A 72,089-nucleotide genomic window follows, 5' to 3' on the forward strand; every position below is an offset into this window, starting at 1 on the left:
GGAGAAACATGTATAGGCCCATCTCAAGTGCCAGTGAACATCTAAATGATTCAGGGAAGACTTTGGAGAAAGTGCTGTGGGGAGATGAAACGAAATTATGTGGCTTTAACTGACCTTTTGAAATAGGAGTGTGATGCAAAAAATAGCATCCCTGCAGTCAAGCAGAGAGATGGAAACATTATGATGTGGGCTACAGGACGACTTAGTCGGGGTTCCAAGCAGTCAGGAAATGTGACATCGTCAAACTGCAGGCCACGGATTGGCTTGTCAGTCGCGGCACTCAATGAGTCATGAGACGGTGTCTTTCACTAAAATCAAAACTGCAGTTTTTTTAAAACCCTGCAACAAGGCAAATAGCTGCACAACACCGTGGTTTCCAAGTGTGACAAAAAGCCACAGATACATCATCGCTGCGACGTCTTCCTTTGTTGTGGCATTCGTGTTGCTCATAAATGACAACATGGACATCGGGCCGCACTCAGACGAGGACCCGGTGCATCGTCTGTCTCATCTCAGCCAGTTTACTTACAAACTCTTTAAGTTTGAATTTTAAAGCCAACAATGTGCACAGGGCAGTGATATTTCAAATGAAGGTAAACTATTCCAATCTCTGCAGCCCCAATTGTGTATCACACACACACTAAGTTCTCCTCCTGCCTTCAGCCCAACCGTTGAGCGCGATGACAAATAGAGCCGCAGAATTTTGCTGCTGTGTAATTAAATTGAGACGTGGGGTCAAAATTCCCACCTAGATTGAGTGAGATGAAATAGAAATCGGCTCTCCTCTAACTGACTTTATAGAAATAATTACATCAGCTGCATTTATAACTGTTATTAAATAACAGCAGCACACGAGAACTAAAGTGTAATCCCAGCACATTTCGCTTCGCTTGCACTGATTCTTTAGAGATGACGACCGTGGTGGGTAATTAAGGGCAAACAATATACAAGTGGCGTGAAAAATGGAGGCTGCATTACCTTTCCAAAGCTTCCTTTCCCGATGGCCCGCAGTATCTGGAAGTGGTCAAAGTTTACTGTGGAGAAAATGAGAAGCAGTTAGTGAGAACGTGTCAGTTTGAGCTGAGCTATAAAACAGGGAACATGACATGTACAGCACTGTGCAAAAGTCTTGAGCCATCCCTCATTTGCTTCCAGGGATCCGGACTTCCCTGTAATCTTTAAAGTGGTATTAAGGAATAGCTCTCCAGGCTTTTTAAAGTGTTTCTGATTTTTAATCCAGGGCTTGTATTTGACCACTTTTTGTCTGTTAAGACCCTTCACACTAATCTCTGAAACATTCAAACATAAACAGACACCTAAGTCACGGAAAGGACCAGAAAACTTAACAAAGAACCAATTTTAAATTGTATCTGTACACATTTACTTGCAGCCTATTGCAAAAAAACAAAAGCCCACATCATTTGTTCTCACTTCTTTAGTTGAAGAATGCAGTTAATAACACCGTTAACACAGACTGACCTGGCAAAACACGAAAAAATAAGGGGGTGGTTCAAGACTTTTGCTCGGTACTGTATGAGAAATGCAAATGTGCACTTCACAATGTATCGCTGCACTTCGGCAGTACTGTGCAGATTAAATGTTTTTTCCTTCCCGATGCATGTGAAAGGTTAAGACTTACATCTCCAAATGTACTGGAACTGATTTGAACCAGAGGACTCAGCCACACTGTTACTATGTACTGCATAAACACGTTTACCGATGAAGGTAAAGCAGACGCTGTCCTGACTGTGTGGCTAAATTTTGTGCTGAAAGCATCAAATCAATTGAATATGATTAACTTGCTATGAGAGGTTTTTACTCCAAGTGTGACTTTTTCTGGCTTCATACACCTTTCAGGGTCAAATTCAAGCACTTTGTAAGCACGTTTAATGTCTATTTTCAACATTTTCCAGCACATTACCATAAAAAGGATGCATATTTCACTTCGCATCACCTGAGTAAGACCACGTGAAAGGCCAAATGAATAAGTCTTCTCATCAGATATTGATGCTTCTTTCTTATGTGACACAAAAAACAGGAGGAGACAGATCTTTGCTTGTGTTGTTTTTTAAGTTCATTCATTCAAAACTAACTGTAAGACGCTTAACTACATTGCAGTCTGTGTTATTGTTGTAGACCTAATTATCACCTTTAAAGTGTTTGTGCTAATAACATCATGTAGAGTAAGACAGGCATAGAGAACAGCACTGACTGGGAGAGGCTTTGAACACATGACATACTCAGATCAATTCAACACTTTAGACTTTAAAAATGCACAAGCGTCTTTCAAAAACCCATTTATTTAATCTATCATCATTGATATTATTATGTACAGTTAGAATGTACTGTTCATCTCCCTTAAATAAACAGGCAGCCTTAAAGTGTGAAATAGTCACTTGTCTACTGTCTCAGTGGCTGATAGTGCCCCACAGGCCTCAATGTCAGCTCAAAGCCATTATGTTTCAATTGTTTAATGATAAACAGATTTTGAATGAAAGCCAGGAAACTTCGCTAGCACAAAAAGTGCCTATTCTTTCTTCCCATATGGTTCAGTCATATTACCGTCATTTCCCCCTAAGCTGTTCCCAAAGACACCAGGTTAATACTTGAAAAGGCTGCAGCGATACACAAAAATATCATCAATATTCTGTTTACTTGGTGACAACGTCGCTTTTAGCCTTCAATCAGAAAGCCTGACGTTGGCTAGTTAAGCATCGGGCTAACGTTTAACGCTTTCACTTGAGGGAAGTAACTCGTATTACTGCTACTGCTGTGTAATCTTGGTTCAATTCACAGCATATTCTACAAGTTACCCTGCAATAACTAACTGTTAGAATAGCGCCACCGTATTGTATCGCACTGAGTGCACTTCAATCCTTTATCCCGCGAGTTTGCTAGCTAGCAAAATAATAATACCAATTTTAAACAAATAACATGTGTAACGTACACACTCGAGAAAATTATTTACTAGTACTTACGCAACTCCCCCGTTGTGAAAACGTACAAATCCTTCTTGTATTTTTCGTTTTCCAGCAAACACTCATTAAAACGGCCTCCAGGCACATTAGCGCACTCACCCCCGACTGATCAGGGAGGGGGTGGGGGGTCACACACTGAAACAGACTAACGTGCAGAGGTACAGCCCAGGCAGAGAAATGTTGCTTTTAGACTTTGCGACTCGTTTTATTTCTCTATCTGATAAGAAAACTATTCAATCAGATAGTTCTTTGTGGTGAATGAAATACGGTTACAGTTTCAAGAAGTTTTAAGCACCAAATCCGAAATCCAAGCACTGCAATATTAAAATCCAATTCAATTTCTTGTTTGCTCCGAAATCTACGACATGACTATATACAGAAAAGCTTGACATGGTATGCAAAAAAAAAATCCCGAAGACAATACAAATACAAATACATGAACAAAAAATGTTTTAACTGTCAGTTATGTCATTTTAAAATTTTCCAAAACTAACATTTTCTTTGATTGACTGATATTAAATTGATTAGGGTCAAGTTTAGTGTGAACAATATTACACAAACAAGCACGTGTGTGCGCATGCGCACATATTAGAATCCCTTCGATCGCTTCTCATATGTGCGCATGCACACATATTACAATCGCTTCGATCGCTTCTCATATGTGCGCATGCGCACATATTAGAATCGCTTCGATCGCTTGTGACGTGATAACTTTGCTTTGATCCTTTCTGACGTCATAACTTTGCTTTGATCCAAAACCTATAAATAGGAGCGCTCACCTGTTACTTTATGCTTAACGGACGTTGACCTGCAGCAACTAAAACCCTTTTGAGAAGCATTGAGAGCAATTTACGAGAGAAACCAAAACAAGTTCAGTTTTGTTTCTCACCAATTCACAGCGCAAACAGACACATTACACCATGTCAGCCAACCCAGCCTTCGGCTCAGATGAGCTTGGAATATCTAAAGGGACCATTTTGGGAGATCACCACATGGTGGAGGCTTTCCTTGGAGAAGGAAACTTTGGTGTTGTAACCAGATGTCGCGATACAAAAAACAACAAAACTGTTGCTGTTAAAGTCAACAAGAGCGACCCTGAAATTCTGCTCCAGGCAAAACTGGAAATTTTCATCCTGGAGCAGCTACGACGCTTGGATCCAGACAGGTGCAACATCGTCGAATGGAACGGCTATTTCCTCGATGGAGAGCGCATTTGCCTGAATTTTGAACTCCTCGACCAAAGCCTGTCAGACTACATAGGGGACCGGAATAACCGAGGTCTCCCAATGAGAGAAATCAGGCCAATTTTGAATCAGCTCGCAAATGCTCTATTCCACCTGGGTTCTGTGGGAATAGTGCATGCTGACCTCAAACCTGTCAACATCATGGTTGTGAACCGCAGTGAGTCTCAAGTCAGAGTCAAACTCATAGACTTTGGCATCGCATGTAACACCTCTGCAGTGATTCCTGGTGACTGTGTGGGGACAATTGGTTATTGTGCACCTGAGATTATGCTTGGCACTCCATATGATGAAGCAATTGACATGTGGTCTCTAGGGCTGGTAGCTGTGGAGCTTGCTACAGGGGTGCCTCTCTATCCTGGGGAAGACGATTATGACGTTTTGAAATTCATAATTGAAACCCAGGGTCAGCTACCAGATCATCTCCTAGAGTCTGGCTTGTACACTGACAGCTATTTCATCGAGGATAACCACAAGGAACAGCGCTGGACATTTAAGACCCAAGAACAATTTCAATACGAGACAGATTATCGATCCAAGGAAACTCGATCGATAAAACTTAAGTGTCTCGATGACCTCGAACAACTGCTGAAAGTTAGGCGAGGATCGGAAAATGGCCAAACATTATTTGTAAGGCTAATCAAAGAAATGTTGGCCTTGGATGCAAATCAGCGCATAACACCCTCGGAGGTTCTGAAGCATCCCTTTTTCAACCCTGGCCTCTCAAGGAGAACCCCCTGCACTGACATGAATAGTACAGGGGGAGAACTCCTTGTGCTCTCTCAGCAGCCTTCAAGCTGGAAAAGTCATGGATTGCAAAAATTCAGCTGCAGTTTCCAAAACTCAGTTGAATTTCCTCAAAAAGGAGACATCAACACCTCAGCCAACCCATCTGCCTCTGAAGATGATCTTCAAATAACGGAAGGGACAATTTTAGGAGATCACCACGTGGTAGAGGCCTTCCTTGGAGAAGGAGGCTTTGGTTTGGTAACCAGATGTCGCGATACAAAAAACAACAAAACCGTTGCTATTAAAGTCAACAAGAGCGACCCTGAAATTCTGCTCCAGGCAAAACTGGAAATTTTCATCCTGGAGCAGCTACGACGCTTGGATCCAGACAGGTGCAACATTGTCGAATGGAACGGCTATTTCCTCGATGGACAGCGCATTTGCTTGAATTTCGAATTGCTTGACCAAAGCCTGTGGGACTACATTGGGGACCGGAATAACCGAGGTCTCCCAATGAGAGAACTCAGGCCAATTTTGCATCAGCTCGCAAATGCTCTGTTCCACCTGGGTTCTGTGGGAATAGTGCATGCTGACCTCAAACCTGGAAACATCATGGTGCTGAACCACAGTGAGTCTCCCGTCAAAGTCAAACTCATAGACTTTGGCCTCGCATGTCCTGCTTCTGCAGTGATTCCTGGTGACCGTGTGGGGACAATTGGTTATTGTGCACCTGAGGTTATGCTTGGCATTCCATACGACGAAGCAATCGACATGTGGTCTCTGGGGCTGGTAGCTGTGGAGCTTGCTACAGGGGTGCCTCTCTATCCTGGGGAAGACGATTATGATGTTTTAAAATTCATAATTGAAACCCAGGGTCAGCTACCAGATCATCTCCTAGAGTCTGGCTTGTACACTGACTGCTACTTCATCGAGGATAACTACAACAAACAGCGCTGGACATTTAAGACCCAAGAACAATTTCAATACGAGACACATTATCGATCAAAGGAAACTCGATATATAAAACTTAAGTGTCTCGATGACCTCGAAAAACTGCTGAAAGTTAGGCGAGGACCGGAAAATGGCCAAACATTATTTGTAAGGCTAATCAAAGAAATGTTGGCCTTGGATGCAAATCAGCGCATAACACCCTCGGAGGTTCTGAAGCATCCCTTTTTCCACCCTGGCCTCTCAAGGAGAACCCCCTGCACTGACATGAATAGTACAGGGGGACAAAACCTTGTGTTCTCTCAGCAGCAATCATCGTTTGGGTGGCCAGAATTCTAGGGGAGCTAGAAATTCTTGTGGAAAAAAAGCCCAAAACAATAACATCAACAAAAAAAAGCAATGAATGTGGTCTTAAACTTGGGCACAATTTGGCTTGAAATCCATCAACTAATCTCTCAATATTCAAAGCTGAGCAGCAGACAACTTACCATCACATCAGTCCTTCAATCAGACCTACAACAAACGTCTTCAGTCTCTCACCCCAACCGGTCGCAGCAGATGGCCGCCCCGACCTGAGCCTGGTTCTGCCGGAGGTTTCTTCCTGTAAAAAGGGAGTTTTTCCTTCCCACTGTCGCCAAAGTGCTTGCTCATAGGGGGTCATATGATTGTTGGGTTCTCTGTATGTATTATTGTAGGGTCTACCTTACAATAATACATACAGCCTTGAAGTGACTGGTGATGTGATTTGCTGCTGAATGAATTCGGAACTAATTGGAAATCTGGATATTAATTAAATAAACCTGCTTTGAGCATCAATTAATTGTTGTTTGAAATTCTTTATAAATATATAAATATAGTGCCACTCTTCTACTGTTTAAATTGCAACTGTTTAAAACTGACTAATTTATTCATACACTTGAGCATAAACACATGCACAGTAAATGGCCTGTACTTGTACAGCGCTTTACTTAGTCCCCAAGGACCCCAAAGAGCTTTACACTACATTCAGTCATTCACACATTCACACACTGGTGATGGCAGCTACATTGTAGCCACAGCTGCCCTGGGGCGCACTGACAGAGGCGAGGCTGCCGGACACTGGCGCCACCGGGCCCTCTGACCACCACCAGTAGGCAACGGGTGAAGTGTCTTGCCCCGGGACACAACGACCGAGACTGTCGGAGGCGGGGCTCAATCTGGCAACCTTCCAATTACAGGATGAACTGCGAACTCTTGAGCCACGATTGACCTATATACACATATACTTTACAGTACTAGTCAGTGCTTACATACTAGTTCTTTTCCCTACTTTTTCATGCTTACTGGTACAAATGCCTGTTACTAGAGTTAAATGCTATCGATGTATTCTCACAGTTATGGAACTGTACAAATGCATACAAAATAACGCTCACGTAAACATAACTGTGCACTAGTTTGCCCTTATTGCTGCAGTTTGTTTCAAGTTGTTCTCTCTCTCTCTCTCTCTCACACACACACACACACACACACACACACACACACACACATACACATACACACACACACACACACACACACACATACATACACACACACACACACACACACTCACACACACACACACACACACACTATGTAACGTTTCAGCAAAAAAATACCGCCCCTCCCCCCCACAGTGACACCACCACCACTAGTCTGCACAGCTGACATAAGGCAGCATGGATCCATCCTTTCATGCTATTTATGCCAAATTCTGACCCGACCATCTGCATGTCAGAGCAGAAATCAAGACTCATCAGACCAGGCAACATTTATCCAATCTTCTCATGTCAAATTTTGAGAACTGTAGCTTCAATTTCCTGTTCTTAGCTGACCAAAACGCTCTTCTGCATTCTTTGGTTGCAACAAATGGTTGTATGAGCTACGGTTGCCTTCCTATCAGACATTTTTCTCTGACCGTTGACATCAATAAGGCAGTTTTTCCAAGAGAACTGCCTTTCACTGGATATTTTCTCTTTTTTGTCACCGAAAAGGGTGTCTGTGTTACTTCTTGTCTTATATATATTGTCTCTGTTTTCCTCTGTCCTTTGTCAGAGTGCCTGTTCACCTACCCCCTGTGTCTCCATATTCCCAGTGTTCAAGGTTTCCAAGTGTTTTCCCAGTTTAGGTTGTCATGGTTGGTTCTGTTTGCTACTCAGCCAGAATAAACAGCTCGCTCTTTTTAAAAGTAGGCTCCAGAATGGATGATTGCATGTTCGCATGTCTTTATGCAACACTGAGTGTGCTGAACTAAAGGTAGGCCTAGTTTCATTTTCATGGTCATTATTATCAAGACAATGATTACGCCTTATTCTGATTATTTCTCCCTTTTGGAGGTGTAATGTTTACATGAGGGATGTAGGAACATTTCCCCCTAAATATTTTTAGATAAACTTTTGCTAAAGTCACAGTTTTTGTCGTATTGATGATGCAGCTAGAATAAGTGCTTTTAAATAAAAGAATAACCATTCAAAGTGCTCAGTGGTGAAACTGTAACTCTTTCAGAGTTTGACAGCTGGACAAGTGATGCCGTATTTAAAGAAACATGAGATGAGTGCAGCATATTATCTGAACAGAGATCATTCAATGAGCAAGAATAAACACTGAAAGAGAAACACTTCACTGTTGATTATCATATGAAGTCTAATGAAAGCTGTTAATCTGTTAATATCCTGCTAATCTGCATACAGTAGAGTTGGATGTCTCGAGACCGGACGTGGTCTTGGTCTCGTCTTGGTCTCGACGGACTTTTGTCTTGGTCTCGGTCTTGGTCTCGCTGTTTCGGTCCTGCGTTCTCAAATCGACATAGTGTTCGGGAGATTTGGAGTCAACCATCAGCGGAGCGGGGGGGGGGGGGGGGGGGGGTTGGCTTACTGGGCTTAAGCCCGGGTCATTTTTTCAGAAGCATGGGGTCTTTTGGAGTGTAATTTGTTAGTTAGATGCCTGACTGACAACTGTATAAAACAAAAACAACACACGAAGCACAGAGCGCACCGTCGTAAATTCCCCCTAATTTTGGTATGATCCGAGCTCAGGCACTGGGCGACTGAGTACAGCACCCATGTGAGCGAGGGGGGAGAAGCTGCTGCCTGCGAGTTTGCTGCAGACAGAGGAGAGCTTAAGTTTGACCAGGTACCAAAGCAAATCATTCGTACTGAACTAATAATGTAAATATGACGGTGTATCACAAAAGATTGATATCAAACTGATCACTTGGCTGCGTTACTTGCTCTTCGAGTGAATCAACAAATGGATAAATAAAAAGCCGAACAGCAATGCTGATTTTTTAGAGTCTTAGCTTACATTTCATATTTTCAGTTGTTACCCTCCACGGCTAAACAAACTCTCTAAATCGGTTTCAATTGTGTACTGATGTACACAACAATGGACATAAGGAGCTTCTTTCAAAGAAAAAACTCAGGTAGATGTTATTTTATATATTATGCTTTGGATGTTGTTCAGTATATCTATGCAAAACAAGAGGAATTTCAATACACAGCAGTATATTCACACTTGAAACCAGATATTTACATACACTTTATGGAGAAAACATAAAAACTTTTTTTACTGTTAAACATCAATTTAGAGTAAACTTTTGTTTTAGATAAATAAATGTTGAAATATCTTTTGAATTAGTTAAATGTCAGAATAAAAAGAGGGAGCTGTCTATTTTAATCACTTTCATCAAATGTAGGAGTACATGTACACTAAGTTTATTGTTAATTAATAAGAAACTCCAGACGATTCGATTCTGAGCTGAAGAAGCTTCTGATAGGTTAGTAGAGTCCATGTGAGTAAACTGGTGGCACAGCTGTGGATGCATATAAGGCAGAGAGTGATATTATACCCCTTTCGTCAAACGCAGTGATTTATGACCCCCTTAATTGATTTATGACCCCTAATTAAATTATCCCCTAATTAAATTATTCATGAGCTCCGGAAGTCCGGAAGTAATTAAATTATTCATGAGCTCCGGAAGTCCGGAAGTAGGAAGTAATTAAGTAATAAAAATATGATATTCATAAAAATATGATATTCATAAAAATATAATTGATTATTTAGAAAGTATCTTATATATCAAAATAGCATTCTTTTATTTCTTTAAGCAATTAAATTTTTATTTTTTTATGCTCAAAAAACGCCATCTGGTGGCGGGTCAGTGTGTGTGCGCGCGCCCGCGCGCGCCCGAGGCTGTGTGTCTGGGCGCGCGGGGGCGCGCCCGTGTCTCCGGACCGTGCTCTCTCGGGCTCCGTGCTCATGTGTTTAAAAATGTATTAAACCATATTAAAATTGTTTAGTTAAACTTGTGCTTTTGTAACGTTCAGTATGGCCACAAACACATGCTGCATGCCCTGGGGGAAAACTTTATTTAGATTTATATGCATTTGTAGATTTAGAATAAAACTCATACTCAGAAAAAATTCGCGATCCCCTAACCCTCCTTAGATACATAAGCAGGGAAAACTCCTTAAAAAACCCTCCGCTATTTCTCCAAAACCCTACAATAACTTGTTAGGGTACCCCCTCTATTCCCAAAACCTTATATTCGATAACAGGGAAAATCCTGAAAAAATCCTTAGTCTTTTTTCTCAAATTCAGCGCCCCGCGGCTCCCTTCATGCTCAGCCAAACAAAGCCAAAACTCCTTTTAAAAATTTCTCCGCGATTTCTCCAAAACCCCTAGAATAACTTGTTAGCTACCCCCTCTATTCCCAAAAACCTTATATTCGATAACAGGGAAAATCCTTATTCTTTTTTCCTTCAAAAACTTCCCTCTTACTAGCAAGCTCTAAAATTCAACCCACACTCTAAGTTCTACCTCGCTCTTAATCTCCGATCCACAACTTCTTGCAGAGCACAATTTTTTCCTGCTTGTTCGCTCCCCGCTCTGCTCCCTAATGCGCTGCTTACCTCGTTTGAAAATTCCCCCCTTAGACCAACTCCGCCTCACTGCGCCCCGCTGCCAATCACATAACCCTTGCACCGCTCCCTTCGCACCCCGGTTAGCCAATCCGCTCCAGCTCTGATTTTACGATCTCCCGCTGAGGTTAAGACTATCTTCGAACCCCCAGAACACATCTGACTTCAGACGTATCAACAACTGGCGCCGCTCAGACTGCTTGCGAGTTCGCATAGGGAGCGGCCGATTTCAACAGCAACTTGCGTCTCTTTCCTTATCCGCATATCATTCGGTAAGTGTTAATCTTCCTCTCTAACTACATTTTTGCATTTTCCTTTTTACCATTCTGTCAATCCTTTCATTTAAAAAAATAAATAAATATCACAATGCTTTGTAACAGGTACAATACACCATCCATCCATCCATTCGCCTCCACTTATCCTTTTCTCAGGCTCGCGCGGTGCGCTGGAGCCTATCCCACGTACAATACACTTTAAAATATAGCATTCCCGTAAAAGTTTATACATTACATGTCTACATCACCTATCATGGCCTCATCGGGTATCTCATATCATCTTGTTATTGTTATGTTATTTGATATTTTGCTAGTTTGCGTGTTTTAAAACTCTTTTTGTTTTTCTTTATATTTTTAGACCCAGATGTGTTAACCTGATCCCTGCGAAACACCAGCTCTGCGTGGATTTTGACCGCGAGTGACCGGATGTTGTTTCCGGCCTGAGGTTGCCTGAAATGCCGTGAGGCTCGTTTGAAAGATTGCGCCCGAGACCAACTCCGCCTCCAAGGCATGCCTACCTTTAGCTGCCACCAGTGAGATATCAGAGCCGGGCTCCACATATCCAATCAGGAGCACGAGCAAGACAGCTTTTGCAGACTCTCCAGAAATATACAAGTCCTTACCAACTGCTCTGCAACCCAGTGTTTCTGGTCCCCTCACTAACATCGCTTTTTGAGATATTTTTTATGAACCACCAAAAAAGCAATTTTACCCCACAGTACAGAAGACTGGGTCTGAGGGCAGCAGCGGGGACAAATGATTGTAATGAAGCGACGGACATTTCATGGCTGGTCTTGCATAATCGTGAGTTATTATGTCATATGGTGATAAGTACATAGTTTTGCAAGAGGCATACAAGCACTGTGGAAAAAGTAATCATAAAACTGTTTTTGTGAACACCCTACGTTATGCTTTAAAAAATGTGATACATGTAATGTGATCATCAAAGAACATGATTTTTTTTTAAAAACTTTTATTCTTATGCTTTTAAAGTATGTCAGATTATCTTAAAACACTTATTTGTATGTTATAATGTTTTTCTTACACCATGTGTAATTTTTATAGACACCTTATTCATTGTATCGGGTTGATCTTTGATAAATAAATAAAATATTTAATCTTGTATTTGTGTACTTTCTGGTGATTCAATAAAAAATTAGTCACATATCGCTCTGATAAACACAGATGGCTGAAAGAAATGTTTGATGGAACAAAGGAAACAAGTGTCTTGCTGCTAAACTTTTAAGTCACCATGGTTTAAATGAGAAAGTCTGTATGTAAAACATGAAAAACTCCATATCAGTGATATCTACAAAGGTGTACTCATTTCTTTGTAATGGTACTTTACTGTTCCAATGAAACAAAAAGAAAATCTCATTTTTAAAGTACATTTTTCGGCCATCCTGACCTATTTTCAGGGGCAAGAATGTTGATGTTAGACTGTGTTTTAAATCAGGTTGTGATCTTAAACTAACTATCACAGCACTGATTTCAGTTGTAATGTCAATTAGAATCCCAATTTGGCTTTTCTCCAGTCAGTGTTATGGTGAAATTTAACTTGTTCTTTTGTGTAATTGCACATGGCCCAGCAAAGGACCCCTTAGTAAGCTGTACAGCATAAGTTTTCAATTCACTTTTGTCAGAAAACTTCACAGTATGAGAAGTTACAGCACAGTTTCTCCAAACGTGTGGTTCTTTTTCAGCCAGCGTGCTTTTAGAGCATCTACATTAGCTCATGTAGTAAAAGTACAATCAGTAAGTGTACTTTAACATTTGAGATTCCGAGTCACTCTTGCTTAGATCATGTGAACTACATCATGAACCTTTTTTTGTATAATGCATCAAACATGTTCAAATCAGTTTAGTTAAAATAAATTGAAAATAATCTAGAGACAAGCAACTCCTTTTTAGCTTCTGTTATGTATTTACCTCTCACACCTTAATCTAGATGTTAGTGTTCTCAGAGTTAACATGTCTCATGTTGCCATGTTGTATTTCTAATACCCAGCCTCAGTGTTCGCCCTGTTGACCCTCAAATCCAAACACCAATGATCTAGATATTCACAAAATTCATAAGGAGATTCTTAAGGTCTTAAGTTTTTTTTTTATGTTTTACAAAAAAAAAAAACTTCACATTTTTTATATTTTTAAACGAAAGTGACATGCAAGGATATTTTTCTTTAGTGATGTTGCTTCAGCAATCTCAAATACTAATTATTCTGGGAATTTTTATGGTCAAACTATGTGATTTTCCAAATGTGTGTGTGTGTGGAGTAAAATGACCTTGTTCTTATGATGTTGTCACCGTGAATCATTTAGGATTAACAACACAAATTGTATCGATAGCAGAAACAGTCTTATAACTTATAATTCTCACACGTTACCGCTAGTTTTACAAACGCAGTCTTCTTCAGCTCTGTTTATGTAGCTTTTATGAAACTGATTTTCCATAGTACAAGTAGAATTTAATTTTTCTTTGCTCTCCAGTATAAATGCAATAATTTGCAGGCTTTTTACTGAAACTCTCACAATGCAACACTCAATGCTCAGAGCTTCATATATCAACAGCTCTGAAAATATCTTCTTTTTTAAAGTAATGTAGGACAGGATCTCTCACTCTCTGTGTCTCAAAAAAACCCCAACTAAACTGGCAATCACCACTAAACAAATGAAAGTAGTTTATGGCTTTTTTATCAGCTGCATTTCTTTCATTTATGTATTGATCCCATTGTTTATTGGTAATGCTTTTAGGTCACTGTTTTAGCATGTCTGCCTCACACTCCATTTAAACAGTTTAACAGATAGTGGGGTCTGGTAAGGAAGTTGGGGGGAAGCAGACAACTCCACAGGAAGAGTCTTTTTGTCTTTTCTCCACTGTAAAAGATAGCAAGGCAGTGTGAAACCTTTGCGGGAAAGACAAAACTGAGAGCCATGCTAGGCTCAGTGAGAGACTCTGCTCACCCCTCTGCCCCAGCGATGGCAGTCCCTCACCAAGCTTGATTTCTGTTCTTTGTCTTGATTAAAGAATGTTAGCTACCGCTCATCGCTTGTCTGCAGGCTTTATTAAACGGAAAACTTCCACAACAACCTCTAAACAGTGGTTTATGGCTTTTTGTCACCTGCAACACCATGTAACACTTGGATGTTAGATTCTTTTACCAGTCAGTGTTGTTAGCCCCAACCCCCAGGCTCCAGGTGTCTGAGCTCTAACCCTGGCTGCCAAATGTCCCCCTGAGGCCTTTGTGCCTTTTACCACCAGACTAAGTTTGTAGTCCTATCTACTAATATTATTTTATTTTTTTATTATAGCACAAGTTTCAGTTAGGTTACTACTTTGACTTCCTCAATTTGAGCACATTTCTGACCCGATACTTTATCAAGCTTTTACTCGAGTGTTTTTGACACTAGCAGCTGTACTTCTACTTAAGTGAAAATTGCCTGCAATTTTGCCACCTCAGTTGCCACTTTTCTGGAGTTTGTACACTTTTTATATTGAAACGTTCAACGTTTTACGTGTTATCCTTGATCACAGTTCTAAACAAGTTAACTTTCTTCACTTCAAAGTAACCCAAAAAAGAAACTATATGTCCAGTTCTCTTTACTTCAAACCTGGTTTAAGGCTATGCTGTTGTTGTGATATGGCCATACAAATAATATTAAGTTTAATTAATCTTAAAAAAAAATGGCTGCTTCATGGCTACCTGTTCAGAGAATTTGCAGACTTTTATGGAAACTGTCACAATGTAACACTCTCACTGTCAAAACATGGTTGATCCATGTTTCTATGAACACTGATTAATATAGCAACAGCTCTGAAAATCCTTTTTTTTAAAGTAAAGCAGAACAGGATCTCTGTATCTCTAAAAATCCCAACAAAACTGGCAATCACCTCTAAACAAATGGAAGTAGTTTATGGATCTTTATCACCTGCAACACCATGTAACACCTAGATGTTAGACTCTTTTACCATCACATTTGAACAAAAAACAGAAACAATATTCTGATTGAGAATTTTATCCAGAAAAAGCACAAATTATTGCAACAAATATGTAATAAATTTGAGTCTACATGCTAACTTGTGGTTCCTAAAGTAGAATGGGAAGTGATAGGTTTGTAGCATAAACCACAGTTTACTACACAGCAAAAATCAAGACACAAGTAGGCAAAGTTCTTTGTGTTACTCATGCATGAGGGAGACCTGCCTGGAGCCAAGTGTCTCTCTGAAGAGGAGTGAACGCACCCCCCTCTTCATGCTACACAGAGTTGTTACAGACCTCCTAGGATGAGACATTCTTTCAATCTACAAATGAATATATACTTCTAAGCATATATAAATATATATTTCTAAGCATAAATGACAATCCAACAATACAAATCTAACAGGAAGCAGAGGCTTCAACTATCACCCAGCCCTCTCCTGTTGAGCCTGCTCCTATTCTGGCTTCAAGCCCAGCAAGAAGCGTCGGATCAGCTGCTGAATGATTGCTTAGTTACTTTGCTTTTGTCTTTGGGTGCTCAGGGACTTCTCATACACTCCTTCCCCTTCATTCATATTCTACTGTTACATACACTATGTTGCCAAAAGATTCTGTTCCTCTGCTTTCACACACACATATAAACTTGAATTACATCCTATTTTTAATCCATATGATGTCGACCTCCCTGTAAATGCTTTCCACAGCGTTTAGGAGTGTATGGGGAATTTATGAGGTCAGCCACTGATCTCACACATTAACTTGCAGTCTCTGCTCTATTTATGAGCAGTTCTTTCAGGTTGAGATCAGGACTCTGTGCAGGCCAAACTCGCTCATCCATGTCTTTATGGATCTTGTTTTGTGCACTGGTGTGCAGTGACGTTGGAACAGGAAGGGGCCATCCCCAAACTGTTCCCACAGACTATGGAGCATGAACGTATCATAAGTGTTTTGGTGTGTAGAAGCATTAAGAGTATCTTTTACTGGAACTAAGGGGCCGAGTCTTAAATTGCTGTTGAATCTAAATGTCTTATAGTGAGACACATTAGAATTTTGATTTTGTCTTTTCACAAACTGATCGCCAGCCAGAAATCTTTACATCACACAATGAAACAATTTGCAAGAACTTAAACGTCGACTCGGACATGAAATCATCATAAATGTAAACGCTGGAAGCTTTCCTCACATCTCCTTGTGTATTGTGGCTTGGTCTGTAATAACAAATCTGCACTGCACATCTGAAAACGAATAAAACTCAACTCAAGAACCTCACGACCTTTGCTGCACTAAAAGGCATCCAGCATGAGATTACCTTATTTTTGCTTCACTGATGAGTGAATGAGTGGTTGTTGGTTGGTTGGTTGGTTGGTTGGTTAACCTGCAGCGGTTCAGGCACAAGTGGGTCGTGTGCAGCAGCAGGTGAAAGGCTCTGAAGCTGGCGAAAGATTACAATAAATCAAATACATGACTGAATAGGCAACATCTGATAGTCAGTGTGAATGAAAATGAAAGATTATCTAACATAAAGACTGGTCTCAAACTGTACATGCATGTAGCTTATGCAGGATTTGTGTGCTCACAGAACCCAGATAATGTCAGCATGTTTTTAAGCCCGTGTCTGGATTGTAAAAGTAGGTAAAGTGTGGCAGGAGCGAGGGTTGTTATACTTCCTTGGAGGTGTAGAACATGAGCCTGTTGAGAATTAAATATTTTTATTGTACAAACAAAACATTCTTACCAAATGAGGAGCGAAGACTCGAGATGAGCAGAGTGTAGCTGAGACACGCTGTTACGTTCAAGTCAGTCAAACTGGAACAAAGAACACTTGGTTCTTGTCACTTTCATTTTTATACATTTCAGCAGCACCGCCTTATGTAATCATTTAAATTATCACCTACATCACCAGTGCACCAGTTCTAAGAAAATGTACCACTTCTCTGTTTGTGTTTCAGAAACTTAATGCAACATGACCACAGCATCACGCAAATGTAGTTTGTCACTCATAGCTGGCTTTTCTACTGTTTTACGAAAAAAAAAAGTTTTCTTGCATATTTGCAGGCCAAACAATCAGGTTGAACGATCAGGCTTGACGCCTCCATTTCTACCTGTTCGTGTTTCCAAAGTAGAATCACTGTGGCGATCGCTTTAAAGGCTGGCTTTCATTGTTACATTGTGTTCATACCTAAATACTAAGAGAAAGTTCATATGTGTGTCCTCATTAGGATCGAGATTTGTGTTGGTGTGTGGGACTGTTTCCTAAGGTTTATACTGTTACTGGTTATAATGTGACAATGTGTTTCAGCTATTTTACAGAGTAACACAAAAGTAGAATAAAATAGAATAATCCTTTAATTGTCCCACAAGGGGAAATTTGGTTGTAACAGCAGCCAAAAAGACAAATATACAAACAAACAGTACACAGGACACAGAACAGAAACATACACAATTTTTCTTACATATTTACATTAAGGACAATGGTTACTATAAACAGAGAGTACTGTACAGTTATTAAATTAAATAAAAATAATTACAGGTAAGAGGCAAACCAGGTTGTAGTGCGAATTGGTTAATTAACTAACTTATTGCAGTTACAGCATTGATGTAAACATCTATGTTTGTTGGGAGCAGTTCTGATTGTACAGTCTGACAGCTGCAGGGAGGAAGGACCTGCGGAAACGCTCCTTCATGCATCTAGGATGCAGCAGTCTCTCACTGAAGGAGCTCTGCAGTTCAGCAACATCTACATGCATGGGGTGGGAGACTCTGTCCATCAGAGATGTTATTTTGGCCAGAGTCCTTCTGTCTCCCACCACCTGCACTGGGTCCAGGGTGCATCCCAGAACAGAGCTGGCCTTCCTGATGAGTTTATCCAACCTCTTCCTCTCAGCTGCCGATAAACTGCTGCTCCAACATACCACACTGTAAAAAATGACAGATGTAATGTGTAAATAATGCATTGCAATACTTTTAAGAACACTGTTCTGTGTAATGCATTACTTTTTTGACTAGGTTCATGTTTCCCCAGTATTGAACTCTATAAGAACGGGCGATGCCTCCAACATGCACAAACATTTGACCCACAGCATGCAATTCATCTGCATGAATGTAATGCCTTTAATATGCTGCTTAGAGATGGTTGTAGATCTCAACGTGGAGCCAGTTACAACCCAATAAGAATCAATAAGAGAATCATATTGATAAGTGATATTGAGAATGCCATCCCTACCTGCTTGTGTGTCACCCTACTTGCTCACAGGGGTTCATATAATTGTTGGGTCTTCTGTTGTCCTTGTATTACTGTAGGGTTTTATCGTACAATATAAAGCACCTTTGTGATTTGGTTCTATAAAAATAAAGTTTAATTAAAAATAATATTTTTTCCGCTGTGCCTTGGCTCAGCCGGTTTCTCTTTTTGGTAATAACCTCTCCATCTCTGGAGAAAAACCCTTTCACGTGGTACTAAGTAGGCAGGGGTTTAAGGGTATCCCACAGAAAGCCTGTAAAGATTTGGATAGATGCACCTCTGCTTAGATTATATAGATTAGGTGTTGTTGTACCCCAGTTGCTTGGCACACACACAAAAAGAGGTGAAAAAGGTGAATCTCCAACATGAGCAGAAGAATTTTGCAGGGATCCAATAGCACATACAGTGGTCCCTCACTGTTTCGCTGATTTTTTCTTTTTTGTTGCATTTTTTATTTATTTTTTTAAGTGCATTGTATTCTGCGTCCTGACTGGCTGTAGACAATTAGACCATTGTCAATCAATCTCGTGTTGTGTCTCCTGTACAGTACAGAATGCGTTCAGCTGGTCAAATTTACATAAAGCTTCGATCGCTAGCAGTGTGACTCTGACGTGCTGTACTGTATGTTTGTAAGTTTTCTCCCCAACAAACACAACAATGTCGACAAAACATCGTCACCGGCGGGTGCCTTTGGTTTCCTTCTATAACACTGGACTTATTTTTCTACAAGACTTTGAGAGTGTTCAAACAAGAGAGAAAAGTGTGAAAATGTTCATGCCTGCCTGGGAAAAGTGTATAAAGTGTGTAGTGAGGGGTTTTACAGCCTTAAAACATCTATAATAATTGTAAAAAATAAAGTTGGCTACTTCATGGATTTCATCTATCAGTGACTCCTGCGATAAACGAGGGACCACTGTATATGGTCATTAATCACACCAGCACTCAAACCACTTTCTGAAACAGCAAGACTCTAATAATTTTCTTATCAGAGACATTACTCACTCTTAAATAAGCAAGCCTTGATACGTGCTTCATAAAAAACGTACTGGATTTCTCCACAAATGTTCAGTATGTCCCATCATTATTTATTTTCCTGTGTGCAGATCCCGTGGAGAAAACAATGTTGTGGTGAGCTGTTCAGGATTAATTCTAAAGTGTGTGAAGTGTGAAGTGGTTTGGATCTGTCAATGCCCTGTGGAATATCGCTCGCTATCATAATGAACAATAAGCTCATTTTTAACTTTGTTTCTTGAAAGGATATATTTTGCAAACTCTTGAGTCATGAGTTCTGTAGCTGCGTCTTTGGCTCAGTGAATTTGAATATCTTACTTTCACAGCTGTCTGTTGCTTATCTCTGCTCAGATATAGCGTTCTCATTTCTGGTTTTTTAATCAGTATAAAATGGTTTGTAAGGAACTTACAAAGCAGTTTCACCACTGAGCACCATATATGGTTAGTCTTTCTTTTACAGGCATTTATCAGAAATGCATCATCACTACCAGTATGAAGACAATGACTGCAGCGCTATTTGATCAGAATATGTTGTCTTTATATTGCTTGTTTTATGCTAGCATCTTCTTGCAATTGGGGCCTTCATTTGTTTCTCTATTTGGCTCCAGGAAGGAAACTATAAAATACTACAAGGTCAAATATCAACCATGGCTTTCGCTCTAGCATCCACATCACATAGACTATCTAGTCTTTTTATGCGGTACATGATCCCAGTTGTAGCAGAGTAACAAGCACATTACACATTTTAAGATTACTTTGATGCTTTTTTTTCTGATTTTGAAGTTTTCTCAGGTGTATGTTCAGGACAATTACTGGAAGCCACATTTCCTTACCCTTACCTCTAATGAATCTCTGTAGCCAATAAAGGCCCAAATACAGCTACCCTCAGTTCTTATAACATACCAAAAGTTTGTCATGGCCTGAGGCATCTCATAGTAACGTGAAAGGTATCTTTCCGCATCCTTATGAGATGCTCCAGATTCCCATTTGAAAACAACCGAACGCTGCTCGCAGCAGTAACACACACTTGGAGTAGAGGCTCCTAACATTAACTCTATCCATAACTTTAACCTTAACCCTATCAGGTAGTGTTTTTCAAAGCGATTCATGATTAGAACAAAAAACACATTTACATGTATAGATTCATTCCAAACGGCTCTCATGCCTCCAAACGCATACTGATGACTTGTCACATAGCATCGTTACCTGTTGGGATGAGAACGTGTTGTTTCCAAAGCACCATAAATTGGGGTGTCTGTAGCTCAGGTAGGAAACCTACTAATCAGAAAGTTACTGGTTCAATCCCCCTCTGCTCCAGCCTGCATGCCAAATATCCTTGGGCAAGATACTAACCCCAAGTTGCTCTCCGATGCATCCATCGGGAGGATGAATGTGTATTAATGTTAGATAGAAAGCACTTACAGAGAAAAAAAAGAAGTGATTGGGTGAATGAGGCAAGTTGTAGAGAGTAGAAAGGTTTTATATAAGAACCAGTTCATTTTTATATTTCAGATTTACTTTCAGTTTTCTACTTTTTACATGTAAGATTGATGTACATGTATCACACCTAACTCGGTGACAGCAAATTTGAACAACTGTAATCATTTCTTTCCGGCATCTGAAATATTAGTTTAGTTTGGGGTTGTTGTTGTTTTTGTTTCCTTTTGGCTCCTGATATTAGTCAACTACTATTTGTCAATGTTGAATAATGATAAATGAATTATCTACAGTTGCCTCAAAGCGGTGTATAATGCAATTTCACCAGCTGAGACCGCATCCTTTTTTTAGGTTTGATAGCATTTTTAGTAGATAATGGCAGATGGCTTGAGCATGAATTTAAGCTGCAGTTTGGGGAAGGTCACAGAGGGGACAGCCAGCGACTCCTAAGCTGTGCAGATCCCTGAGTGCTAATGAGAAGTAAACGAATTGGAAAAAGGAGGGAGTGCGGGGCTCAAAAGCAAGAACATACAGCTTGTAGTGCTGAGTGAAAACAAATATGTTCAAATTATACATTTTCACAATTTATTATCAAATGGTCAGAATTTCAAAGTAGTTTTACATGACGCCATGGACCTCCATCTCTCTGGCTCAAAGACAAAGGCCAAGAGCAAGAAAAAAAACAAGAGGATGCAATGACAGAAGAAGCTGTGTCAACACACAGCTTCGATGGAAATGATGATGCAGCTTCAATAAGTGGTGCAAAAGTGAACATGAACGGTGCTCTGAGCTGAAACTGCTTTGCAGCTCCCAAAATGTTGATTCTGAAAACGCTACATCCAGATGAAGAGAATCAAAGTTTTCGTTACATGGATGATTGAGCAGCGTTTGATTAAATGAACAATAACTGCTCTTATTTGAATAGAGGAAAAAATGAGTACAACATAATATCTGAACAGAGATATAACATGTGCTAAATTAACATTCACTGAGCCAGCCACTTGCTTGCATGAGATCTGAGACACTGGGAGCAGCAAAACAGCTTGTAACATGTTGTTATGTTTGATTCAGGTGGACTAAAGAGTCTAATACGGGTAAACTATTAATGATATCAATAAATGAAAGACTGCAGTCCACTTTAGCTAACTAAAGATCCAGAGGAGGCAGAGCATTAACAAGAACACTGTCAGTGTCTGTGTGTCATGGTTCTGGGTCTTTGTCTCAGTTTTGTGTTGGTGGACTTTTGAATGTTGCTTCATCATTATTGTTGTGTTCTTATACTGACTGAAGTTTCCTAGTTTACTTTTCCTGCATTCGTGAATTTTCTGATTATTGTTTTTTCTGTGTCTCCTGTGGATGTCAGTCTTGTTGTCACGTAATGTCTGTCATAGAGTTCGTCTCTGTGTTCTGTCCTCGGCGTCCCCTTAGTGTCCCCAGCCCGTCTTGTGTCTCCCTCTCTTTGTGTCTTAGTGCTGTCTCTGGGTTTGGTCTCCTTTACCTGTTTCCAGTGTCCCTCTCTTTGTGTTTTGTCCTTGTCTTCTCAGTCCGTCGTGTGTTCCCATGTTTGTTTATTTCCATCCTAGTGTCAAGCTCATGTGTCCTTATCTCAGTCTCTGTGTTCGTGCTACTTCTTGTCTTATTTTGATAATCCTAGTCTGTGTTCCCATGTTTGTCCACTCCCTGATCACCCCTCAGTGTATATACTGTATCTGTTTTCCTCTGTCCTTTGTCAGAGTGCCTGTTCACCTACCCCCTGTGTCTCCATATTCCCAGTGTTCAAGGTTTCCGAGTGTTTTCCCAGTTTAGGTTTTCATGGTTGGTTCTGTTTGCTACTCAGCCAGAATAAACAGCTCGCTCTTTTTAAAAGTAGGCTCCAGAATGGATGATGGCATGTTCGCATGTCTTTATGCAACACTGAGTGTGCTGAACTAAAGGTAGGCCTAGTTTCATTTTCATGGTCATTATTATCAAGACAATGATTACGCCTTATTCTGATTATTTCTCCCTTTTGGAGGTGTAACGTTTACATGAGGGGTGTAGGAACATTTCCCCCTAAATATGTTTAGATACATTTTTGTTGAAGTCACAGTTTTTGTTGTATTGATGATGCAGCTAGAATAAGTGCTTTTAAATAAAAGAATAACCATTCAAAGTGCTCAGTGGTGAAACTGTAACTCTTTCAGAGTTTGACAGCTGGACAAGTGATGCCGTATTTAAAGAAACATGAGATGAGTGCAGCATATTATCTGAACAGAGATCATTCAATGAGCAAGAATAAACACTGAAAGAGAAACACTTCACTGTTGATTATCATATGAAGTCTAATGAAAGCTGTTAATCTGTTAATATCCTGTTAATCTGCAAATACAGAACATGCGACTTTAAAGCATCCAGCAAAGTGATAACTGTCCTCTGCCCACTAAGTAGTGACTCTACAAAAGATTATTTTCAATATCATCTTTATATTATATTTAGTTATTCTCCAGCGCAACAATGTAAGGAGCTCTGTGATTGGTTAGGAAAGGACAGACTGGCCACCTGGATTTTTCTTCACTGCACATTGATCCATAGCTTTGCTCTGTAAAGGCTAACAAAGTGCTTTTGGTATGTAAACACTGGTGTGTTTGTTTTTAAACCCTCTGGTTAAGGTTAATATGGGCATGTGCAGTGAATATCAGCGCTATGTGGCCAGAAGTGTGATAATATAATTTATTTTGTGTAAGAAACAACTGCAAGGATAGATGATTACAACAAATAGATGACTAATACATAAAAGTAATACATAGATGAATAATGATGATGAGTTAAGATGCGTAATCATGGGAACAAGCGGGTTTACAAACAGGAGCAGCTGATTAGCATTAGAAAAGCTGAAATAATACCTCAACTGAAGCCAATTGTACTAAATGCACTATATGTGCACTGTTATAAGAATATTTTTCGTTCTATTGTTTTCTATTAATTTATATAATTTTAAGTTAAGCAGGACAGAGTTCTTTTAAAGAAAGACTTACTTACTTACTCGGGGCGATCGTGGCTCAAGAGTTGGGAGTTCGCCTCGTAATCGGAAGGTTGCCGGTTCGAGCCCCGGCTTGGACAGTCTCGGTCGTTGTGTCCTTGGGCAAGACACTTCACCCGTTGCCTACTGGTGGTGGTCAGAGGGCCCGGTGGCGCCAGTGTCCGGCAGCCTCGCCTCTGTCAGTGCGCCCCAGGGTGGCTGTGGCTACAATGTAGCTTGCCATCACCAGTGTGTGTGAATGTGTGTGTGAATGGGTGGATGACTGGATATGTAAAGTGCTTTGGGGTCCTTAGGGACTAGTAAAGCGCTATATAAATACAGGCCATTTACCATTTATATTCTCAAAAGCTAAGCATGACAGGCTTCTGTTTAAGAAAGAGACCTGTTTTACTGTGTTAATGTTGTCATTTTGAGTTAAAAATAAATGGCTAAATGATCATTTGTTTCCCATATGGTCATATCACAAAGAATATGCATCTGCTTAAATCAAATTCAAGTCAAATGGTTAAAAAATAATTTCACACACAAAAAAAAGAGCTACCACACTGGGAAGGGTGAAGACAACTGGGTTGCCCGGCCCTGGCCACGAGGTGTCCCTTATTTATTTTTCAGGGAGTTGGCAACCCTAGATGAACTTACACACTTGCTTTACTTCTCTCTGGGATGACTTCCTCGGAGATGAAATGCTGGTTTGGTAGTGAGGCTACAAATGCACACAGCCGCTCTATCACGTGACACGTACTGCTGCCACGTGCTACGGTTATGGTCTGAGTTACGCCATGTCGCAAGTTCTGTGAGGTGCTTTTTTGATATTTAAGGGAGCGGAAGCGCTTCCCAGACCTCAACAGTGAGAAGAGTCCATCGTTGGGATGGGAGAGGCCCATCATAATCTTCCTAGCTTTGGACTTGCACCGCTTGGTGTAGATGGACAGCAGGTCAGGGAGCTCTGATTGAATGATGCGTTCTGCCGAGCGCACCACCCTTTGCAGATCTCGTCTATCCTGCTTGGTGCTGTTCCCAAACCAGGTGCAGATGTTTGACGTCAGGACGCTCTCGATGGTGCAGGAGTAGAAGTTCTTGAGCACCTTCAGTGGCAGATGAAAGTCTCTAAGTCTTCTGAGGAAGAAGAGACGCTGACGGGCTTTCTTAACAAGGGTGTTGATGTGACAGGACCATGACAGGTCCTGAGTGATGTGGACACCCAGGTATCGGAAACTGTCCACTCTCTCCACTGGCGTGCCACTGATGATGAGGGGTTTGTAATTCCTCGCCTGCTTTGTAGTGAAGTCCACGATCAGCTCCTTAGTCTTGCTGATGTTTAGGAGGAGGTTATTCTCCTGGCACCAGGTCTCCAGGTTCCTAATCTCCTCCAGGTAGGCCGTCTCGATGTTGTCGGAGATCAGGCCCACAACAGCAGTGTCGTCAGCAAACTTGACAATGGAGGTGGTGTCGGATGTGGCTACACAGTCATAAGTGTACAGTGAGTACAGCAGGGGGCTTAAAACACAGCCCTGAGGCACTCCAGTGCTGAGTGAGATGGAGGGGGAGACTTGTTTTCCCACCCTCACTGATTGGGGTCTGTCTGTGAGGAAGTTGAGGATCCACTGACACAGTGATGAGCTGAGTCCTAGATCCGTCAACTTGGTGAAAAGCTTAGAGGGAATTATTGTGTTGAATGCTGAACTGTAGTCCACGAACAGCATCCTAACATAATTCCCTCTGCCAGTGTCCAGGTGACTCAGGGATGTGTGGAGCAGGTGAGATATGGCATCGTCTGTGGAACGATTAGTCCGGTAAGCAAACTGAAGTGAGTCGATGGTGGGAGGAAGTGAAGAAGTGATGTGATCTCTCATCAGTCTTTCAAAACACTTCATCACAATTGAAGTCAGTGCTACTGGACGGTAGTCATTGTGGCAAGCGGGCTGTTGTTTCTTTGGAACAGGAACAATAATGGACTGTTTGAAGCACGTGGGAACCACAGCTTGGGCCAGGGAGAGGTTGAAGATCTCCGTGAACACCGGTGCTAGTTGATCAGCGCAGGCTCTAAGGACCCGGCCAGGGATTGCATCTGGTCCTGCTGCCTTCCTGGTGTTCACCCTCCTGAAGGTGTTCCTCACGGCATGCTCTGTGATGACGAATGCATTTTCTTCACTGGTGCACTCCGAGCGCGCGCAGCCGTTTGTTGTTTTAATTGCTGCGGCGTCGAAGCGAGCATAAAACGTGTTCAGCTCATCAGCCAGTGAAGCATCGGCATTCATCATTGAAGAAGCTGGTCGTTTATAGTCCGTTATAGTCCGCAGTCCTTTCCACAGGCTCCTAGAGTCGCACTGTCGTAGCTGTGACTCTAGTTTTTCCCCGTAGCTCCGCTTTGCCTTTCGGACCGCGCTGCGCACGTTGTAGGACGCAGCCTTGTATAGGTCCATATTACCGGAGACAAGCCCTTCATTGTAGGCAGCGGTGCGTGATCTCAGAGCGTCGCGGATGTTTTTATCCACCCACGGCTTCTGGTTGGGAAACGTTCGGATGATAGTTCTTTCTGCTGTGTCGTCCGCTAGTTTCCCGATAAATCCCACAACCGCTTCCGTAAACATGTTGATGTCATCAGAGCTGCGCCGAAACATGTCCCAGTCTGCGTCATCCAGTGCGTCCTGCAGCGCGGCCACCGATTGGTCCGTCCAGCGAGCGACCTCCCTCCTGATTGGTGGTTGCTGCTTTAGCCTTTGTTTGTAAGCAGGTATGAGGAAGATGGCGGAATGGTCCGATTTTCCAAATGCTGGCAGGGGTTGAGCCTTGTAACAGTTCTTGAACGGGGTGTAGCAGTGGTCTAATGTCCTCGTGCCCCGGGTGGGGCAGTTGATGTGCTGGTGAAGGTTGTGAAATGTCCGTTTGAGATTCACTCTGTTAAAATCTCCCATAACAATGAGTGCGGCATCTCGGTGAAGTGTTTGTTGATGTGTGAGAGCCTCATGTAGCTCACATAAGGCAGTGTCCGAGTCCGCGTGAGGCGGAATGTAAACAGTGCAGGCAATGACCGCAGTGAATTCCCGAGGGAGATAGAAAGGGCGACACTTAACGATCAAAAGCTCCAGATTGGGCGAGCAAGAGCGTGTGAGTGGGGAGATGTTTGTGCTGTCGCACCATCTGTTGTTCACCATCAAACACACTCCACCACCTCTTTTCTTCCCCGACTCCATTGTCCTGTCCATGCGGTAAACCGAAAAGAACCCCGTCGGCTGCACGGCGTGGTCTGGTATCGCTGGGTTCAGCCAAGTCTCGGTGAAGCAGAGGAGGTTGCAGTCCCGAATGTCTCTCTGGAACTTGATTCTGGCTCTGAGGTCATCAAGCTTGTTCTCGATGGATTGAACATTGGCTAGCAGGATACTGGGCATGGGTGCGCGGTGTGCGCGAGCCCGTAGCCTGTTCCTGATGCCTGTTCCTGAATTATGTGTAAACAGAATAGCACAGAGTTAGTGAAGGAGTGCTTACAGTGCAAAGTGTACTCATTATTCTTGAACTGTCACCTACTAACTGCCTTTCAAGTTTGTGTGACTAACACACAACCAGATGATGATGTAGAGTCAAAAGTGTAAATACACTGATCATGGGCATTATTGGTCCAGCTAGGTTTGGGTGATTTGCATTTTTTTTTTTGCAGATTGTATTTACTCTAATATAATCTATTTAGAGTATTTATATTATAATATATTATATTATAATCTAATTTATTATATTAGATTATATAATAATTATATAATAATCTAATACAAACTCATATAAGATTTGTTTGATGTTCTGGCATAAACACACATATGAATACATTCTTAAAATGTATGTGTACGCAGTGTTGGGAAGGTTACTTTTAAAATGTATTCCATTACAGAATACAGAATACATGCCCCAAAATGTATTCTGTAACGTATTCCGTTACGTTACTCAATGACAGTAACGTATTCTGAATACTTTGGATTACTTAATATATTATCATGCTTTTTACAACAACGTGAATGTACTATTGCTGTGTGATTTATTACTATTACTGAAGGTCCGCGTCTCCGAACTGTAGTAAAGGGACCTCTGACTAATACGGCGGGGTCTCTGTCGGCTCGTAGCCGAAAAATAGCTTTACTTTGTTGTGTGGGTCAACTTTTCTTGCGAGAGACAGAGAGAGGCGTTGAAAGACTGCTCCAATTGTTTTCGGAGGAAAACACGAACACGGTGTACAGTCGAGTCTTAATAGTTTACTTACAACTGGGCTCGTCAGGCACTCTTCTTGGCTGAAGTGGTTGTTATTATATTTACATGCTTCCAGCTCCCGTTTTTCCTCGATGACAACTCGTACCTTTCCACTCCCCTTTTTCTCCCTCCTCGCTCACAGACCCATAACGTGTATGGCAGTCCATTCTCCCTGCAGCACGGACTACACTGCCCATGATGCTACATTCTTTAGAGCTATGCTTGTAGCATTCTGCCTATTAGCTTAGCACAACAACAACAACAACAACGAAAAGGCGCTCTCTCACCCAGGAAACACACAGTCGCAGAGAGAGAGAGAGAGAGCGTCGCCCTGTAACCATGGCAACCGTAACGCTGCCGCCTGGAACAACAGAACGCAGCTGTCAAACAAAACCCAAACAGTCCTGACCCGCGACAATATGAAACAGGAAAGTACCGCAGTGTAATCCATTTATTTCAACAAAGTAACTGTATTCTGAATACCACCTTTTTAAACGGTAACTGTAACGGAATACAGTTACTCATATTTTGTATTTTAAATACGTAACGGCGGTACATGTATTCCGTTACTCCCCAACACTGTGTGTACGCGATAGTCAATATTATGGGTTATCAAATTAATAAGACATAAAGAAAATATGGCTGAACTAATCTACCGATCCGCAGTAACTCGTTAACAGATTTGCCGCATTATGGCGTTAATGTCATTTTAAGGAGATTAACGCTGACAGCACTAGTGGGAATCCAATGAATATGACTGCACATTTACACCGACATCATCCTAGTGCAAAGGCAAATGGAAGCAGACAAAAACTACGGAGCCCCGCAGGGGACATGGGAGAAAAAAAAATTAAGACGGACTTTTGCGAGATCTCGCAAAACTACGGCGCCCCGCAGGGGACATGGGAGAAAAAAAATTAGGGAGAAAAAAAAAATTAGGGAGAAAAAAAAAATTAAGACGGACTTTTGCGAGATCTCGCAAAAGTATTGCGAGAGCTCGCAAAAGTATTGCGAGATCCCGAGTTTGTTTTGCGAGATCTCGCAAAACTCCAACAATGGCGGCAGCTACTTAGTTGTAATATTACTCTTTCTGGGTCACAAAATACACTTTTAAGATATTTTGAGGCGTGAATGTAGTTGTGTAAACGTCAGATACCTGCTCGGTTTACAAGACATCACATACTTGCAAAAGTGCTCCAACGTTTTTGGAGATCTGACACCCACTAGCTCGAAGCTAACGGGAGGTCGAGACCTACTACAGCCCGGAGGAACACCGCTTTCCCGGCACATCGTGCCTCGACCTCCCGGTCGGCTTCGAGCTGGCGGCCACTAGCTTGAAGCTAACGGGCGGTCGAGACCTACTACAGCCGGGAGGAACACCGCTTTCCCGGCACATCGTGCCTCGACCTCCCGGTCGGCTTCGAGCTGGCGGCCTCCGAAGAATGTGGCTAAAACTTTTGCGATACTTTTGCGAGCTCTCGCAATACTTTTGCGAGATCTCGCAATACTTTTGTGAGATCTCGCAAAAGTCCGTCTTAATTTTTTTTTTCTCCCTAATTTTTTTTTTCTCCCTAATTTTTTTTTCTCCCATGTCCCCTGCGGGGCTCCGTACAAAACAAACTCGGGATCTCGCAAAACTTTTGCGAGATCTCGCAAAACAAACTCGGGATCACGCAAAAGATCCTGCTCCTTTTTGATAGCGTTTCAGTTGAAGGGTGCGGTGCTACGGTACGGGGCTCCATACGGTGCGGACATGGAGGAGGATTTAGAACATTTCTTGCGGTCAAGAGAGGTCCCACACGACGACATCATGCACATGCAACAAGACAAAGTACGTATAAACAACAAAGCATTAAACACCGCGGTTCAAAAGGCGAGTAACTTGTTGAAAAACCGAGGTCATATATGCAGGCCTTTAATGTTAATTCTTGTAAATATGTTCAGGTTCATTAAACATAACTCGTGCACATATGTTTTGAAATTTCAAATCGTGTCCAAATTCATGGGCTGCATCCTCCCGAGGACTCGGGCTTCGTGGTCTACGTGGGCTGGGTCCTCAGAAGGTCGGGTAGGCCGGAAGTAAATGGCTGGGGAAATTGGACGGTCTAGCCTTCTGATTAGCGTCACCGCTGTCTCGGTGGAGTGTAATAAGCTCGTCCGTCTGCTCCTTTCTATCTAAAATATAAGACGACACTGGAGTAAATTCTCGACCATCTCACACTTCTGTTTAATCAGTTTTCTGTTTGACGTTGATTAAGCGGTGTAAAACCAAGGTGGAACCCACCTGGGGGATTAATAAAGTTTTATTTTATCGAATTTAATCTAATAACTTTAATCTCAGCCAAACCGATTTACTCACGAACAAATGAAACACTGAAAAAAGCCAAACATTAACATTTTTAGGTTGTCTAAGTGTTTTATATATTACGTTTAGCCTGAGTAGCAAAAGTCCGTGGTGATCTGAAAATAATATGCCGGGAGTTGTGCCGTTCTCGGCGGCTTTAGTGACCCTTGAGCTCTTGGCTACCTATCAAGCTGGTGGGTAACAGACATCAAGGAAAACGTCGAAGCACTTTTGTAAATATGCGATATCTTGATAAACCGAGCAGATATTTCAAGTTTATACACCCACGTTCTCCCCTGAAATATGTTAAAAGTTTATTTTGTGACCCAGAAAGATTAATAACGGTCATTTTAAAACTTATTAATGGCTGCCATTACCGGAAACTGGAGTTTGGCTGGGCCGCACTTTGAATTCTGGGATATGGTGGGCCACGAAGCACACACCCGACCCATCCTTCAAATTCGGTGAAAAGTGAATGTTTGTAATTCTTTGTATTACACCCCCTGGCATATGTTAATTTTGTTCTGGTTGTATACATGTTCTGTATACTGTTTCTTAATAAAGTTCAATAATTTAAAAAAAAAAAAAATCGGTGAAAAGGAGGACGCATTTGTCCGCTGCATTCGGAGGAGTTTACGAATTTAAAATAGAATCTTTGTAGAGATTGCCATAATTGTTGTACATTTCTGTGCAAATTTAAAAAAAAAGGAGTCTATGAATTTGGATCGCATCGCTGTGACATAATCGGTCTACAAAAGCGTCCTCAGGAGGATGCAGCCCATGAATTTGGACAATGTGATAAATAAAGTTAAAAAAAAAAGAGGTTGCAGTCCATGAATTTGGATGTTGTTATCTGGCTGTGCCATTACCATGGTAACATGGACACCATGGCACCAAATACTTGGTGGAACTTACCTTACTTATACCTTACTAGCAAAATATTTTTTAGTAACGTAGTATATAAATATCTACTACTATTACTATACTAATACTAACACAGCAACAGTAAAGTAATAAGACAGAAGTTGACAGAGTAACTTTTGATAATGATCATGAACAGTGATTAAGAACTCTATTCTAATACAGTTAGTATTCCATGTGTGCCAGTGTGGCTTCCTAGAGTAAAAGTATATTAATAGCATTTCTCTAATGTTTTATGTCTGCAGGTGGATAAGGCAGTGCTGTTCGTCATGACTGATGGACAAATGGCAAAATACATAAGGACATATGGTGACAGAGTAGCTGTCCAGTCCTTCTGTCAACAAACTAAGTACAGCACAGATAAAGAGACTCTTCTGCAGAACCTAAGAGATAAAATTGCGACACGGAAAGTAAGATCAAAAACCAAAGGAATGCTGTGTGGTTCATCAGGTGTGTTCCACAAGCAAAGTGAAGGGATGGCAAGACAGAGAAATAAAATACTGCAGGAGAGAAGACCTGCAGAAAAATTGAAATCGGATGGCTTCATTTAAGCAGTAATGAATACCGTCAAGTGAGAACCAGAAATGGTGGAGGAACAAGACATGCAAGAAAGATGAAACACTGTTAACAGTTCAGTCCTCATCTGAAGAGGATTTTTCTGTCAGCATAACTGAAGAAGATTCACCGGTGACATTACTTGGATTTGACAGTGAGACAGATGATTTTGTCCCAGATCTACTTGAACATGGGGATTCATCTGACAGTGACACTGGCAAACAGGTTTGTTAAAATAAGAAAGTTATTATTACAAATAATGATCACTTTAAAGTTACTGTATTTTGTCGTGTTTAGTAGTGCTCGGTGGTAACATGCGACATTTTCTAATTTTGTTGTACTATTGTACTAGGTATGACTGTGCAACTGCAATAAAGAGTTGTCTTATTCAAGTGCTTTATGTACATCTACGAATATTTGCACTTCTGTAGGATGAAATTATTCCAGGAATTTGTTGTTGACTTGTGTGGTAAGGTACATTTAATACATCTGTGAAAGACTTACAGCTTTGTATTCATTGACATGTACAAAATGACTGGCTGCTGAAAAAATAATTGAATTATTTTCGTTTGTGTCTTGTGTTTGTTTTCTGGTTCACAGATTCACAATTTCCAGATGGAACACAATCCAAAAAAACTGAAATCACTCTGTGAGGCAGTGACAACACAAAGTCCAGGAAAATCCCATCATATGCATTCAACCCCAACAGACATTAAAAACACTGTCGTGGGACAGCGGCAGCAGACTGACTCAAGTGATCATGATTTCCCTGACCACTGCTCTGAAATTATTGATCTGACCAGTATAGTTCCTAACAAATCCTTTAAACTAGAGTCCCGGGACAAACTTCCAGAAGATTTGGAATTTTGTTTTCCACACATAGACGAAGCGGATACGGTTGTATGGAATCCTGAAGAGGATCTTGTCAGAGCAGATGGTGATGACACAGTCGTGATAACCCTGAATTATGTCAACAGTGAGGATCTCAGATCTCAGACCTGCAACTCAACACCTCAAAGACTAAGGAACTGGTTGTGGACTTCGGGAGGTCTAGAGCAGGTCCACTGCCGGTTCAGATAGAGGGGGAGGAGGTGGAGGTGGTCAACAAGTACAAGTACCTCGGGCTGTGGGTGGACAATAAACTGGACTGGTCATGCAACACAGAGTACCTGTATAAAAAAGCCCAAAGCCGACTGTACTTCCTCAGGAGGCTGAGGTCTTTTAACATCTGCAGGAAGCTCCTGAGGATGTTTTACCAGTCAGTGGTTGCTGGAGTACTTTTCTATGCTGTGGTGTGCTGGGGGAGCAGCACAGCAAAGAAGGACTCATCCAGGCTGGAGAAACTGATCAGGAGGGCTAGCTCTGTGGTCGGCATGAAGCTGGACACTCTGGTGACAGTGGCAGAGAAAAGGACATTAAAGAAACTGATGGACATTATGGACAATGCCAGGCATCCTCTGCACACGGCCATTAACAACCAGAAGAGTCTGTTCAGTGACAGGTTGCTTCTCCCAAAGACAAGAACTAACAGACTTAAAAACTCCTTTGTCCCACACGCCATCAGACTGTTTAACTCCTCTCTGGAGGGGAGAGGGAGGGGAAACAGGAGGACAAAGGAGGGAACAACTAAGCTGTAGTGCCTCTTCACCTCACTGTGCAATACCTTTTGTGCAATGCTTTTGTAAATAGTCAACAGTGCAATAGACTCAATACTTGAAATGTGCAATTCACTTGTATTTTTATTTTTATTCCTATTTATTCTATTTATCCCCTTCGTATATTTTATTTATATTGTCTCTGTATTTATATATATGTGTGTGTGTATAACTCTGTAACTTCTGTCGGTGCTGTGCTTTTTTGGAAATCGAATTTCCCAGAGGAACCCACCCGAGGGATTAATAAAGTTCTATCTTATCTTATCTTATCTTATCTTGGGTAAGACCATGGACAGTTGTGGTTGATATGGTTTAAGTGTGACAAAATATGGAAATTTATTAATAATCAAATTCAGTAACTTGCATAGTTCTGATTTTAAAAAAAGCTGATCATGCATTCCTGCTTGGACAAAATTTAAGTATGTGTGTTATTTTCTGTAATATTCTTTTAAAAGAAATAACTTACAGTACTGTGAAACAATTGCTCGATTTCTATTAATCAGAATTCATCTCTTGTTTGTTTAAAACTTGATTTTTTTTTGCAGCAATAATACAACATTTTAAGTAGTAAGAAGTACATCAAGATCTGATAAAAACCTGTGGAATTCCACTGTAATATGTCTTTTTACTCTTGTAAGTGAGACATGTAGGCTGAAAATAAAGAGGTGTATTTTTGTTCTATTTCTTAAGACCTATTGACATATTTTGCAGACTTTTTAAGAACATTCATGATTTAGAATAAGCCAAGGTAGAAGATTGAAGAAGAGTCTTCTAATCTTGAAGGGTTAAGGTGTCTGTTGTCAATTAATGCAATACATCCTTCTCAGAATGCTGACACAAATGGATTACCTATGGATGGTTTCCTGCTACCATTGTCTTCAGCTAATGGCTTGCCCACACCCCATATGCAGTCAATACAGGAGGAAGCACCCCAGATTGCACAGGTAAGATGGATCAATTCAGGCAACCATAAACACCTACCTTTACATACTGTAGAGATGCCAAAATTTCATGCTATTTTCTGAGGATATGGCAGTTTGTGGGTCCATTTGAATTAAAAGGATATTGTCAGTTGAGAGACAATTCCAGTGTTTTACATTAAGATAAGATTAAACAGGAAATTTAGTCTTGAAATCAAATTATTTACATAACACAGCAGTGAGACATTGTTTTGGTGTCACTATTGTGTTCTCTACCTATTTTGCACAGAAGTGAGTCTTCTCATACATGTAAAGAACACTTGTATAATTTTCTGTGAGGCATACAAGGACATCCATCAGGCCACAATATTAATGTTATAGATAAATCGTCAGTGCAACCATGGTTTGGGAATATACAGCCCACTAAAATTAGACAAATAAATTTCAAACTTTTTCAGAACATTGATATTGTGTAATCTGTACAATTCATTTGCATTTCTTATGGAATGTGCATGTTTTGTCTTTTACTCAGGACCATGGACTGAATTTCATCGCACAAGGTTTGCCTTTAGATTCAAGCAACCAACTTTCCCCATCAAATTCAGGAGACCCACAGAGCCCCCTACATGTATCAATTCACAGGATAAAAGTTGTTGATGATCTTTTGGCTGTATTTATGGACAGTCGCATTCTGAATGAGACTTTAAAGATGAACTTTGTAAATGAAAATGCTGTTGATGATGCTGGGGTGTCAAGGGAGGTTTACACTGCATTTTGGGAGCAATTTTTGGAACAGTGTGAAGGTGAAAATGAACGAGTTCCAAGGCTGAGGCCAGACTTTAGTGAGGCTGAATGGCAAGCTGTTGGGCAGATATGGGTGAAAGGCTTACTAGACCATGGTGTCTTTCCAGTGAGGCTGTCAAGGGCTTTCATTTTAGCTTGCATCCACGGAATGGACTCAGTTGATGTAGACATTCTGATTGCATTGTTTCTCAACTATCTCCCTCCTGTTGAGAGATCAGCTGTTGAGAAGGCGCTCCAAGGCACAATGGATGAAAATGATGAAGAGGACCTGCTTGACCTCTTTACAAGGATGGGTTCCCACTTCCTACCACCTAAGAACAACATGCAGCCTGCCATTGAAACAATGGCTCATAAGGCCATTCTCCAAGAGCCAAAGTATATAATGGATTGCTTCTCCACACCCATGGCACATCTGCAGCTAAAACTGGCAGACAAGGAAAGTGTGTTGTCTCTGTATGAGACAAAGAAGGCCACAGGCAAAAGACTAGTGCAGCTATTTCAAACAACAAAATTGATGCTACCTCACGGAGAACAAATAACATTTAACCATCTTCAGCGTTATGTTAAAAACGCTGATGAAACCAAAGCTGAAAAAATCCTGCACTTCTGCACAGGATCTTCTGTGATATGTGTTGACAAAATTTTGGTGTGCTTTAATGCTGAAACTGGGCTCAACAGAAGGCCTGTTGCTCACACCTGTGGAGCTACCCTTGAAGTGCCATGCACTTACAGTTCTTATCCTGAATTTCGCACAGAGTTCAAGGTTCAAGGTTCTTTATTTGTCACATGCATAGTTATACAAGTATAACACACAGTGAAATGTAGCCTGACACGCTCCTCGACATGTGCAAAAAAATTGGGGGGGGTGTAGAGGAAGAACATTATATATATATATATATATATATATATATATATATATATATATAGTAGCAGCTGGATAGCGTAGTGGTTAAACTACACGCCTTTGGAACAGAGGATCGCAGAGGATCGCAAGTTCGATTCCTGCCTGGGGCGTCTGTATCCAGTAAGGGTCCTAAGGCTAGACCCCCTATGCTAAGCAAGCCTACCGCAGACATGAGCGAGACAGATAAATATGAAGGCATGCCGGCTCGGACGTCGCCCGGATCAACAAGGTCCGCGTCAGGTGTTGAGGAACCAGGGCACCCTGACGAAAAGTGGGCTACTGGAACAAGAAGGCATCGGTGGGCAAGGGACGAAAACAGGGCGTTGTTGGAATGCTACTACGCAAGTAACCCCGGCGGAAGGGGCTACATGAATAGGATGAGGGACCTATGGATTCTTCGATACCCAACATCCACAATGACGGCGAAACAACTAGTAGCTCAGTGTTCCAACATTCGAAAGAAGGGACTGCTCTCACAGCTAGAGATTGACGAGGTACAACACAAATGCTATGGCAAGGAGGAGTCAGGACGCCAGGTCAGGGGGGAGATATCATCACCCCCACCCGAGATTGGGTACATAGCCCCAAGTGCGATAGGAGAAGGATCGTTGAGTGCGAGAGGAACTGACCTGAAAAATAGGATCATGGCCAAGCTTGAAACCTGGATCCCCCGTAGCCGGTTACCAAGATTACGTGAAGTACCCTCAGAAGGTCTGCTAGATGATGTTAATGCAGCACTACGGGCAATACCTACAACCACGATTACCGACACTAACAAGCTGATCTACAATACGGCAGCAGTGATCAGTGAGATGCTTGGTTACAAGTTGAACAGCCACAAGGGGCAGTACCCTCCATGGAGAAGGAGGCTAGAGGGCAAGATCAAAGTAGCACGGAGGGAGGTTAGCCAACTAACGGAGTTGCAGAAAGGTGCGACAAATAAGGTGCCTAAGAAATACAGCAAGCTGTCCATACCTGAGGCCTTGGAAACTGCCAAGCAAAGACTCACAGCCTTGGCCAGCCGCTTGAGGAGGTACACCAGAGAGATAGAAGGCAGGAGAATAAACCAGCTGTTCTCCACAGAACCAGCAAAGGTGTACTCTCAGTGGCAAGGGAACAATAAGAGAACAGCACCACCAAGGCTGGAGACGGAGCAATACTGGAAGAGCATATGGGAGAAGGATGCAACCCATAACGGCAATGCTCAGTGGCTAGTGGATCTGAGGGCAGACCACAGCGACCTCCCTGAACAGGGTCCAGTAACCATCACAGTGGCAGATATCCAAGAAAGGGTCTCCAGTATGAAGAGTTGGACAGCACCAGGGCCCGACATGGTTCACGCCTACTGGCTGAAGAAGCTGACTGCACTCCACGAGCGTCTGGCAGCACAAATGAACCAGCTGCTAGTTAACGAGAGACACCCGGAATGGCTAACTGAAGGCCGGACGGTCCTGATCCCCAAGGACCCCAAGAAGGGACCGGTCCCCTCCAACTACCGACCAATAACCTGCCTCAGTACTACATGGAAGCTCCTGTCAGGCATCATATCGGCTAAGATGAACAGGCACATGGGTCAATACATGAGTGGGACACAGAAAGGAATTGGCAAGAATACCAGAGGTGCAAAACACCAGCTACTGGTAGACAGAACAATCAGCCGAGACTGCAAGACCAGACTGACCAACCTGTGCACTGCCTGGATTGATTACAAGAAGGCCTATGACTCAATGCCCCACAGCTGGATACTGGAATGCCTAGAATTGTACAAGATCAATGGGACCCTAAGAGCCTTCATCAGGAACTCAATGGGGATGTGGCGTACAACACTAGAGGCCAACTCCAAGCCCATAGCACAAGTTACCATCAAGTGCGGGATCTACCAAGGAGATGCTCTGTCCCCACTGCTGTTCTGCATAGGCCTGAACCCCCTCAGTGAGATCATTAACAAGACTGGCTACGGATACCGACTACGGAACGGAGCAGTTGTCAGCCACCTCCTGTACATGGATGACATCAAGCTGTATGCCAAGAGTGAACGAGACATCGATTCACTGATCCACACTACCAGGCTATACAGCAATGACATTGGAATGTCGTTTGGACTGGAGAAGTGTAGTCGGATGGTAACAAAGAGAGGGAAGGTAGTCAGAACTGAGGGGATTGAACTACCAGAAGGCAACATTGCAGACATAGAGGACAGTTACAAGTACCTGGGGATCCCGCAGGCAAATGGGAACCATGAAGAGGCCGCTAGAAAGGCTGCAACCACCAAGTACCTGCAGAGGGTCAGGCAAGTCCTGAGGAGTCAGCTGAATGGTAAGAACAAGATCCGGGCCATCAACACATACGCCCTGCCCGTGATCAGGTACCCTGCTGGGGTAATAGGCTGGCCAAAGGAGGAGATAGAAGCCACTGACATAAAGACAAGAAAGCTCCTGACCATGCATGGAGGGTTTCACCCCAAGTCCAGCACCCTGAGGCTGTACGCTAAGCGGAAGGAAGGGGGCCGGGGACTGGTGAGTGTCAGCACCACAGTCCAGGATGAGACAAGGAACATCCAAGAATACATTGGGAAGATGGCCCCAACTGACCGAGTGCTCAGTGAATACCTCAGGCAGCAGAAACCCAAGAAAGAGGAGGGAGACGAGGAACCATCATGGAAGGACAGGCCCCTGCACGGTATGTACCACCGGCAGATAGAGGAGGTGGCTGATATCCAGAAATCCTACCAGTGGCTGGACAAAGCTGGACTGAAAGACAGCACAGAGGCACTAATCATGGCAGCACAAGAACAAGCTCTGAGTACAAGATCCATAGAGGCTGGGGTCTATCACACCAGGCAAGACCCCAGGTGCAGGCTGTGTAAAGATGCCCCAGAGACAATCCAGCACATAACAGCAGGGTGCAAGATGCTAGCAGGCAAGGCATACATGGAACGCCATAACCAAGTGGCCGGCATAGTGTACAGGAACATCTGTGCCGAGTATAACCTAGAAGTCCCGAGGTCAAAATGGGAGATGCCCCCAAGGGTGGTGGAGAATGACCGAGCTAAGATCCTGTGGGACTTCCAGATACAGACGGACAAAATGGTGGTGGCTAACCAACCGGACATAGTGGTGGTAGACAAACAGAAGAAGACGGCCGTAGTGATCGATGTAGCGGTTCCGAATGACAGCAATATCAGGAAGAAGGAACACGAGAAGCTGGAGAAATACCAAGGGCTCAGAGAAGAGCTCGAGAGGATGTGGAGGGTGAAGGTAACGGTGGTCCCCGTGGTAATCGGAGCACTAGGTGCGGTGACTCCCAAGCTAGGCGAGTGGCTCCAGCAGATCCCGGGAATAACATCGGAGATCTCTGTCCAGAAGAGCGCAGTCCTGGGAACAGCTAAGATACTGCGCAGGACCCTCAAGCTCCCAGGCCTCTGGTAGAGGACCCGAGCTTGAAGGATAAACCGCCCGCAGGGGCGTGCTGGGTGTTATATGTAGTATATACATTGGGTGAATGTGCAGTAGTAGCAGCAAGCAGGTGAATTCTGTACATTAATATGAATAGACATCTGACTATTTTACAGGATAGACAATATGAACATATTTAAAATTAAAGGAATTGAAATGTACATTGTGCCTTGGTTTAGTGTCTGGAAGAGTCCTGTCTCAGTCAATTATAGATGATGTGAGCGGGCGGGTGTGTGTGTTTAGGGCACGGATGGCTTGGGGATAGAAGCTCCTCTTGAGTCTCTCTGTCCTTGCCCGGAAGATGCGGAACCTTCTACCAGATTGCAGAAGTTGGAACAGTTTGTTGCCAGGATGGGACGGGTCCTTCAGTATCTGCGCTGCTCTAGTCCGGCATCTCCTGGTGTAGGTGTCCTGAAGCGGGGGGAGAGCAATCCTGCAGCAGCAGCAGAGTTCGACAATGTCCTTTCCAGCAATTACTTTGAAATGGACATCATTTGAACTTGATGAGTGTACTAATGGTTACAGCTGTAATTGTTATTTGTATGATTATCCTTGAGTTCATAAATTCTGTCTTGTTTTTGTCATTGAAGCATTTGATATATTCAGCCGTATAACAAGCAGTCACAAATTTAATTTTCTGATGGTTTAGTTGTATGTTAGGTCAGATTTCACAAGGACTCTTTATTGTTTAAAATTCTTTGAAAATGACCGCATCTTTAACTTCTGTTGAAAACAAGGTTTGTGTTTAGCGTTAGAGAGACATATCACATCAAAATTTGCTGTACACATTGTCATTGTTTTCTTTTACTCCTGCCATCAGCCAGAATAAAGGCTCTCTTTTGTTTTAAGTTCATTATCCTCTCTCTCTCCTTGTCTGCTTTTGGGTACGTTCTGTCAACACACCTGCATACCCCACAGTGACACACATTGGCTTGCTGTTTATCCATCTAGAATGTTTTGTTGTGAGTTGCCTAGTTTTGGGAGATATTAGCTGTAGAGATCTCTTCCTTGTTGAAAAACAACATGAAGCTACATAAGGTCTACATAAAGACATTGCTACTAAGCATTAAGTACCATGTGAAACAAGAGAAGGGTAGGCTTGTACAGTCAATATCTCTAAAATTGGGCAACTCACACTAAAACAATGTGGATTAAGGAATACTACAGCTAGCGAACAGAAAAATGTGTAAATTTGATTTTAGGGTGAAAAGTCCATTAATATTAGTAAAGAATGTCACTATGGTTGCGAAAGAAGTTATTGAAAGTTAATGATAAGATCCTGTTTACAAATTCTTAAAGCTGATGTGGCCTATAAACATCTTGTAACAATAAGTCCTATTTTCCCTTGATTAGCTTCCAAAATGTTTACTAGTTGTTTTGTTAAAAATCATATTGCCATCACAAGTTATTTTTTTTGAAAGGACTTTGCCATAATGTGACATACAGATGATTCACAATTCTTTATACCGTCTTATATAATTACAAATTAACAAGCAATTATAATCAGATTTAACAGTTTCTTGGATAAACAAGATTGTAGGCCAGGATTTCTAATTAGATTAAATAGTATATATTGTTAATTATAAAATATTGCTACATTTTTGACAGATTATGCACTTCTGACTACCCTTCTCTGAAATTAAAGTGCCTGGGAACACAGGCAGTCAATACACAGATGTTGTCGATATGCTTTTGTCATTTGCAATTTTTTAGTTGTCTGTACTACATAGTCCAAAAAAAAATTAGAAATTGATTAGATTTCAGTTTATTTGTCCGGTAGTTCAACAACACATATCATCCTTTCAGAAGTGGTGAGTTTTGCAAAAATAGCATTCGAATGTAACAGAACAGGTGGGTGCAAAGAATTTGTTATTCAGCTGATAAAATAAGCTTCAGATAAATTCAGTGACCAAAAAAGAATGTTTATATCTATTAGAAATTCTAAGAGTTCAAAAGGTCTCAATTTAGTTCTTTATTTTTTCAGTTTTGTTTAACCAACATTAAAAAAACTAAAGCTCTTCTGGAATCAGAATAAATAGTTAAAAAAAAAGAAGCAAAAATGACATAAAATAATTATATTTTTAGTCAGAGAAACTTGAGTTCAGAAAAATGCCAAGGTGTCCCCTCTCAGATTATGATGCCCCTTAGTACCATTTCATGTAGCCTGCCAATGTGACAGTTGGCGTTATGATATATATAAAGCAACAAGGCATAATAGCATATCTCTTCGATTTTAAACAGTATTCTAGCCAACATCAACAACTAAACATTCCCATCATTAACAAATAGAGATGGTGTAAATAAAAACTCAACTCAATTATTACAAAATACTCAACATAAACCACCATTATCTGAGTAAACACTGTACATTAAAACTCCTAACACATTAAATTAAGATGTGTCTTATGTTTTGATCCATGTATCAAGCCAAATACACAGTTAAAGTAATTCGAAGTAATACACATAGACATGGAACTTGATAACATTTGACAGAACATTACAATGTTTTTGTGCTAAAGAACACTCAGAATATCATTAACAGGCAGAGACTCCTCTTTATACTTTACTTCACTGACCCTCCTGGAACACAACAATAAATATTTCTATATAAGATATTCTCATAAATGACTGTGTACTAGAAAGCTTACAGTTTACAGTCTGTTTAACATCCAGAAGTTAGCTTTCTCACATATAGCACAGGTCAATTTTGAGAAATGTTCTCTGCTGCAGTGTATGCAATTTACACTAATGCCATGATGTTCTCTCTTAAATGCATGTACAAGTTCACAGCCTGAAATGGGTCTGTTGGTGGAGTCAGATGGGACTCAGTCATGATGATATTGCACAGTTCATATACATCGGGGTCACATGGTTTGGTCAGTTGAAAAACACACTCAGTTTTACACATTTCAACATGTTCTTCTTCAGTGGGGCAAAGGAAGTCTCTTGTCCCGTAGAGCTCAGGTAATGTATACATTACATTAGGTCGACCACTGGGGATATTGATGTTTGTTGATGGCCTGATGGAGTGTGTATTCCAAACCTGTGCAGTGTCATCCAGCTCATCTGTTAAAAAGAATACAGAAATTTAAGAAATGCGATCGCATGTACGTATATACATATACGCGAATCACGATGAGACAACTCACTCACTGAGAGGAAGGTTTCTTATATTTATGCAATTTATTATTTTTAAACAATCGTGTGCATTTTTGTAATCATGTACTTTACCTAATGCCATCTGTACAAGTGTTTCACACACTAACTACGGTTACTGTTATGCTGTGATATCTTACATTAGTACTATTAGTCTTATTACTACCTGCTTGGCTCATCTACTCACCTCATAATAATCAATTTGTTTTATGTCACTGATCATTGTATTTTGTATTTGTAAGTTATTTTGATATCCCAATCAAAATAATTCCAAATTGTAAATAGTTAATATTATAGATAAGAAATTTTCATATGCCATGTCAACATAAACAACATAGATGTTAGGTCTGTGAAGGTTCTCAGTCATCCAGGTCATCGTAGTCAAAGGAGCTTGCAAAGAAAAGCGTCTGGACTTCTTTAAGTTGCTTGAAGACGTTTCACCTCTCAAGCTTCTTCAGTTCTAAGGTCAAATGGTGGAGAGTCCCAGATATAAACCTAGTGGGAGTAACCCCCCACAGAGGGACAAAAGGACCCCCTGATGATCCTCTAATCGCCTGAGCCAAGGTGTGAAACTGGGTGTGGGTCCCAATCAGCCAGAGTTTCGGGTGTGTTCATTGTGAAACCTGGCCCCACCTTATCATGCAAATTCCTGAGGTCAGATGGCCCAGGATGTGAGTGGGCGTTAAGGCGTCTGGGAAGGGATCTCAAAACTGGATTATAGATGGCAGAGAGTTGGTGTCGTAAACCCCCGCCTCTGTTCAAAGATGGTCGCTCACAGTGGACATAGATGGCTTCTTTCACTCCTCTTTCAAACCATCTGTCCTCTCTGTCCAAAATGTGAACATTGGCATCCTCGAAAGAGTGTCCTTTATCCTTAAGATGCAGATGGACTGCTGAGTCTTGTCCTGTGGAGGTGGCTCTTCTGTGTTGTGCCATGCGCTTGTGAAGTGGCTGTTTGGTCTCTCCAATGTAGAGGTCTGAGGTTTTTAGTGAATGTGTTTGGTTTTGTAGTCCTGTAAACAAAGCATCACTTCTGAAGTGGATTAACAGGCTGGCCACAACTATAACATGTGTTTTATTCTCAGGAACATTATCCATGCTTGACTGCAATGTCTTCCCAGGCCTGGGGCAGGACTATCTGACAACCGAGGTCAATATGTTTTTGCTTCCTGTGCAGGAAAATGACGGGGAGGATAATTTGACCAAAGCAGGTTACAAACATTTATTCTTCTCATAAGGTAAAACTCAAGTGACATCTCGTGTGTTGTGTGAAAAATAAATGAATCTTTGTACGTTGTTTAGGGTCAGGAACGTACCCACTGTTCTCTCTGCTCCCCGGCTATAGAGGACACCCGGCCTTTTCCACCATGGTTTCAAAACTCCGCAGCCAAATACTGGCCATGCCCCGCTGTCAGCTGTCACACACTATTCTCACTGAGAAAAACTGGTAAACATCATATCAGTACTATTTATTTATAAATGAATAATTATTTTATTCATATTCCACTATTCAAAAAGTGTAGGTGACTAATCCATGGTAAAAAAAAGTGAGACAACCAAGTAAATACATCCTGCACCCAGGGTGAGAATCAGTTTTATGTTTTAAACTGGTTTGCTCAACAAAGCCATCATAAATGTCATTGTTTTTGAACTCTCATAGAAACAGTTTTTAATCCCTGTGGAAGAAATGCAAAATATCTATTAGAGATGAGGGGTCTCTCTGCTTCCCTTTACTTTCAGTGACTACAACCTGCTGTCTTTTTGTTTTGTTTTTTGTAAACAACAGAAAATGAGCGCTGGTGGTTTGTTGTGAAATAGTTTTCTGAGGTGCAACTTGCTGCATGTACCTACAAGCACAAAACTTTCAGAGTAGTGAAAAATATTTCTTGCTGTGGGATATCAGGTTAATTTTTTTCTGAACATGCTTAAAACAATATCAATTGAAAATGAAATACTACAGTGAAAAGAAACATATTTCCATGCCATATAAAGAAAGTAAAAGTGTTAATAATTAAGGTTGGTGCAGAAATGCATAAAATTTTTGATTTTTTTCTTCTTTGTACTATGTCACTGTAATTTTGTGAAATCTTGAGACATTATTGGGATTTCGTTTAAGTTTATCCCTCTGTTTCCTGTCTTAACTTTCTTTGTTTTCACAGGTTTCACTATGCAGCTCGTATCTGGGATGGTGTGAAAAAGTCCTCGGCCCTCTCTGAATACAGTCGTCTGCTCTGCTGACACGTGTTTAACTGCTCTTATGTACAGTTTTATTTCACTGATCAGATCACACAAAGACAAAAGAAGTGCAGCTGAATGGGATGTTGAAAAAAAAAAAACATCACTGGGACATAAAATAAATATAATTATTCAGACTTTGAGTCCTGCTTGTTCTATAGTGTCCTGGGACTGTCCTCAGGAATTCTGATAGTTACAGATAAAGTTACAGCCTGTGCAGAGGTGGTGAGCGGGAAAAGAAAGTGTCTTCTCTCAGCACATGTCTAATAAAAATGCGAGAATAGTTTTTAAATTCAAGTCATTCTTGACTGTGTTTCAGTTTTGATGCACTGATACTTAACATGTTTTATAAGGTGAAAATACAGATTTCTGTCTTGTTATTACCTTTGTAAAAAGTATGGTAAAAATGAAAGAGAGAACTGGTGGGCCTGGTTTTTTAAAGATATATGTTGTATTGTAGAATGCATGTAGCATGCATCACAGTCAGTTTTTTTTTCATTCAGTGCCACTAGAGTGGTTGCATGGTTAAAACATACTCTGCTGACAACTGAAACAGTCACTGGTTATCAAAGAAAAAAAAAAACAATTCACGTCCGTTCTAAAAGAAAATGATTTGCAGCCTAAATGCAGCCTAAACATATTTTAGCAATAGAATGAAACGACTTTAAAGAATATTCCATCAAATATATGATACAAAAATCAGCAATTTAATAACACTAAAACTTCAGCTATGAATAGAAGCATATATATAGCCACCTGTCATCAATACACTGATACAAAAATCAATAAGGCATTTTATTATCACTAAAACTTCAAACAAATAAACAAACTGGAACTAAACAGGTTTTTAAACTAGTTTTAATAGATATTATTCTTCCTCATACATATGTTGAGATTCAGGTATTCTATGTTATTCTATTTTAACTTTGGAGAATTCTAACTAATACCAATTTAATTATCTAGATATAGGTTCTATGAAGTCTATTCATATATACATATATGCTGTTTCAAAGGCTTGTTTTTGATAGTCAGGTTCTTTCATTGTCAAAGGAGGAGTTAAGGAGTGGTCACAGCAAGAAGACCACTTCCCCCCAATAAGAATTACTTATAAACTGAACAGAAACTAAACAGAAATTCACTTCTATCTGACCATCACACAATGCAGATCTTTGTGCTGATCCTTGGGATTGTGCTGCTCCCTAAAGGCAAGTTTTTGTTCAGTTATCTGTTCTTTAACATTTTTAAACCAGCAAGTTCTGTAATATTCAATGAAATGTTTTCTTTTTTAATGCTTTTACAACAAGTGTCATTACATCTTAGTAAAGGTTTGTCAATTCTACAAATGATTGCACTATTTATTGTACTGTTAGCCATCTATTTTTCAAACTGTTTTAGTGAATGTTTTAGAATATGTCCATGCATTGGAAGCAAGAGAAAGTTTACTTGTCTTTATCTTTGTTTTATCAGCCTGTGCTTTGAAATGTTACGAATGCATACCGGACCTCTCTGGAAGCTGCGCTCAGACAACAAAAGAATGTCCTTCCAACACTCAGTGTGCATCAGTCAGAATAGCTTCATACGCAGGTTTGATTTTGTATAGTTCTTATTTTATTCTTCTTTTAAACTGGTTCAGTTTTCAATGGTTCGTCTTTTTGTTGCAGGTGGTTCAAAACTGGTTGATATTAAAGGTAAAAGTTGTGCTGCGGCTGAGGAGTGTGTTCAGGCCTCAATCAACTTTGGAGGCGCCCGAACTCTAATTACCAGCAAGTGTTGCACCTCTGATCTTTGCAACTCTCAAGATGCCCCTGGTAATTTCTATCATGCTTCTTGGTATTTTGAAATCTAATTTCCTGTTCTTGAAACTTAAAAAATAAAAAATCTTTTTATCAAATATGTTGAGAAATTTTAAAGTGGGTCAATCGTCGTATTTGCTTGAATAGATCAGGGCAAAATAATCAATCTGTGAAAATTTCCTGATTGAAAATTCTCAAACAAACATATTAGTAACATATTGTTTTCTGTTGGTTTTTTTTCCAAGCTGATGTTTTTGGCACACAGTTAAAATAAGCAGGGAAACAAATATTACAAATATTTCTGTATTCAACAGAGGGCAGCATCTCATCTCCAAATGGGAAAAAGTGCTTCCAATGTGTTGGAAACGATTGCACACAAACTCTAAACTGCAACGGAAATGAGGACCACTGCATCTCATCAGCAAGTAATATACCGACAGGATTCAGTGTCTGCATGTTTGTTCTTTTCTGCTCAGACAAATGTTCTGTTATTCCTTCCTTTCATTTCCTCAGTGACTGCAGAAGGACAAAAGGTGACTGTAAAGGGCTGCGCCTCCAAGCTGATTTGCTCAAGCACACAATCTCCACAGATCACAGGAATCACTCCAGCAGAAACCAGCTGCTGCCAGGGTGACCTCTGCAACAGTGCTGGGATGACAACTACATCACAGCCCAGTAGTACAACTGCTGGCACTACAGCTGTTGGCCGTCTGCTCTTTGTCACAACGCTGATCTCTCTGGTCTTGTTCTCTTAGCTGATGAAACAACAGCATCACATCCCAGCTTTTCATATGACTGTCACAATGTTTCCTCCCATTTCACCAGACCTTAAAAAATTATTGAAAATTTTGTAACTAAATATAATTTTCGGTTTGTGGAAAAAAATTAACGAATTAATTTCTTAAAATCCTATATGCATCTCTGTTTCCTTTAAGTCTCAAAATCATTTTGCACGCACATTTAAAGGTTATCGTAAGGAGTCAGTGAGACATTTTCCTGAATTAATAGAAAAGTAAAATACAAATATGGTGGATTTTGACAATTAAATTCAAATTTCAAATTCAAATTTTATTTGTCACACACACACAACCATACACAGTATGACATGGGGGTGAAATGCTTGTAGCTGTACAATGCCCGACCATTAAATGACAGAAGAAAAGTTCTACAATATTTACAATTTACTACAAAAATTTACAAATTAACTTAGGAATTTACAGTAAAGAATGTGCAAATAGCAGAAGAGATTATAAAGATAAGGATTATAAATTATAGGAATTATAGGATTATAGGAAATGTGTGGTGGTGCGTGTGGTGACGTGTGTGAGAGTCCAGTCTTATAGTGACGTGTTTGGGAGAGTCCAGTCCTACACCTGGTTCAGGCCCCGAATAGCCTGGGGGAAGAAGCTCCTCTTCATTCTCTCTGTTTTGGCCTTAATGGATCGGATTACATTTTTTATTTCTCTCCGATATCCGATCCAGTAATTTACGTCAGTATTGGACCGATACCGATACGCAATATCAGATCGGTCCATCTCTAGTAATAACCTCTCCATCTCTGGAGAAAACCCTTTCACGTGGTACTAAGAAGGCAGGGGTTTAAGGGTATCCCACAGAAAGCCTGTAAAGATTTGGATAGATGCACCTCTGCTTAGATTATATAGATTAGGTGTTGTTGTACCCCAGTTGTTTGGCACAACACACAAAAAGAGGTGAAAAAGGTGAATCTCCAACATGAGCAGAAGAATTTTGCAGGGATCCAATAGCACATACAGTGGTCCCTCACTGTTTCGCTGATTTTTTCTTTTTTGTTGCATTTTTTATTTATTTTTTTAAGTGCATTGTATTCTGCGTCCTGACTGGCTGTAGACAATTAGACCATTGTCAATCAATCTCGTGTTGTGTCTCCTGTACAGTACAGAATGCGTTCAGCTGGTCAAATTTACATAAAGCTTCGATCGCTAGCAGTGTGACTCTGACGTGCTGTACTGTATGTTTGTAAGTTTTCTCCCCAACAAACACAACAATGTCGGCAAAACATCGTCACCGGCGGGTGCCTTTGGTTTCCTTCTATAACACTGGACTTATTTTTCTACAAGACTTTGAGAGTGTTCAAACAAGAGAGAAAAGTGTGAAAATGTTCATGCCTGCCTGGGAAAAGTGTATAAAGTGTGTAGTGAGGGGTTTTACAGCCTTAAAACATCTATAATAATTGTAAAAAATAAAGTTGGCTACTTCATGGATTTCATCTATCAGTGACTCCTGCGATAAACCAGGGACCACTGTATATGGTCATTAATCACACCAGCACTCAAACCACTTTCTGAAACAGCAAGACTCTAATAATTTTCTTATCAGAGACATTACTCACTCTTAAATAAGCAAGCCTTGATACGTGCTTCATAAAAAACGTACTGGATTTCTCCACAAATGTTCAGTATGTCCCATCATTATTTATTTTCCTGTGTGCAGATCCCGTGGAGAAAACAATGTTGTGGTGAGCTGTTCAGGATTAATTCTAAAGTGTGTGAAGTGTGAAGTGGTTTGGATCTGTCAATGCCCTGTGGAATATCGCTCGCTATCATAATGAACAATAAGCTCATTTTTAACTTTGTTTCTTGAAAGGATATATTTTGCAAACTCTTGAGTCATGAGTTCTGTAGCTGCGTCTTTGGCTCAGTGAATTTGAATATCTTACTTTCACAGCTGTCTGTTGCTTATCTCTGCTCAGATATAGCGTTCTCATTTCTGGTTTTTTAATCAGTATAAAATGGTTTGTAAGGAACTTACAAAGCAGTTTCACCACTGAGCACCATATATGGTTAGTCTTTCTTTTACAGGCATTTATCAGAAATGCATCATCACTACCAGTATGAAGACAATGACTGCAGCGCTATTTGATCAGAATATGTTGTCTTTATATTGCTTGTTTTATGCTAGCATCTTCTTGCAATTGGGGCCTTCATTTGTTTCTCTATTTGGCTCCAGGAAGGAAACTATAAAATACTACAAGGTCAAATATCAACCATGGCTTTCGCTCTAGCATCCACATCACATAGACTATCTAGTCTTTTTATGCGGTACATGATCCCAGTTGTAGCAGAGTAACAAGCACATTACACATTTTAAGATTACTTTGATGCTTTTTTTTCTGATTTTGAAGTTTTCTCAGGTGTATGTTCAGGACAATTACTGGAAGCCACATTTCCTTACCCTTACCTCTAATGAATCTCTGTAGCCAATAAAGGCCCAAATACAGCTGCCCTCAGTTCTTATAACATACCAAAAGTTTGTCATGGCCTGAGGCATCTCATAGTAACGTGAAAGGTATCTTTCCGCATCCTTATGAGATGCTCCAGATTCCCATTTGAAAACAACCGAACGCTGCTCGCAGCAGTAACACACACTTGGAGCAGAGGCTCCTAACATTAACTCTATCCATAACTTTAACCTTAACCCTATCAGGTAGTGTTTTTCAAAGCGATTCATGATTAGAACAAAAAACACATTTACATGTATAGATTCATTCCAAACGGCTCTCATGCCTCCAAACGCATACTGATGATTTGTCACATAGCATCGTTACCTGTCGGGATGAGAACGTGTTGTTTCCAAAGCACCACAAATTGGGGTGTCTGTAGCTCAGGTAGGAAACCTACTAATCAGAAAGTTACTGGTTCAATCCCCCTCTGCTCCAGCCTGCATGCCAAATATCCTTGGGCAAGATACTAACCCCAAGTTGCTCTCCGATGCATCCATCGGGAGGATGAATGTGTATTAATGTTAGATAGAAAGCACTTACAGAGAGAAAAAAGAAGTGATTGGGTGAATGAGGCAAGTTGTAGAGAGTAGAAAGGTTTTATATAAGAACCAGTTTATTTTTATATTTCAGATTTACTTTCAGTTTTCTACTTTTTACATGTAATATTGATGTACATGTATCACACCTAACTCGGTGACAGCAAATTTGAACAACTGTAATCATTTCTTTCCGGCATCTGAAATATTAGTTTAGTTTGGGGTTGTTGTTGTTTTTGTTTCCTTTTGGCTCCTGATATTAGTCAACTACTATTTGTCAATGTTGAATAATGATAAATGAATTATCTACAGTTGCCTCAAAGCGGTTTATAATGCAATTTCACCAGCTGAGACCGCATCCTTTTTTTAGGTTTGATAGCATTTTTAGTAGATAATGGCAGATGGCTTGAGCATGAATTTAAGCTGCAGTTTGGGGAAGGTCACAGAGGGGACAGCCAGCGACTCCTAAGCTGTGCAGATCCCTGAGTGCTAATGAGAAGTAAACGAATTGGAAAAAGGAGGGAGTGCGGGGCTCAAAAGCAAGAACATACAGCTTGTAGTGCTGAGTGAAAACAAATATGTTCAAATTATACATTTTCACAATTTATTATCAAATGGTCAGAATTTCAAAGTAGTTTTACATGACGCCATGGACCTCCATCTCTCTGGCTCAAAGACAAAGGCCAAGAGCAAGAAAAAAACAAGAGGATGCAATGACAGAAGAAGCTGTGTCAACACACAGCTTCGATGGAAATGATGATGCAGCTTCAATAAGTGGTGCAAAAGTGAACATGAACGGTGCTCTGAGCTGAAACTGCTTTGCAGATCCCAAAATGTTGATTCTGAAAACGCTACATCCAGATGAAGAGAATCAAAGTTTTCGTTACATGGATGATTGAGCAGCGTTTGATTAAATGAACAATAACTGCTGTTATTTGAATAAAGGAAAAAATGAGTACAACATAATATCTGAACAGAGATATAACATGTGCTAAATTAACATTCACTGAGCCAGCCACTTGTTTGCATGAGATCTGAGACACTGGAAGCAGCAAAACAGCTTGTAACATGTTGTTATGTTTGATTCAGGTGGACTGAAAGAGTCTAATATGGGTAAACTATTAATGATATCAATAAATGAAAGACTGCAGTCCACTTTAGCTAACTAAATAAGATTCAGAGGAGGCAGAGCATTAACAAGAACACTGTCAGTGTCTGTGTGTCATGGTTCTGGGTCTTTGTCTCAGTTTTGTGTTGGTGGACTTTTGAATGTTGCTTCATCATTATTGTTGTGTTCTTATACTGACTGAAGTTTCCTAGTTTACTTTTCCTGCATTCGTGAATTTTCTGATTATTGTTTTTTCTGTGTCTCCTGTGGATGTCAGTCTTGTTGTCACGTAACGTCTGTCATAGAGTTCGTCTCTGTGTTCTGTCCTCGGCGTCCCCTTAGTGTCCCCAGCCCGTCTTGTGTCTCCCTCTCTTTGTGTCTTAGTGCTGTCTCTGGGTTTTGTCTCCTTTACCTGTTTCCAGTGTCCCTCTCTTTGTGTGTTGTCCTTGTCTCCTCAGTCCGTCGTGTGTTCCCATGTTTGTTTATTTCCATCCTAGTGTCAAGCTCATGTGTCCTTATCTCAGTCTCTGTGTTCGTGCTACTTCTTGTCTTATTTTGATAATCCTAGTCTGTGTTCCCATGTTTGTCCACTCCCGGATCACCCCTCAGTGTATATACTGTATCTGTTTTCCTCTGTCCTTTGTCAGAGTGCCTGTTCACCTACCCCCTGTGTCTCCATATTCCCAGTGTTCAAGGTTTCCGAGTGTTTTCCCAGTTTAGGTTTTCATGGTTGGTTCTGTTTGCTACTCAGCCAGAATAAACAGCTCGCTCTTTTTAAAAGTAGGCTCCAGAATGGATGATGGCATGTTCGCATGTCTTTATGCAACACTGAGTGTGCTGAACTAAAGGTAGGCCTAGTTTCATTTTCATGGTCATTATTATCAAGACAATGATTACGCCTTATTCTGATTATTTCTCCCTTTTGGAGGTGTAACGTTTACATGAGGGGTGTAGGAACATTTCCCCCTAAATATGTTTAGATACATTTTTGTTGAAGTCACAGTTTTTGTCGTATTGATGATGCAGCTAGAATAAGTGCTTTTAAATAAAAGAATAACCATTCAAAGTGCTCAGTGGTGAAACTGTAACTCTTTCAGAGTTTGACAGCTGGACAAGTGATGCCGTATTTAAAGAAACATGAGATGAGTGCAGCATATTATCTGAACAGAGATCATTCAATGAGCAAGAATAAACACTGAAAGAGAAACACTTCACTGTTGATTATCATATGAAGTCTAATGAAAGCTGTTAATCTGTTAATATCCTGTTAATCTGCAAATACAGAACATGCGACTTTAAAGCATCCAGCAAAGTGATAACTGTCCTCTGCCCACTAAGTAGTGACTCTACAAAAGATTATTTTCAATATCATCTTTATATTATATTTAGTTATTCTCCAGCGCAACAATGTAAGGAGCTCTGTGATTGGTTAGGAAAGGACAGACTGGCCACCTGGATTTTTCTTCACTGCACATTGATCCATAGCTTTGCTCTGTAAAGGCTAACAAAGTGCTTTTGCTTTACAAAGACATTCAGCGTCGGTATTCACTCTTTTAAAATGCCACTGAACACTGGAGTGAAATGGAGCCCTGATCCTCAGAGTTTTATTGTTGCTAACATTTCTTATAGATAGCACAGATAGTGCCCCACTGCAGTAATCACTCATGTCTAGATATTCCTGTCAAAAAGGAGTTTTTCCTCCCCACTGTAACATGGCAAACATAGCAAACGGATAAACCAGCTGAAGCTTCAGACAGCCGTCAGACAGTGAAACACTGCCATCTGCTGGACTCCAATAACAAAGACGCTGCTTTGACGGGTGAGGGAGTTTCAACAAGTCTGCAACGACTCAAGCATCAAACTACAGAACTATTATAGCGGACATGGTGCTCTAATGACTGCTTCATTAACGCAGGTCAGAAAGGATCAAACATATCAATAAATTATAAAACACAAAACGTCTCTTATTGCCCAGGGCTCAGGAAGTGAGTGTGTTCCTTATAGCCTATTAAACCTTAGGTTATTTTGATGTGTTACAGATGAAACAGCTATCCAGTAACATTCAGCTACAAAAATGCTTTTTTATAATTACTTTTTTACAGCTTCGCACTTTTACACAAGTTTTATCATCAGTGTCACAATGGCTGCTGCTAAAATTGAGTACAAGATATTTGTTGGCCTGATTAAAGGTCTTGATGCGTGCTCAATCATCCAGGGAAGTAAATCTCCAAAAGTTGATTCTGTTCTTCTGGACGTAGCGTTTTCAGTCAGAGAAACCAGCCGACTGAAGGAACAATGGGCTGGGAGGTCAGTTCCTTAATCATGATTATGCAAATTCTCATGACCATTGATCAACAACCACTGATCAATGGTCTTGAGTACCATTCACAGAGAGTTGGAGAACGGCTGCAATCACAGCATTGTAAGATGGTGACAGATGTACCCTTAGGCCCCCTCCTTGATTCAGAGAGGGTCTTTCCCTTTTCACGTAAATGGCCTCCTTGACTCCGCCCTCAAACCAGCGTTCATTGCAGTTATTGTTGACAATCACATTGTATCGTGTAACCATCCAGCTCACATATTCAATGTAAATGATTTGTTGAACTCAAGACATGATGAATGTTCCTGCATTAAAACACATCCAGCCTAGTGTTCTCACTCTCCCTAAATGGATCTGTTACATTAGTGATATGTGGGAGTTGTGTTTCAGTCTTTTCCACATGAGGACATTTACATTTAGTTTTTGCTTTACTGATGAGTGGCTGGTTAACCTGCAGTGGTTGAAGTATGTGTCGGTCATCTGGAAGAGTAGGTGTAGAAGACGTCTTTAATGAATGTAATGCTCTGAAGGTGTCAGTGATTACTGTGAATTCATTATAAAAGTGGATTTCAGTGAATAAAGACAGGCCCTCATGGTGAAGCTCAGGAGTCCATAAAGTGTAACAGGAGAGCTGTGTCATACTTTCAGAGATTTTACATGAGCCAGTCTTTCAAAAAATACATAAATAAATAATTCATTCATTCATCCACAGGAAACACAATGCTCATATCTGAAAGTAAACTCTGATATATATCCCCGACTAGAGTTAGTACTAAATAAAGGCTAAATAAATGACTAAATATATAAAGACACTCTCCAGAAGAAGAAGTTAAAGGGATTTTATTTATTGTACAAGCAATATCTTCATAAGAATTACAAATTCTGCAGACATATTACCTTCTTACTGAACCTGAATAACTCACACACAGACGTGTCTGCTGCTTATCTTTGTTCAAACATGATGTTTTATCTTCTCTTCAAAACACATTACTCATCTTTCTGGCATCGTGTTACATGAAAACACCTGCATTCTACCTGTGTCATTGTACCACAAAGACAATGATTGCAACACTGTGCTTGCAAAATAGAAGAAATAAGACGACCAGCAAATACATAAAAGATGGTAAAAGTGATTCCATCTTTGTGTCTCCTCCCATTGTTTCCCCAGTCTGTCTAGTTCCCATATTCCCAGGACACCGCTGGACAACAAGTGGGTATTCCAAGACTGAGAGACAGCCAGAGTTGGCAAAAGATCAGACATTCTTAAGTAGAAGTAAAAATACTATTGTTCCAGTGAAAGTTAAAGTACTGATTCAACTTCATTACTCAGCTAAAGCAAAAAAGTACAGGCTCGAAGCGCTTACAGAGAAAAGCATACAACAGAATGCTGATGGCGGCAGTAACACACACTTGGAGGAGAGGCTCCAGCCGTCCATTCCAGCCCTATCCCTAACATTAACTCTAACCATAACTTTAACCTTAACCCTATCAGGTCTTGTTTTACAAAGCGATTCATGATCAGAACAAAAAACACATTTACACATACCGATGATTTGTCACATAGCATCGTTACCTGTTGGGATGAGAACGTGTTGTTTCCAAAGCACCACAAATTGGGGTGTCTGTAGCTCAGGTAGAGCAGGAAACCTACTAATCAGAAAGTTGCTGGTTCAATCCCCGCCTGCATGCCAAATATCCTTGGGCAAGATGCTAACCCCAAGTTGCTCTCCGATGCATCCATCGGGAGGATGAATGCGTATTAATGTTAGATAGAAAGCACTTACAGAGAAAAAGCATAGAAAAAAGTGAGTGCATGAATGAGGCAAGTTGTAGAGAGTAGAAAGGTTTTATACAAGAACCAGTTCATTTACCGTTATATTTTAGTTTTATTTTCAGTTCTGTACTTTTTACATGTAATATTGATTCATTAGATTGACTACATGTATTAGACCTAACTTGCTGACAGCAAATTTAAACGACCGTAATAATTTATTTTCAGCGTCTGAAATATTTATTTAGTTTGTTTTTTGTTTTCTTTTTGGCTCCTGATATTAGTCAACTACTATTTGTCAATGTTGAACTAATAATGAATCTAAGAACAGCTATTTGTCACGGTTGTCCAGCGTCAACCGTGGGGATGTGAGGAAGGAGGAGCCAGGCACGGAGCTCTGAATGCAAGCAGTGCGTTTATTTACAGTGAATGGAAAATAACAATAAATCCGCAGTGCGTTCCCGACTCCCGTGAAATGTCGTCTTCCCAGTGCTAGTGTTCCTTGTCTCCGCTCCTCAGTGTCTGAGCACCCCGTGCTCGCTGCCCTCTCGTCTCCACGCTTCTCCTGGGGAGATAACAAACAGGCAGCCGTAAGACACATACAATGCGGCAGACTATCCGTACTGACTGGCCGAGAGACTAACGTGAAGTCACGCAATGATCCAGCGTCAGAGAGAGCGCCACCGCATTCTTAAGTAGCTCCTCCGACAAGGCTTGATCAGCTGTGTGATGGTCTTCAGGTGTGGCCAACCACCTGGCAGGGCCACACCCACCAGGCCTGAAGGTGCCTGTAAACAGGTGCTCTCAGAAACGCCGGCACACACACACACACACACACACACACACACACACACCTGCAAGCAGGGAGAAGGAGGGACAGCACACCAAAAACACACATGTCCATAACTGCTGGGTCGTTTAGACTCCTGAGCTGTGCACGAGGGGTCGACCACCCACTGGAAGGCCGGGCACTTGTTTTCAACCGTAATATACCTGATGTGCTCAGGTAACCTGTAGCGCCATGAAACCTCTGTCACACCAGGGCGCATAAAAAATGATGCTTTAAGAGACTGATGGGATCGGGCAGCAGGGAAAACATCCACAAAATGCTACCTTCAGTTTTTAAGTAGAGTCATTACATGCTTGTTAAAAGCAAACTCTCATATAGTTTTTAATGTGCTTCTTTCATTACAATGACTAGATAAAGAATGTGGCCCTGTCTCTATTTAACACTGGCTACCCCAAAATGTTTCCAAACCTTCAACCGTAACTTTCACTGAGAGATTTTTAGATACGGTTATTGAAGCTGTGGGGTTAATTTTTTAAGTAACACGAGACGAGAGGCAGCAGCATACACACAGAGCATCAGTGATAGAAAGCTAGGCTAACATAGGGTAGCTACCTGTTCAAGGAGAAACATGTATAGGCCCATCTCAAGTGCCAGTGAACATCTAAATGATTCAGGGAAGACTTTGGAGAAAGTGCTGTGGGGAGATGAAACGAAATTATGTGGCTTTAACTGACCTTTTGAAATAGGAGTGTGATGCAAAAAATAGCATCCCTGCAGTCAAGCAGAGAGATGGAAACATTATGATGTGGGCTACAGGACGACTTAGTCGGGGTTCCAAGCAGTCAGGAAATGTGACATCGTCAGACTGCAGGCCACGGATTGGCTTTTGTCTTTCACTAAAATCAAAACTGCAGTTTTTTTAAAACCCTGCAACAAGGCAAATAGCTGCACAACACCGTGGTTTCCAAGTGTGACAAAAAGCCACAGATACATCATCGCTGCGACGTCTTCCTTTGTTGTGGCATTCGTGTTGCTCATAAATGACAACATGGACATCGGGCCGCTTTGCTGTAATGACCCCACGCACATTAGGTGGTACTTGATTGTAATGGAAAATGAGTCACAGCAAGCTGATCTGAGTATGTACTAATGGAGAAGTGCTATAAGATCACGGAGTGGTCTAGTCAGTCTCCAGACATCAGTACTGTAGAAAATCTGTGGAGGGAGCTGAAGTTTCAACTTTCCAAGTGGCAGTCAAGAAACTTACAGGATTTAGAGAGTTTCTGTAAGGAGCAGAGGGTTAATGTTTGTGTGTCCTCACTGTAAAGACTGCAGGTTACTGGAGCGTGTCGTGTCATGTTTCCTGTTGCTCTGAGGTGCGTCCAACAAATACACAAATCATTTACCACTAATAATAACACCTCCCCCACTTAAGTGTGTTCAACAGGAAGCTAAAGACTGGTGCTGTTAAAGTGTTCAAAAAACAGCAGGAGCTCGGTGTGAGGCCACAGTGGGCCAAAAAACACAAGATGACCTCCAGCAAGGACAAAATGTATCTGGACGTCTCTGTGAGCATCTGTCTCACTGTGTAAGTGTAGCACAGTGTCTGTGTGTGCATGGCTGGGCAAGAGAAACAGCACAACTGAAAGCCAGCACTCAGACGAGGACCCGGTGCATCGTCTGTCTCATCTCAGCCAGTTTACTTACAAACTCTTTAAGTTTGAATTTTAAAGCCAACAATGTGCACAGGGCAGTGATATTTAAAATGAAGGTAAACTATTCCAATCTCTGCAGCCCCAATTGTGTATCACACACACACTAAGTTCTCCTCCTGCCTTCAGCCCAACCGTTGAGCGCGATGACAAATAGAGCCGCAGAATTTTGCTGCTGTGTAATTAAATTGAGACGTGGGGTCAAAATTCCCACCTAGATTGAGTGAGATGAAATAGAAATCGGCTCTCCTCTAACTGACTTTATAGAAATAATTACATCAGCTGCATTTATAACTGTTATTAAATAACAGCAGCACACGAGAACTAAAGTGTAATCCCAGCACATTTCGCTTCGCTTGCACTGATTCTTTAGAGATGACGACCGTGGTGGGTAATTAAGGGCAAACAATATACAAGTGGCGTGAAAAATGGAGGCTGCATTACCTTTCCAAAGCTTCCTTTCCCGATGGCCCGCAGTATCTGGAAGTGGTCAAAGTTTACTGTGGAGAAAATGAGAAGCAGTTAGTGAGAATGTGTCAGTTTCAGCTGAGCTATAAAACAGGGAACATGACATGTACAGCACTGTGCAAAAGTCTTGAGCCATCCCTCATTTGCTTCCAGGGATCCGGACTTCCCTGTAATCTTTAAAGTGGTATTAAGGAATAGCTCTCCAGGCTTTTTAAAGTGTTTCTGATTTTTAATCCAGGGCTTGTATTTGACCACTTTTTGTCTGTTAAGACCCTTCACACTAATCTCTGAAACATTCAAACATAAACAGACACCTAAGTCACGGAAAGGACCAGAAAACTTAACAAAGAACCAATTTTAAATTGTATCTGTACACATTTACTTGCAGCCTACTGCAAAAAAACAAAAGCCCACATCATTTGTTCTCACTTCTTTAGTTGAAGAATGCAGTTAATAACACCGTTAACACAGACTGACCTGGCAAAACACGAAAAAATAAGGGGGTGGTTCAAGACTTTTGCTCGGTACTGTATGACAAATGCAAATGTGCACTTCACAATGTATCGCTGCACTTCGGCAGTACTGTGAAGATTAAATGTTTTTTCCTTCCCGATGCATGTGAAAGGTTAAGACTTACATCTCCAAATGTACTGGAACTGATTTGAACCAGAGGACTCAGCCACACTGTTACTATGTACTGCATAAACACGTTTACCGATGAAGGTAAATCAGACGCTGTCCTGACTGTGTGGCTAAATTTTGTGCTGAAAGCATCAAATCAATTGAATATGATTAACTTGCTATGAGAGGTTTTTACTCCAAGTGTGACTTTTTCTGGCTTCATACACCTTTCAGGGTCAAATTCAAGCACTTTGTAAGCACGTTTAATGTCTATTTTCAACATTTTCCAGCACATTACCATAAAAAGGATGCATATTTCACTTCGCATCACCTGAGTAAGACCACGTGAAAGGCCAAATTAATAAGTCTTCTCATCAGATATTGATGCTTCTTTCTTATGTGACACAAAAAACAGGAGGAGACAGATCTTTGCTTGTGTTGTTTTTTAAGTTCATTCATTCAAAACTAACTGTAAGACGCTTAACTACATTGCAGTCTGTGTTATTGTTGTAGACCTAATTATCACCTTTAAAGTGTTTGTGCTAATAACATCATGTAGAGTAAGACAGGCATAGAGAACAGCACTGACTGGGAGAGGCTTTGAACACATGACATACTCAGATCAATTCAACACTTTAGACTTTAAAAATGCACAAGCGTCTTTCAAAAACCCATTTATTTAATCTATCATCATTGATATTATTATGTACAGTTAGAATGTACTGTTCATCTCCCTTAAATAAACAGGCAGCCTTAAAGTGTGAAATAGTCACTTGTCTACTGTCTCAGTGGCTGATAGTGCCCCACAGGCCTCAATGTCAGCTCGAAGCCATCATGTTTCAATTGTTTAATGATAAACAGATTTTGAATGAAAGCGAGGAAACTTCGCTAGCACAAAAAGTGCCTATTCTTTCTTCCCATATGGTTCAGTCATATTACCGTCATTTCCCCCTAAGCTGTTCCCAAAGACACCAGGTTAATACTTGAAAAGGCTGCAGCGATACACAAAAATATCATCAATATTCTGTTTACTTGGTGACAACGTCGCTTTTAGCCTTCAATCAGAAAGCCTGACGTTGGCTAGTTAAGCATCGGGCTAACGTTTAACGCTTTCACTTGAGGGAAGTAACTCGTATTACTGCTACTGCTGTGTAATCTTGGTTCAATTCACAGCATATTCTACAAGTTACCCTGCAATAACTAACTGTTAGAATAGCGCCACCGTATTGTATCGCACTGAGTGCACTTCAATCCTTTGTCCCGCGAGTTTGCTAGCTAGCAAAATAATAATACCAATTTTAAACAAATAACATGTGTAACGTACACACTCGAGAAAATTATTTACTAGTACTTACGCAACTCCCCCGTTGTGAAAACGTACAAATCCTTCTTGTATTTTTCGTTTTCCAGCAAACACTCATTAAAACGGCCTCCAGGCACATTAGCGCACTCACCCCCGACTGATCAGGGAGGGGGTGGGGGGTCACACATTGAAACAGACTAACGTGCAGAGGTACAGCCCAGGCAGACAAATGTTGCTTTTAGACTTTGCGACTCGTTTTATTTCTCTATCTGATAAGAAAACTATTCAATCAGATAGTTCTTTGTGGTGAATGAAATACGGTTACAGTTTCAAGAAGTTTTAAGCACCAAATCCGAAATCCAAGCACTGCAATATTAAAATCCAATTCAATTTCTTGTTTGCTCCGAAATCTACGACATGACTATATACAGAAAAGCTTGACGTGGTATGCAAAAAAAACCCCGAAGACAATACAAATACAAATACATGAACAAAAAATGTTTTAACTGTCAGTTATGTCATTTTAAAATTTTCCAAAACTAACATTTTCTTTGATTGACTGATATTAAATTGATTAGGGTCAAGTTTAGTGTGAACAATATTACACAAACAAGCACGTGTATGCGCATGCGCACATATTAGAATCCCTTCCATCGCTTCTAATATGTGCGCATGCGCACATATTAGAACCCTTCCATCGCTTCTCATATGTGCGCATGCGCACATATTAGAATCGCTTCGATCGCTTGTGACGTGGTAACTTTGCTTTGATCCTTTCTGACGTCATAACTTTGCTTTGATCCGAAAACCTATAAATAGGAGCGCTCACCTGTTACTTTATGCTTAACGGACGTTGACCTGCAGCAACTAAAACCCTTTTGAGAAGATTTGAGAGCAATTTACGAGAGAAACCAAAACAAGTTCAGTTTTGTTTCTCACCAATTCACAGCGCAAACTTTACACCATGTCAGCCAACCCATCCTTCGGCTCAGATGAGCTTGGAATATCTAAAGGGACCATTTTGGGAGATCACCACATGGTGGAGGCTTTCCTTGGAGAAGGAAGCTTTGGTGTTGTAACCAGATGTCGCGATACAAAAAACAACAAAACTGTTGCTGTTAAAGTCAACAAGAGCGACCCTGAAATTCTGCTCCAGGCAAAACTGGAAATTTTCATCCTGGAGCAGCTACGACGCTTGGATCCAGACAGGTGCAACATCGTCGAATGGAACGGCTATTTCCTCGATGGAGAGCGCATTTGCCTGAATTTTGAACTCCTCGACCAAAGCCTGTCAGACTACATAGGGGACCGGAATAACCAAGGTCTCCCAATGAGAGAAATCAGGCCAATTTTGAATCAGCTCGCAAATGCTCTATTCCACCTGGGTTCTGTGGGAATAGTGCATGCTGACCTCAAACCTGTCAACATCATGGTTGTGAACCGCAGTGAGTCTCAAGTCAGAGTCAAACTTATAGACTTTGGCATCGCATGTAACACCTCTGCAGTGATTCCTGGTGACTGTGTGGGGACAATTGGTTATTGTGCACCTGAGATTATGCTTGGCACTCCATATGATGAAGCAATTGACATGTGGTCTCTAGGGCTGGTAGCTGTGGAGCTTGCTACAGGGGTGCCTCTCTATCCTGGGGAAGACGATTATGACGTTTTGAAATTCATAATTGAAACCCAGGGTCAGCTACCAGATCATCTCCTAGAGTCTGGCTTGTACACTGACAGCTATTTCATCGAGGATAACCACAAGGAACAGCGCTGGACATTTAAGACCCCAGAACAATTTCAATACGAGACAGATTATCGATCCAAGGAAACTCGATCGATAAAACTTAAGTGTCTCGATGACCTCGAACAACTGCTGAAAGTTAGGCGAGGACCGGAAAATGGCCAAACATTATTTGTAAGGCTAATCAAAGAAATGTTGGCCTTGGATGCAAATCAGCGCATAACACCCTCGGAGGTTCTGAAGCATCCCTTTTTCAACCCTGGCCTCTCAAGGAGAACCCCCTGCACTGACATGAATAGTACAGGGGGAGAACTCCTTGTGCTCTCTCAGCAGCCTTCAAGCTGGAAAAGTCATGGATTGCAAAAATTCAGCTGCAGTTTCCAAAACTCAGTTGAATTTCCTCAAAAAGGAGACATCAACACCTCAGCCAACCCATCTGCCTCTGAAGATGATCTTCAAATAACGGAAGGGGCCATTTTAGGAGATCACCACGTGGTAGAGGCTTTCCTTGGAGAAGGAGGCTTTGGTTTGGTAACCAGATGTCGCGATACAAAAAACAACAAAACCGTTGCTATTAAAGTCAACAAGAGCGACCCTGAAATTCTGCTCCAGGCAAAACTGGAAATTTTCATCCTGGAGCAGCTACGACGCTTGGATCCAGACAGGTGCAACATTGTGGAATGGAACGACTATTTCCTCGATGGACAGCGCATTTGCTTGAATTTCGAATTGCTCGACCAAAGCCTGTGGGACTACATTGGGGACCGGAATAACCGAGGTCTCCCAATGAGAGAACTCAGGCCAATTTTGCATCAGCTCGCAAATGCTCTGTTCCACCTGGGTTCTGTGGGAATAGTGCATGCTGACCTCAAACCTGGAAACATCATGGTTGTGAACCGCAGTGAGTCTCCCGTCAAAGTCAAACTCATAGACTTTGGCCTCGCATGTCCTGCTTCTGCAGTGATTCCTGGTGACTGTGTGGGGACAACTGGTTATTGTGCACCTGAGGTTATGCTTGGCATTCCATACGACAAAGCAATCGACATGTGGTCTCTGGGGCTGGTAGCTGTGGAGCTTGCTACAGGGGTGCCGCTCTATCCTGGGGAAGACGATTATGATGTTTTAAAATTCATAATTGAAACCCAGGGTCAGCTACCAGATCATCTCCTAGAGTCTGGCCTGTACACTGACTGCTACTTCATCGAGGATAACTACAACAAACAGCGCTGGACATTTAAGACCCAAGAACAATTTCAATACGAGACACATTATCGATCCAAGGAAACTCGATATATAAAACTTAAGTGTCTCGATGACCTCGAAAAACTGCTGAAAGTTAGGCGAGGACCGGAAAATGGCCAAACATTATTTGTAAGGCTAATCAAAGAAATGTTGGCCTTGGATGCAAATCAGCGCATAACACCCTCGGAGGTTCTGAAGCATCCCTTTTTCCACCCTGGCCTCTCAAGGAGAACCCCCTGCACTGACATGAATAGTACAGGGGGACAAAACCTTGTGCTCTCTCAGCAGCAATCATCGTTTGGGTGGCCAGAATTCTAGGGGAGCTAGAAATTCTTGTGGAAAAAAAGCCCAAAACAATAACATCAACAAAAAAAAGCAATGAATGTGGTCTTAAACTTGGGCACAATTTGGCTTGAAATCCATCAACTAATCTCTCAATATTCAAAGCGGAGCAGCAGACAACTTACCATCACATCAGTCCTTCAATCAGACCTACAACAAACGTCTTCAGTCTCTCACCCCAACCGGTCGCAGCAGATGGCCGCCCCGACCTGAGCCTGGTTCTGCCGGAGGTTTCTTCCTGTAAAAAGGGAGTTTTTCCTTCCCACTGTCGCCAAAGTGCTTGCTCATAGGGGGTCATATGATTGTTGGGTTCTCTGTATGTATTATTGTAGGGTCTACCTTACAATAATACATACAGCCTTGAAGTGACTGGTGATGTGATTTGCTGCTGAATCAATTCGGAACTAATTGGAAATCTGGATATTAATTAAATAAACCTGCTTTGAGCATCAATTAATTGTTGTTTGAAATTCTTTATAAATATATAAATATAGTGCCACTCTTCTACTGTTTAAATTGCAACTGTTTCAAACTGACTAATTTATTCATACACTTGAGCATAAACACATGCACAGTAAATGGCCTGTACTTGTACAGCGCTTTACTTAGTCCCCAAGGACCCCAAAGAGCTTTACACTACATTCAGTCATTCACACATTCACACACTGGTGATGGCAGCTACATTGTAGCCACAGCTGCCCTGGGGCGCACTGACAGAGGCGAGGCTGCCGGACACTGGCGCCACCGGGCCCTCTGACCACCACCAGTAGGCAACGGGTGAAGTGTCCTGCCCCGGGACACAACGACCGAGACTGTCGGAGGCGGGGCTCAATCTGGCAACCTTCCAATTACAGGATGAACTGCGAACTCTTGAGCCACGATTGACCTATATACACATATACTTTACAGTACTAGTCAGTGCTTACATACTAGTTCTTTTCCCTACTTTTTCATGCTTACTGGTACAAATGCCTGTTACTAGAGTTAAATGCTATCGATGTATTCTCACAGTTATGGAACTGTACAAATGCATACAAAATAACGCTCACGTAAACATAACTGTGCACTAGTTTGCCCTTATTGCTGCAGTTTGTTTCAAGTTGTTCTCTCTCTCTCTCTCACACACACACACACACACACACACTCACTATGTAACGTTTCAGCAAGAAAATACCGCCCCTCCCCCCCACAGTGACACCACCACCACTAGTCTGCACAGCTGACATAAGGCAGCATGGATCCATCCTTTCATGCTATTTATGCCAAATTCTGACCCGACCATCTGCATGTCAGAGCAGAAATCAAGACTCATCAGACCAGGCAACATTTATCCAATCTTCTCATGTCAAATTTTGAGAACTGTAGCTTCAATTTCCTGTTCTTAGCTGACCAAAACGCTCTTCTGCATTCTTTGGTTGCAACAAATGGTTGTATGAGCTACGGTTGCCTTCCTATCAGACATTTTTCTCTGACCGTTGACATCAATAAGGCAGTTTTTCCAAGAGAACTGCCTTTCACTGGATATTTTCTCTTTTTTGTCACCGAAAAGGGTGTCTGTGTTACTTCTTGTCTTATATATATTGTCTCTGTTTTCCTCTGTCCTTTGTCAGAGTGTCTGTTCACCTACCCCCTGTGTCTCCATATTCCCAGTGTTCAAGGTTTCCGAGTGTTTTCCCAGTTTAGGTTTTCATGGTTGGTTCTGTTTGCTACTCAGCCAGAATAAACAGCTCGCTCTTTTTAAAAGTAGGCTCCAGAATGGATGATGGCATGTTCGCATGTCTTTATGCAACACTGAGTGTGCTGAACTAAAGGTAGGCCTAGTTTCATTTTCATGGTCATTATTATCAGGACAATGATTACGCCTTATTCTGATTATTTCTCCCTTTTGGAGGTGTAACGTTTACATGAGGGGTGTAGGAACATTTCCCCCTAAATATTTTTAGATACATTTTTGTTGAAGTCACAGTTTTTGTCGTATTGATGATGCAGCTAGAATAAGTGCTTTTAAATAAAAGAATAACCATTCAAAGTGCTCAGTGGTGAAACTGTAACTCTTTCAGAGTTTGACAGCTGGACAAGTGTGAGGAGAAGTTGCTCTTTGTTGATGGTGGTCGATGCATTTAAAAACAGCCCAAAATAATAGTCCCATAGTCAGGGGGTCGCTGTGGTTAGGACAATTCCTGAATATTGATAATCTAGATTGGCAAAGCTTGCTGCGCATGTCACTTGAGTCATATTCATAGGTTTGCCATATAATATAGCATGCTGCGTTGTAGTAGGCATGTGTGAGCATATATATCTGTATCAGGCGTTGTTCATCCAGGGATGGATGTGGTCCTGTGTCACTTCGACCAGGTGTGAATTGTCATATGTCCATGTCCTTCTATACAAGTTGGCTTCTTGATCCATTAAGTGCATCAGAGTCCATGCTGTAAGCAGCAGGGCCAAGGTGGTAAACAGAATAATCTTCATGATGACCAGACACACCGATTTCTCTGGTGAGTAGACTACAGGTGAGAAGTAGAAGGCGGGATATACCCAATCAGCCCTCCCTTCACCTGTAGATCACCAAAGAGTCGGGGTGGTGGTGTCTTTTAGGTTATGCTGTCACTCACTTCCACTTTTTTGCAATGGCTCTGGTGGATCCAAAAGGGCCTCTCAGCGATTTTGCAAACTGTTGGCGTCATTAGGAGTACTTGGTATGGACCTTATCGCCTGGGTTTAATCTGCAAGAGACTCTTTGTTGTGCTCTGGTGGACATCTCTAAACACCATCATGAGTTCAGAATCAGAATCAGAAACTTTATTGTCATTGTCACGAGAACAACGAAATGAAGAATGGTCCCTGATCATTGCATCATCCCTAGCAATATCAAAATATAAATAAAACAATAAAATTCAATAAATAAAATAGATAGAATACTTAAAATACTAATAAGATGTAACAGTAAAACATTCACATACATTCCCACACACATGCTTCAGACCGTGCATAGATTAACACAAGAGTGGCGTGATGGACATTTTTTTTGTAGTATTCAGATGTGTTATTGCAGTTGGATAACAACTGTGTTTGAGTCTATTAGTCCTTGCTCTGATTGCCCTGTACCGTCTGCCTGAGGGCAACAGTTCGAACAGGGAGTGGCCAGGATGTGAGGTGTCTTTTATGATGTTTTGGGCCTTTTTAAAACAGTGGGCGTTGTGTAGAACGTCCAGTGTGGGGAGAGGGCAGCCAGTGATCTTTTGGGCGGTGTTAATGATCCCTTGGAGTGCTTTCCTCTGAGCCCCTGTGCAGCTAGTGTACCAAATACATATGCAGTAAGTTAGAACACTCTCAATGGTGGCTCTGTAGAAGGACACCAGCAGTCTCTGTGTGATGTTATTCCTCCTGAGAATTCTCAGGAAGTACAGTCTCTGTTGGGCCTTTTTCAGGCTTCAATTTCAACCCAATTATACTCCTCTGGGCTTCACCTTCCCACTGGCCCCTGTACCCTTCTCAAAGTGTCCTTTGTTGTCTTAAATCTCCAGCAAACACAATCTGTTTCTTCTCCGTTTCCTTTCAGTATTTTCCTTGTAGATTAAGTCCCAGCCAGGCAAAATATCACATTCAATGCCTTTAAACAGTTATGTCACACTGTTCTTACCAGCCTGCTGTTAATTCTTCAGGTTCACGATGCTCTGTTGGTCTTCATCAGGAGATTGACTGTCCTTTGAGCTTCTTCTCAGGATCGGGATAAGTGGGAGGTCAAGCTGTAAAATTTTAAGCCAAACTTTGGCTTGTTTTTTCCCAATTATGTTAAATCTATGGTTTTGCTGCTATGCTCAAAATTCTAGGTTGAGGAAAGTCCACCTTTATCTATTTGTGGCCTATATTAACACACTAAACCATACCATTAATATCATTTTCATGTCTTTTCTTAAAGCCTCCATTGCTTCATCTGGCTAGAGTCTGTCTCTTCTGTTTTTCTCTCTGGGTGCTCACTCCCTCTATAGGCATGCAAAGGTCCTGTCACACACACACTTCCTGTTACTCTCTTTTGTGTTTCTACAGGCTAATCAAACTCATTTTGCATTTACAATCTACAAACCCTTTGTAATTCTACTAACTTTTGATCTAACATGTAGCGTTATTTACACAATAATTTCATATTTTAATAAAATCCATGTATATGCATATCCATGTCCAAGAATAAACACTGAAAGAGAAACACTTCACTGTTGAGGTGTTGAGTTGCACAAACCACCTGCAACTCAACACCTCAAAGACCAAGGAACTGGTTGTGGACTTCGGGAGGTCTAGAGCAGGTCCACTGCCGGTTCAGATAGAGGGGGAGGAGGTGGTCAACAAGTACAAGTACCTCGGGCTGTGGGTGGACAATAAACTGGACTGGTCATGCAACACAGAGCACCTGTATAAAAAAGCCCAAAGCCGACTGTACTTCCTCAGGAGGCTGAGGTCTTTTAACATCTGCAGGAAGCTCCTGAGGATGTTTTACCAGTCAGTGGTTGCTGGAGTACTTTTCTATGCTGTGGTGTGCTGGGGGAGCAGCACAGCAAAGAAGGACTCATCCAGGCTGGAGAAACTGATCAGGAAGGCTGGCTCTGTGGTTGGCATGAAGCTGGACACTCTGGTGACAGTGGCAGAGAAAAGGACATTAAAGAAACTGATGGACATTATGAACAATGCTGCTCTGCACACGGCCATTAACAACCAGAAGAGTCTGTTCAGTGACAGGTTGCTTCTCCCCAAGACAAGAACTAACAGACTTAAAAACTCCTTTGTCCCACACGCCATCAGACTGTTTAACTCCACTCTGGAGGGGAGAGGGAGGGGAGACAGGAGGACAAAGGAGGGGGGAACAACTAAGCTGTAGTGCCTCTTCACCTCACTGTGCAATACCTTGTGCAATACTTTTGTTAATAGTCAATGGTGCAAATAGACCTCAATACTTGAAATGTGCAATTCACTTGTATTTTTATTTTTTATTCCTATTTATTCTATTTATCCCCTTCGTATATTTTATTTTTATTTATATTTGTCTCTGTATTTATATATGTGTGTGTATGTATGTATATATATAACATTCATTCTGTAACTGTAACTTCTGTCGGTGCTGTGCTTTTGGAAACCGAATTTCCCAGAGGAACCCACCCAAGGGATTAATAAAGTTCTATCTTATCTGATTATCATATGAAGTCTAATGAAAGCTGTTAATCTGTTAATATCCTGTTAATCTGCATACAGCAAATACAGAACATGCGACTTTAAAGCATCCAGCAAAGTGATAACTGTCCTCTGCCCACTAAGTAGTGACTCTACAAAAGATTATTTTCAATATCATCTTTATATTATATTTAGTTATTCTCCAGCGCAACAATGTAAGGAGCTCTGTGATTGGTTAGGAAAGGACAGACTGGCCACCTCGATTTTTCTTCACTGCACATTGATCCATAGCTTTGCTCTGTAAAGGCTAACAAAGTGTTTTTGCTTTACAAAGACATTCAGCGTCGGTATTCACTCTTTTAAAATGCCACTGAACACTGGAGTGAAATGGAGCCCTGATCCTCAGAGTTTTATTGTTGCTAACATTTCTTATAGATAGCACAGATAGTGCCCCACTGCAGTAATCACTCATGTCTAGATATTCCTGTTAAAACGGAGTTTTTCCTCCCCACTGTAACATGGCAAACATAGCAAACGGATAATCCAGCTGAAGCTTCAGACAGCCGTCATATGACAGTGAAACACTGCCATCTGCTGGACTCCAATAACAAAGACGCTGCTTTGACGGGTGAGGGAGTTTCAACAAGTCTGCAACGACTCAAGCATCAAACTACAGAAATATTACAGCGGACATGGTGCTCTAATGACTGCTTCATTAACGCAGGTCAGAAAGGATCAAACATATCAATAAATTATAAAACACAAAACGTCTCTTATTGCCCAGGGCTCAGGAAGTGAGTGTGTTCCTTATAGCCTATTAAACCTTAGCAGGTTATTTTGATGTGTTACAGATGAAACAGCTATCCAGTAACATTCAGCTACAAAAATGCTTTTTTATAATTACTTTTTTACAGCTTCGTATTGTAAGATGGTGACAGATGTACCCTTAGGCCCCCTCCTTGATTCAGAGAGGGTCTTTCCCTTTTCACGTAAATGGCCTCCTTGACTCCGCCCTCAAACCAGCGTTCATTGCAGTTATTGTTGACAATCACATTGTATCGTGTAACCATCCAGCTCACATATTCAATGTAAATGATTTGTTGAACTCAAGACATGATGAATGTTCCTGCATTAAAACACATCCAGCCTAGTGTTCTCACTCTCCCTAAATGGATCTGTTACATTAGTGATATGTGGGAGTTGTGTTTCAGTCTTTTCCACATGAGGACATTTACATTTAGTTTTTGCTTTACTGATGAGTGGCTGGTTAACCTGCAGTAGTTGAAGTATGTGTCGGTCGTCTGGAAGAGTAGGTGTAGAAGACGTCTTTAATGAATGTAATGCTCTGAAGGTGTCAGTGATTACTGTGAATTCATTATAAAAGTGGATTTCAGTGAATAAAGACAGGCCCTCATGGTGAAGCTCAGGAGTCCATAAAGTGTAACAGGAGAGCTGTGTCATACTTTCAGAGATTTTACATGAGCCAGTCTTTCAAAAAATACATAAATAAATAATTCATTCATTCATCCACAGAAAACACAATGCTCATATCTGAAAGTAAACTCTGATATATATCCCCGACTAGCGTTACTACTAAATAAAGGCTAAATAAATGACTAAATATATAAAGACACTCTCCAGAAGAAGAAGTTAAAGGGATTTTATTTATTGTACAAGCAATATCTTCATAAGAATTACAAATTCTGCAGACATATTACCTTCTTACTGAACCTGAATAACTCACACACAGACGTGTCTGCTGCTTATCTTTGTTCAAACATGATGTTTTATCTTCTCTTCAAAACACATTACTCATCTTTCTGGCATCGTGTTACATGAAAACACCTGCATTCTACCTGTGTCATTGTACCACAAAGACAATGATTGCAACACTGTGCTTGCAAAATAGAAGAAATAAGACGACCAGCAAATACATCAAAGATGGTAAAAGTGATTCCATCTTTGTGTCTCCTCCCATTGTTTCCCCAGTCTGTCTAGTTCCCATATTCCCAGGACACCGCTGGACAACAAGTGGGTATTCCAAGACTGAGAGACAGCCAGAGTTGGCAAAAGATCAGACATTCTTAAGTAGAAGTAAAAATACTATTGTTCCAGTGAAAGTTAAAGTACTGATTCAACTTCATTACTCAGCTAAAGCAAAAAAGTACAGGCTCGAAGCGCTTACAGAGAAAAGCATACAACAGAATGCTGATGGCGGCAGTAACACACACTTGGAGGAGAGGCTCCAGCCGTCCATTCCAGCCCTATCCCTAACATTAACTCTAACCATAACTTTAACCTTAACCCTATCAGGTCTTGTTTTACAAAGCGATTCATGATCAGAATAAAAAACACATTTACACATACCGATGATTTGTCACATAGCATCGTTACCTGTTGGGATGAGAACGTGTTGTTTCCAGAACACCACAAATTGGGGTGTCTGTAGCTCAGGTAGAGCAGGAAACCTACTAATCAGAAAGTTGCTGGTTCAATCCCCGCCTGCTCCAGCCTGCATGCCAAATATCCTTGGGCAAGATGCTAACCCCAAGTTGCTCTCCGATGCATCCATCGGGAGGATGAATGCGTATTAATGTTAGATAGAAAGCACTTACAGAGAAAAAGCATAGAAAAAAGTGAGTGCATGAATGAGGCAAGTTGTAGAGAGTAGAAAGGTTTTATACAAGAACCAGTTCATTTACCGTTATATTTTAGTTTCATTTTCAGTTCTGTACTTTTTACATGTAATATTGATTCATTAGATTGACTACATGTATTAGACCTAACTTGCTGACAGCAAATTTAAACGACCGTAATAATTTATTTTCAGCGTCTGAAATATTTATTTAGTTTGTTTTTTGTTTTCTTTTTGGCTCCTGATATTAGTCAACTACTATTTGTCAATGTTGAACTAATAATGAATCTAAGAACAGCTATTTGTC

At 41.1% G+C, this 72,089-nt stretch overlaps 4 protein-coding genes and 1 long non-coding RNA gene across 6 annotated transcripts in view; all 5 read left to right on the forward strand.

Moving 5' to 3' along the window:
• LOC146608756 (uncharacterized) overlaps positions 1–6,235 on the forward strand; it is a 17,807-nt gene extending 11,572 nt beyond the window's left edge. Inside the window, exon 2 of the mRNA XM_085348682.1 lies at positions 3,878–6,235. Within this exon, the coding sequence (XP_085204808.1) occupies positions 3,878–6,235 (2,358 nt within the window). The remainder of the gene's footprint in view (positions 1–3,877) is intronic.
• Positions 6,236–29,779: 23,544 nt separating this feature from the next.
• On the forward strand, positions 29,780–40,082 carry LOC146608757 (uncharacterized). Of its 2 annotated transcripts, XM_085348228.1 has the most exons (5): positions 29,780–29,857; positions 32,447–32,836; positions 34,326–34,445; positions 34,954–35,988; positions 40,035–40,082. In XM_085348228.1, the coding sequence occupies exons 1-5, from the start codon at positions 29,780–29,782 to the stop codon at positions 40,080–40,082; spliced, it is 1,671 nt and encodes a 556-aa protein (XP_085204354.1). The 2 variants fall into 2 exon arrangements, with proteins under 2 accessions (XP_085204354.1, XP_085204355.1); XM_085348229.1 differs by lacking the exons at positions 29,780–29,857; positions 34,326–34,445 and adding an exon at positions 31,955–32,071 and having other exon boundaries at positions 32,447–32,835; positions 34,950–35,988.
• A 3,747-nt stretch (positions 40,083–43,829) lies between these two features.
• LOC146608758 (uncharacterized) lies at positions 43,830–45,082 on the forward strand. The gene is made up of 3 exons (XR_014905111.1): positions 43,830–43,951; positions 44,043–44,187; positions 44,900–45,082. It is a non-coding gene; the product is annotated as an uncharacterized LOC146608758 (long non-coding RNA).
• Positions 45,083–46,024: 942 nt separating this feature from the next.
• On the forward strand, positions 46,025–47,584 carry LOC146608759 (uncharacterized). Its single transcript, XM_085348214.1, has 5 exons — positions 46,025–46,180; positions 46,443–46,559; positions 46,637–46,783; positions 47,083–47,193; positions 47,282–47,584. Exons 1-5 carry the CDS (start codon positions 46,135–46,137, stop codon positions 47,521–47,523), a joined length of 663 nt encoding a protein of 220 aa, XP_085204340.1. The 5' UTR covers positions 46,025–46,134; the 3' UTR covers positions 47,524–47,584.
• Positions 47,585–61,623: 14,039 nt separating this feature from the next.
• Positions 61,624–63,960, forward strand: LOC146608760 (uncharacterized). Its single transcript, XM_085348683.1, has 2 exons — positions 61,624–62,749; positions 62,885–63,960. Exons 1-2 carry the CDS (start codon positions 61,624–61,626, stop codon positions 63,958–63,960), a joined length of 2,202 nt encoding a protein of 733 aa, XP_085204809.1.
• The last annotated feature ends 8,129 nt before the right edge of the window (positions 63,961–72,089 follow it).

Source organism: Diplotaxodon limnothrissa, linkage group LG23 (genome assembly GCF_057381915.1).
Source record: "Diplotaxodon limnothrissa isolate DT_005_m linkage group LG23, D_limnothrissa_male_GT1.1, whole genome shotgun sequence".
NCBI classification, from domain to species: Eukaryota; Metazoa; Chordata; class Actinopteri; order Cichliformes; family Cichlidae; genus Diplotaxodon; species Diplotaxodon limnothrissa.

Coding starts and splice junctions, on each gene's coding strand:
- LOC146608757 (XM_085348228.1), top strand. CDS start 29,780: ATGGAGGAGGATTTAGAACATTTCTTGCGGTCAAGAGAGGTCCCACAC. Junction 32,837..34,325: donor TCAACAGTGAGGATCTCAGA/TCTCAGACCTGC, acceptor ATACATCCTTCT/CAGAATGCTGACACAAATGG. Junction 35,989..40,034: donor AATTTCGCACAGAGTTCAAG/GTTCAAGGTTCT, acceptor GCAGCAGCAGAG/TTCGACAATGTCCTTTCCAG.
- LOC146608759 (XM_085348214.1), top strand. CDS start 46,135: ATGCAGATCTTTGTGCTGATCCTTGGGATTGTGCTGCTCCCTAAAG. Junction 46,784..47,082: donor CAACTCTCAAGATGCCCCTG/GTAATTTCTATC, acceptor TGTATTCAACAG/AGGGCAGCATCTCATCTCCA. Junction 47,194..47,281: donor CCACTGCATCTCATCAGCAA/GTAATATACCGA, acceptor TCATTTCCTCAG/TGACTGCAGAAGGACAAAAG.
- LOC146608760 (XM_085348683.1), top strand. CDS start 61,624: ATGTCAGCCAACCCATCCTTCGGCTCAGATGAGCTTGGAATATCTAAA. Junction 62,750..62,884: donor GCAGCCTTCAAGCTGGAAAA/GTCATGGATTGC, acceptor CCATTTTAGGAG/ATCACCACGTGGTAGAGGCT.